Source organism: Homarus americanus, unplaced genomic scaffold (assembly GCF_018991925.1).
Source record: "Homarus americanus isolate GMGI-L3 unplaced genomic scaffold, GMGI_Hamer_2.0 scaffold21914, whole genome shotgun sequence".
NCBI lineage: Eukaryota > Metazoa > Arthropoda > Malacostraca > Decapoda > Nephropidae > Homarus > Homarus americanus.
Window position 1 is genome coordinate 420124 of NW_024719665.1, and position 72089 is coordinate 492212.

At 41.1% G+C, this 72089-nt stretch overlaps 3 protein-coding genes across 6 annotated transcripts; 1 reads left to right on the top strand and 2 right to left on the bottom strand.

The window, feature by feature from the left end:
• Window positions 1–12080: 12080 nt before the first annotated feature.
• Window positions 12081–23772, bottom strand: LOC121860180 (zinc finger protein 2-like). Its single transcript, XM_042357242.1, has 3 exons — window positions 23686–23772; window positions 18785–19229; window positions 12081–14720 (listed from the first exon to the last, which is right to left on the bottom strand). The coding sequence occupies exons 2-3, from the start codon at window positions 19205–19207 to the stop codon at window positions 13008–13010; spliced, it is 2136 nt and encodes a 711-aa protein (XP_042213176.1). The 5' UTR covers window positions 19208–19229; window positions 23686–23772; the 3' UTR covers window positions 12081–13007.
• Window positions 23773–28708: 4936 nt separating this feature from the next.
• On the bottom strand, window positions 28709–56206 carry LOC121860181 (glucosidase 2 subunit beta-like). Of its 4 annotated transcripts, XM_042357243.1 has the most exons (11): window positions 56023–56206; window positions 47881–48018; window positions 46944–47194; window positions 43733–44035; window positions 43028–43195; window positions 41291–41356; window positions 39028–39072; window positions 34408–34537; window positions 30737–30927; window positions 30230–30373; window positions 28709–29584 (listed from the first exon to the last, which is right to left on the bottom strand). In XM_042357243.1, the coding sequence occupies exons 1-11, from the start codon at window positions 56117–56119 to the stop codon at window positions 29429–29431; spliced, it is 1689 nt and encodes a 562-aa protein (XP_042213177.1). In that variant the 5' UTR covers window positions 56120–56206; the 3' UTR covers window positions 28709–29428. The 4 variants fall into 4 exon arrangements, with proteins under 4 accessions (XP_042213177.1, XP_042213179.1, XP_042213178.1 ...); XM_042357245.1 differs by lacking the exon at window positions 41291–41356; XM_042357244.1 differs by lacking the exon at window positions 39028–39072 and having other exon boundaries at window positions 56023–56205.
• Window positions 56207–68656: 12450 nt separating this feature from the next.
• LOC121860230 (extensin-like) lies at window positions 68657–69238 on the top strand. The gene has a single exon (XM_042357317.1). The coding sequence runs from the start codon at window positions 68657–68659 to the stop codon at window positions 69236–69238; it is 582 nt and encodes a 193-aa protein (XP_042213251.1).
• Window positions 69239–72089: the final 2851 nt, after the last annotated feature.

Sequence of the window (72089 nt, forward strand, 5' to 3'; positions counted from 1 at the left end):
AATGTAACCACAACACACAGGACCAAAAAAATATGTCAACTACATAGATGCCTTTACAGTTAGACATGCATACCTGCTGTCGAGAGAATTTTGGTGGTTGGCAGGCCTGGGGCGGCCCCTTGCTTCAGACACCAACAGTAGTCGGCGAAAGCATGTTGATATCCCAGCCACCCTGGTGCACCGCCCCTCCATTACACCTGATATCTTGATGGAAGCGCTCTCCTCGCTCCTCACTCACATCACCACAGTTCTCTGAAAGTAGTCCAAGTGGGAGCTGAGGAAGTGCATCTGATGGACATGCATGCACCAAGAACTTTCTAGAAATTGTGAAGTAGGTCTCTCAACAACTCGGGCCCATACTCTGGACTTGCACTGCCAAGAAAAATTGAGACAATAGGACTAAAGCGTACGCCAGGCTTCAGCTTTACCTCCATGCTGCAATCAAAACTTGGGATCTTTGAAAGCTCTCTGATCTGGAGGGCTATCAAAAATTCCTTGCATTCAGCTTTGCCTCTACTCGATTCTTGAAATTTTTTCTTTCAGAAAATTGAAAGCTCTGGCTTTTTTGCCCAGTGCCTTTACAAAGTTTTTGAACAGACCGAGCTTGATGTGCAGTATGAAGAAGAATGTTCCCATGGATTCACCAGAGCATGGGCAACAACATTGTGAGAACATGGAGTAAGTCCACTTCTTGCAGGCTGGGGTCACATTGCATGTAGTGCTGCTTGTCTGCCCCACTATCCCACAGACAGAGGAAACATGGAAACTGGTGTAAATCCAATTTGTAGGCCCAGCACCATGGACACAACCTGTGGAAAAACAGATTAAAAATATGTTTAGCTGAATAGTTTTATTATTAAAAAATATTAAGATCATAATATGACAGTATGTCGGGCAGACATAATTACCTATTAGAAAACTGTCAACAAAATATCAATTTTTGAAAGCAACTGTTTTGGTGTATTAAATTACCTTCAAGTCTCCACAGATCTTCCAATTGTGGTCTTTATACTTCAGAGCAGCAATGATACTCCATGTTAAGCGTAGTCTCTATCCATCTGCAATTCGAATGCCCCACCGAACAGATCCTAATTCGGTTTCCATTGAACAACAACAACACAGCTTTCAGTTTCTTTTGATGAGTCAATGAAGAGCCGCCACCTGATATATTGTATGATATTCCCATAGCTGCAATGAGTCCACTGATAGTGTTGCACACACCAATGAAGTTTCCTTTGTCAAAACTGAAGAACTTTAAATTCCTCTTGTCACGTTACGTACCAGGCAAATGTTGTTCCTGGTGCTAAGACATTGTGTTCTCAAAAGCCGCGGATCCTAGTAGTTGAGCTGACTCCTTAGACAAGCCTCCAAGTCTCTTGTTAAATCATTCAACTCAGCTGACTGAAGGGTATGGGCTCTTGCAGAAGCTGTGGGCAAGTATGTACCTAGCCGCCAGTCTCTTCTATGTCTTTCATCGATATCATGATCATCATCGAGTATCATGTCCCTATAGTTTTCTGCGGAGTTGAATTGGTATTCCTGGTCCGTGAGGAACTGCCGGATGGCCGAAATATCTGATACTCTAACATGATGTTTGTTCTTCCTGTTTATACCTGAAATGTGAACGAAAGATTTAGAATCAAGATAGCATAACATATTAACTTACAGATATTTAAGAATGCATGAACATACTGCATTTGATATTTTAGTATTGATGTATTAGTATAACTCACCTGAAGGTTTGTCATGCAGAAGTACACAGTCCGTGGTATGATCTCTGCCTTCCCTCCAATCCTAGAAATGCCAAATGGTAGACGCTGAATCTTCTTGTTGCTCCAGCGCTGTAGATTTTCAACACATGTTTTGCAGCACATGTGAGGGGCAAAAAGCTTTATCTTGGTCTCCAAGTTTCATTCCAAAGTATGCATGATATAAGTTTTTCACTAGGGGAGTAATGGTGCACTGTCGGTCTGTCATTGTTACACAACCGCACACATAGCAAAACCTGTTCGGTCATTCTTGGGTAATTCATTCATGATTAAAATGTACAACTCTGTAAGAAGAAAAAACAGGTGTGTATATGATTAGAAATATGCATGTGTGTGTGTGAGAGAGAGAGAGACGCACACACTCCCACTTTCTTGAAGTTCGAGACACTGACTGGAGGGTCTCTGGACTTTAGAGGCACATCGGGTGGTTGCCAGTACATGCCATGTACCACCAGATGAAAAAGAAATTTAATTGTGAAAAATATATGTAAAAAACACGGACATATACTCTTTTCCTTTAAGGCCATGGCGACATTTAAAATGGTTGGCGCAGCGCTGCGGGTGTATTTAAATGCATCGTATGGGCATTAAACTGACCGAAATCTTTTCTGTGAGGTTTGCCAATGTCTCCATGATTTTTTAATGAACGAATATGAGGACCCCCCATTTGAGCTAAAATGCCAATATTTTTACTCTGAATCTCCGCTTAAAATGCTATAGCACAAAATTCTGACCTGATTGAGTTAAACACATTTTTGAGATCAGCATGCAAAATACACCCAGAAAAGCTTAATAATACACAAACCTCAAAAACTATGCAGGGCAGTGTAATCTACAATGGAAAATATGTTAATATCTCCTAAAAATCGATAATCTACTTCCACGAAAAGTCGAAAATTTACTTCCCCAAAAAGTAGATAATCTACTTTTCAGGAAAGTAGATATTTCCATTTTATGATACAAATTTCCCGTTTTCTATGATAAGTAGAAATATTTCAAATTTTCTGTGATACAAATTTCCTGTTTTCTATGATACTCTCCTTTGGAAAACATGTTAATACCTCCTAAAAAGTCGATAATCTACTTCCACGAGGTACGGAGGGGTGAGTGTGGAGGGAGGGAGACGTGGTATGTGGAGGGAGGGAGACGTGGTATGTGGAGGGAGGGAGGGGTGGTATGTAGAGTGAGGGAGACGTGGTATGTGGAGGGAGACATGGTATGTGGAGGGAGGGAGGGGTGGTATGTGGAGGGAAGGGGCGTGTTATGTCGGGGAGGAGAGCGTGGTATGTGGAGGGCGTGGTATGTGGAGAGGGAGGGTGGTATGTGGAGGGGAGGGAGACGTGGTATGTGGAGGGGGAGACGTGGTGGTGATGTGGAGGAGGGGAAGTGGTATGTGGGGGAGCGTGGTATGTGGAGGGGAGGGGACGTGGTATGTGGAGGGGAGGGAACGTGGTATGTGGAGGGAGAAGACGTGTGTGTGGAGGGAGGACGTGGATGTGGAGGGGGAGGGAGAGGTGGCATGTGGAGGGAGGGAGGAGGGAGGGGAGGGGGTGGCATGTGGAGGGAGGAGGTGAATGGTAAGTGCAGGGGAGGGAGGGAGACGTGGTATGTGGAGGGAAGGAGGGAGACGTGGTATGTGGAGGGGAGGAGGGAGGGAGAGGTGGCATGTGGAGGGAGGGAGGAGGGAGAGGTGGCATGTGGAGGGAGGGAGGGAGGGAGGGAGAGGGAGAGGTGGTAGGAGGTGGGAGAGGTGGTATGTGGAGGAAGGGAGGGGTGGTATGTGGAGGGAAGAGGTGGTACGTGGAGGGTGAGGGATGGTATGTGGAGGGAGGGAGGTGGTATGTGGAGGGAGGAGGGGGGTGGTATGTGGAGAGGAGGGTGGGTGTGGAGGGAGGGAGGGGTGGTGTGGAGGGAGGGAAGAGGAGGTGGTACGTGGAGGGGGTGAGGGGTGGTATGTGGAGGGGGAGGGAGGGTGGTATGTGGAGGGAGGGAGGGGTGGTATGTGGGAGGGAGGGAGGGGTGGTATGTGGAGGGAGGGAAAGGGGGGTATGTGGAGGAAGAGGGAGAGAGGGAGGTGGTAGGGAGGGAGGGAGGAGAGGTGGTATGTGGAGGGAGGGAGGGGTGGGTATGTGGAGGAAGGGAGGGTGGTATGTGGAGGGAGGGAGGGTGGTATGTGGAGGGAGGGGTGGTATGTGGAGGGGAGGGATGGGTGGTATGTGGAGGGAGGGATGGGTGGTATGTGGAGGAAGGGAGGTGGTATGTGGAGGGAGGGAGGGTGGTATGTGGAGGAGGGAGGGGTGGTATGTGGAGGAAGGGAGGGGTGGTATGTGGAGGAGGGAGGGTGGTATGTGGAGGGAGGGAGGTGGTATGTGGAAGGGAAGGAGGGAGAGAGGTGGTATGTGGAGGGAGAGGTGGTGTGTGAAGGGAAGGAGGTGGTAGGTGGAGGGAGAGAAGGAGGAGGTAGGTGGTGGGAGGGAGGGAGAGAGATGTGGTAGGAGTTACCCCTTACAGGACTTTTGGCCAAAAATACTTTTTCTCTCAGAACTAAAATATAATGTGTCTAACTATTTAAGTACATCCAGAATAATACACAAGCACCAAGAAATGACCTCGAAAACCGACAGTACTACACTATCATGATACAGTACAGTACTACACTACCTTGATGCATTTGTAAGTCGGACGTTGGTAAGTCGGGGACCCTGTACGAAGGCTAAGTATACCAAGGAAATAAAACTTCCATCTTTATGAAATTCAGTAGGAGCTGATTCACACCTATTTATTTTTTAGCCAAGAGTGCACACAGCATTACTTGGAACATATAATATCTTGCCCCTAAGAAGAGCTTGCAGCATACAGCAGTATAGTATGCTCAACATATTCACATAGTTACCAATAAAATTATGTTTCCACTTAATTTTTGTCTTTGGTTACATAACCAGTACTACAGTAAAGGGTTTGACTAATAAACCCTCCATTCATTTCTTTGTTAAGCTTAAATACTCAAGCATACTTAAGCAGCCCTAAACTAAACATTATACAGTATGATGCAAGCAATAAGCATATACTATATGCTAAAAATATCACAGTGCAGTGGCATTTATCCAGCAGTTGCATGGCTATTCAAATACAAACTCCAAACCCTGTATGAGTACAGAATGATATACATTTCTGGAAATATGCAAGAGAACATTCTCCATCAGTGGGTATGTACAAAGCAGCTCACAAAGGTACCAACAACAAATGGCCAGATTAGTCCTTCATCATGTGAGGGATGCTACAGAGGTGCTCAACACAGTTCTTGGAAGTTTAGATACTTTCTGTAAATCACAGAAGAACAAGAAACATAATGTTAAGCAAGAGCTACTAAAGGCAAATGTTGTCCCTTTATGTACAACCCTCACAAGATCAAGTTCTTACAAAAAGAGATTTGTTCTGGACTCATTCACATAAAAAATTAATTTTTGGCAAATCTCTAATGGCAAATAACAGAGGTTATAAACAACAGTGTTACAACAATTGCATCTACACATCTACTGTACGTCTCTCTCTAAACAGTAAAATATATACAAACTCTTGGCAGGATTATTTTTTAATTCACATGTATAAAAATCGTAGAGAATATGACAGTAGCTTCACCCACTGAGGTGACAAATGGATGAACCTTCTAAAAAAAATACAATATAGAGTACTGTACTACACTGGAAAAGCATGAAAACCTCAATGATCACTTAAATGAGTTATGAATAGGTTATTAACCCTAGGTGTGGGACTAGCAGCTGGAGAGGTAGGGCAAGTGATCACCATATCTGCTGTGGGATGGACAGAGGTAAGGGAAAAATGAAAGAGTAAACAACATGTAATGAATAAGTAGGGTGTAAAGTAATGAGGAACTAAAGGTGGGGATGATGGAATGAATGAAAACAGAATACCAGATGATGGAGGATAATACTGTAGTGCCAGCATGAGGTTATGGGAAGTAATGGGGATGAGGTGAGAGCCATAAATGGGGAGTGATGAGCAGATGAAGAGCACAAACTTATAGGAGCAGATGATGAAAGACAACAATGGGGAATGTGATAAGAGTAAAAAATAGAAGACAATAATGAGAATGTGAAAGCCTCAGGTGACATAAGAGAAGCCAAACAATTAAAGGAAACAGTTAATGTGAAATATGTCTAAATAAAGTAAGAATGACAGATAAGGTGCAAACGAAAACACAATAAGAACAGCAAGAACAATAATACTTGTACAAGGAATAAAGAGTAACAGTGGAATCTTCCATAATTTTAACTTGAGTAACTTACTCTTTGTTTAGTTTGGCATTGACAAAAGGGTGCACATCAACCATTGCCATGAGATCTGTCTGCTGAGAATGTGCAATTCTCACAAGTCCAATATGTACTGTACTGTAAATGTATGTATCTACTGTGGTACTGTACTGGTCAGGTATCTCTTTCAGTCATAGCCGCCCCACCACTGACCACTGTGTGCAAGCTAAGAGATTTTGAGCATTGAGAAATGGTACTAGTCAATGAGTGCTTGTTATTAGTACTGTAACTACAAAAATAATGTAAAGAAAATTCCTTTGTATTATAAAATGCATTACTCTTTATAATGATGGTTTAACTATGTAACCAATCTCAGGAATATCACTGCAGATATAACTGTATGCACGGCACAAACTCACCCATGATATTACTACACCACCATTCAACAAACACTTCTATTAATGGAACAATCAGCGTAGGCATTCAAAGAGCTTGCTGATGCTGCTAAAAATCTAACTACAGTACAGTAGTAGGGGTAGGTAAGCTGCCTGTAATTTTTGTCAATTAACCAGTGTTAACACAGACAGTATGGAATTTAACATTTGTCCCAGGAATTATTCTCAGTTGGTTTATCAGTGAAGTTTGGCTTGAGAAGTTATACCAACTTTGGACAAGTATTGTGACTACAAAACAATAGAAGGACTAGACAGCACAGACAATCTATAAATTCACATGTAAAAATAATTTATAATATATCATATTAGCAATACAGTACATAAGTACCGTGAATAAAAATGAATGATAGTGCTAACTAACAAGTGTAAATAATTAATAGAAATGATTACTAATTTGTAATATATAAAAATACATGTACAGTATGTACAAACATTACATATTTAGTCTCACCAAAAAATATAGTGTACAGTACTGTATATACATAAAATTTATAAACAAAATAAACACACAAGAATATAAAGAAGTATAAATCCATGAACAAGCTCAAAGTTGTTACAAAATTTTCTCACTGAACTTATAGATGAAATAATACAGTATTCTGACAAACACACACCAACTGCATCATAAATTCATGTGTACCCATGTACTATTGTGCACAAAAGTCGTGTCCACTACCCAGCCAGTGAGGTTTCTGAAATAGCCTTGAGTCTGAAGTTTCGAAACAGCTGGGGGAAATGCTATGGTCGGCCAACAGATGTCGCCCACTGTAGTGTGTGTAGGGGTGGGTGGGATAGAGGAGGTGGGGGTTAGTCTAGTGCCAGGTCATGTAGGTGGAGCATACATCATGAATTCCCCAAACACTGATAACAATAAGAATGTCATGAAGATAGTTAATATTATTAAAGCATGGCGAGACATGTGTAACGGTAAATAAAAGCACTACAACGACTTCCATCTCTGCTGCTCATGGCTACAACGGTGAGATCTGATAAAGGTCAGACATTTCTCCGTGACTACCATTACTGGTAGTCACGGAGAATGCACAAGTTGTTACTAAGGTTGGCGCTTACCCACACCAGGGGAAGGAGGTGATGTCAACACTGAAACAATTCGAGGTCTCATTCCTACCATCGCCGCCACCAACAGGTAAGCCACATTAATTTTCACCATAGCCTATGTCGCCCCTTATAATTATTGCAGGGTGCCATGAGTGATGCTGTAGCAGATATTTGTAGAGGCCAAGAATATGTGATATTGAGTTGAAAATCTTCTATACACATAAGCATTTTTTTGGTTTACTTTAGGCGTGAGGTGGGTTGTAAATTACACGGTGTAAGTGTAATTCTGCCATATTATATTTATTTTTCTTACCAATTGTAGCCATACTAAAAGGTTAACTCCCTTTACAGGATTACATAAGGCCTATTAATAGCGTGAATGTTCGCTTGAAGACACTGTAATGTTCCATAACTTGTGCATTAAACAACATCATACGCTCACGAAGTTCCAACTCCGCTAGCCTCGCCTACCTACCTCAACTATTAAACCTCATAATTTGAGCATCAGAGGTTACCACACCCAAACACACCCTCCACCATCCCCCATCTTCCACCTAACATCCAACCCATCGTGACACTTTCCCACCCCCATCCCTCCTATTCACCCATGGCAACGAGTGTGACTACTGTAATGAACACTCGCAGAACCGGCGACATGGCTCCTCCCCCTTGTATTTAGAGTTTCCGGTAGTGTTGTGATAGCACCGAGTATGAACTTATTTAAGACCAGACTTGACCATCACTGGCGTAAGTTTAGGTACATTCTGGAACCAGTGAATATTCTTTGTAAAAAAATTAATTTTAAATGAATTATTTATAGGAGATAAGCATGTCATAGCTGAAAATTGTCAAAGAAATATGTAAAGCAGTGGAAAACCATATATTTTGATTATCGGCGAGGCTAACTATCTATAAACAATTAATATTTGACGATTAGCAAAAGTCCTGGGAAAATGAACCAACAAGTCATAAGCTAAAATGATCAAATCATCAGTTTATCCTTGGTCATCATCAAAACAATCCTCTCAACATCATGAAACTATTCTGAATCGTCTAAGAATTGGGCATACACGATTGACGCATGGCCAACTCATGTCTTCCCCTAATGGAGCCCCACCTATATGATCCAACTGCCGAACACAAATAACAGTCCAACATATTCTCATTGAATGCCCTTTTTATGATCGGTACCGAACAATGTGCTTCACTAACCCCACAATGTAAGATATTTTAGCAGAGACCCCCCTATATTTTCCCTAAGTTCAGTTTTGACCTTTTTGAAATACTGTAATCTCCTCCAAACAATATAACACTAAATTATAGAAACACAAATATATGTGAACTAATCCCTCTGACCAGCCCTAGGAGAGACTCAAATGGGTGTCAGTGGTCTGGTTAAACTAAATCTTGATGATGATGATGATTATCGGCGAATGTTCACTCTACAGTCGCAGGGGTGGTGGTGGAGGTTTGGGGGTGGGGGGGGGGGAGAGGATCCACTTGCAGTTCACTATGAATACATGAAATAGGAAGGGTTTCTTGGGCAGTTGATCCTAAAACATTTGCCAAAACGTTATGTCAGAGTAATAATAATTAACCTAGGTGTTACTAATACCATTAATTTACTCTAGTATATATAAAAGCCTGCATCAGTTACCACAACATAATATTACTCTGCCATTTCAGATATGCCTGCAGGACGAGCAAATTCGTCGGCAGTGATTGCTGAACGAGGCCAAATCATCGGGATATGGAGAGCCGGGGCAACTGTGCCGAACATTGCTCTCGAAGTGGGGAGGAGCACCAAGACTATTAGGAGGTGGATCCGCCGGTGGGAGGAAGAGGGCTCAGTGGAGACGAAACCTCAAAACGGGAGGCCACGAGTAACGTCGGCAAGGATGGACGCCATGATTGTGGCAGCTGCAACGGCATATCCAATGCGAACACCAGTGAAGCATACAAGAAATCTGGGTCTCAACTGTCATCACATGACGACGAGACGCGAAGCCGGGATCGACTGCCATATTCCAGCTCACAAAGGGTGGCTAACACTTACTCACAAGGAGTGTCGACTCGGCTTTGCACTGGAACACCTTCCCCATAGAGAAGAATACTGGAGAACCATTATATTTCCCGATGAAACGGTGTTCAGGTCAATGGGAGCCGAAGCAAGGCAGTGCTGGCGGCCCCCCAGAGAAACACATTCAACATTGTGCAGTGAGTGGAAGGGTGTCAGTGTCATTCTGGGGGTGGATGTGGGCACATGGGCCAGGTGAACTGGTCAAGATCAATGGCCTTTTCACTGGTGAACAGTATGTAGACATCTTGGAGCAAGTGCTAATTCCTACAGTCCGGGCTATGGCAGTTCCAGCCCCCCACACTATCAGGCTGGTTCATGACAACAGTCCCATTCATACCAGCAACATAGTGAAGGACTACCTCCAGGATCACCCTGAAATTGAGGTCATCGACTGACCAACACTGGGATGTGATATTAATCCGATTGAACATATTTGGGTCATGATGAAACGTGATTGGGATATTGGGAAGCAGCAAACCTGTGCAGCAATAGAAGCCAAAGCTTACGACGTGTGGGAGAGTATACGTCGACGACCAGGGGTGTGCCTGAAGCTGGTCGGCTCCATCCCTAATCGCCTTGATGAAGTCCTGAATTCAATGGGTGACTGGACCAAATACTAAGATGTGTGAATTGTATTGTATGGATTTTAGTATTGTTTGCAAATACAATTAATGTATATTAACTCACCTACAGTGTTATCTTAAATCCATGTCCTTAATGATGTCTTAAACTATATGGCATGAAAATTCATAACAAAGTAACTTAACAGCCACAAATTATGTATTGTGTGGTATACAATGATCTGTATGACACGTCGTGGAATGTGTTGTCTTATAACACAATATAATTATATAGTTACAATTGCTACCATCATTGAAATGCTCATGATGTTCAGCACACAATATTAAAGGTAACTGAGCACACTCCACAATATATGAAGCTTGCTTATTGTGGTGGGGTGTTTAAACACTGGAACTTGGAAGAATTGGAACTTCTGAATACTATTTTACAATACTGATAACTTTTTCACTCCACTCTTTTTAACATAAGTATATAATTATATAATATTGCATATCATCACAAACATTTATTAAGCAAAGGATGGGTGGAATATAAATAAATATTACCATAATCTCTTTGTCGGAATAACAACAAAATTGTGACGTGGTCGCTGAGTAAAACTAGCTGACCAAGGCTGGTCCTTGTATATTTCACTTTTATCCTTAATATATTCCATTCTTTAAAGTATCATTGTGACCTGAGTGGTAATAAGCACCCAGGTCACTGCACCTGTTCCATGAATTCATAACCATAAAGAAACAACTGTAAGACAAAACGTAGTTAAAAAGGCAGTTTGAAATTATGGTGGTATAAATAATAAATAAACCTGCCTCTCATCCAGCCCCCACCTCCTCTATCCCCCACACACACACACACTACAGTGGGCGACATCTGTTGGCCGACCATAGCATTAACGCCCACCTGTTTCGAAACTTTAGACTCAAGACTATTCAAAACCTCACTGGCTGGTTAGTGGACACAACTTTTGTGCATGACAGTACACTAAGACATACAAACTTGAACACTTACACCTGTTTGCACACGCACGCACATAAGTAAAAACAATGCATCTATCATGATCTTTTGGTATGACTCAAACATTCCTTGAAGCACTTTTTAACCATAATTCACATTAATTATGGATTACACACTCAGGTATACAACATAAATACAGTAAACCCTCGAAGATCCGGACAAAAATTTGGGGGTTCTGGGCTAAGTAGCCTCCTAGAAGTTTCCCTAAGAAACATTACCAAACCAGATCAAAGAACATTTTGGGTCCGTGGGCGCTGCTTGACCCGTCAGTTGCTTGGACCAGGTGCCCGAGGAGGTGGGAAACATAAACAGAATTGACAATTGTTGTTTGAGAGAATATTATTTCATTCACTCTAGTAATGATACAATGTTTCTTATTGTTATCATAAGTAAATCCGTGGTTTATATACGGTAAGTTGTTTATCACTACATTAGTACTGTATTTTGGGTGTTTCTTATATCAGTTATTATTCGCTGGAAAATCCGGACAATCGGCTTTTCCGGATAGTTGTTCCCCCCTTTTAGTCCAGATCTTCGAGGGTTCATTGTAGTAGCAATCATCCATTACTTTGTGATGAAGCCTAAACACTACTACAACACCTAAACTACAGGCCAGGGGCAGATAAGAAGGGGGATCCCTGGGGGTCCGGACCCCCTTTAATCAGAAAATTCCAATATTTTTCTTTAATGCAGTAATGTACTCAGGCGTTTTTGTATAGTAAAAAGTAATTACTATTGACTCCAAAATATCTCCTAATATCAAGTGCATATGGCTTCAAAATGGCCTCAAAATGCCCATGATATTTGTCAGATTTCAAGCAATTTTATGGGGGGGCTTACAGCACCCCCCCAAAAAACATCCCAGCTGGGTGGGCTCACTGTGCTCGCCATGTTCCCCCTCCCTTAGATATTCCTGGATCTGCCCCTGAAGCATCATCAACAACTCAACACAACAACAACTTTCCAATTAAATGTTGTGAAGGTGCCAGTGTTATATCATGATCAGTAAGTTACTCATGGTGATAAACAATATACAGTTCTAGGTAAGAAAGTATTACAAAATATTTGAGTGTGATTATATCTATTATACTGAGTTGATTATACCGTACTACTGTACTGTATATGAATGAACCATAATTACCATACATGTTATACTGTACTGTAGTAAGAGTAAGGAGGACAACGTAAGATAGTCATGCGCTGCATTACGTGAAACAGGGTGCTGCTTAATTTTATATGATACGAAGTGATTGTTCAAGTCTGATAATGCGGACGACAGTGTAAGCTTTGGCATGACATGAATTCTTCTCTTCTATAAGAGGAATGTGTTAACACTTTGCTCTGGATGGAATGTAAATCAGCAAATTTAGTACATATTGATAAAAGAGTATTTCTGCCCCTGCATACACTAACTTAGCATGAATTTCACATAAAATCTCATGCACATGAATTTACACATACAAGTTCCCATGATGAAGGTCACAGTGACTTCATTTGTCAGAGCAAAAGCATTTTGTTTTGTTTTGTTACACAAAGAATACAAATACAGTATAACTAAGTTTAAATCAGCACAGCACAGCACAGTATTTTGAAATATTCAACAAAGGAAATGTACACAAAAACAAAATCAAGCTATTCTTTGACCACTTACCACACATACACAATATTCTGATGCCCTTTTAAACTCTGAAAATAAAGATACCTATGTAAGATAAACTACACAAAAATATACTGTAACAGAATACATCCAAATATAATTCATAAACTTTACATACAATTAACACTTATTCCAACCACCCAACCATCCCCGTAGCACGTCTTCCCTAACAACTGTGGACTGGGTGCTATTCACGGGAATTTGTACCTGTATTTGTGCAGGAATTATTTGACCTTCCAACTGCTCGACTGTTGCACACGGAGAATTCGTAACGGCGGACACGGCTACGGCAGACGTAACCGTGGGTGGGGGAGAAGTGTCAGGAGGGATGACAGTGGAGGGTGGCGCAGTTATTATAGCATTGGCTGCAGGGACGGTGCTGATGATTTGACTAGGTTGATCTATCAGGTTTGGGGGGTCACAGAAACACCAAGTTTGCCACTGGTTGTAGCTACCTTCTATAAACGTCAGAACATGTGCATGGTGGTTCTGGCAGTTATTAGCAGGCTTAGCTGGCTTGGGAGCCTGCCCAGGACCTTGAGCAAGCATCAGCTGTGGCATCTGTGTAATGGTCTGAGGAGTTCCTGTTATGACATCTTCAGTATTCAGAGGTTGCTGTATGACTACGTGCTGCAGGGTAATACTGGGTTGTATTTCTTGCTGTCCTTCTTGCTGCTGAGGCTGTATCTGCTGTGGCTGAGTGATAACAACTGGGTTTTGGTAGTTTATCGTATATGTGATCTGTTCTGGGGGTCTCTTTTTTATCTGAACTGGCTGCTGTAGCTTTATGAACTTGTCAAGAGCGCCTTCTTCCTTAATTTCTGCATCAGCAAGAGGATTTGCTACTATTCTTCGCACATCATCATGAAGAGATATAATGTGTCTTTTGAGGTTTCGTTTCTCACAGAAAGTTGCATTACAAATCTCACAAGCATACGGTTTAATTCCCGTTTCCTTAAATGATCCCGGCTTGTTTTCTGGCTTCTTTCGAAGAGGCCTCTCTCCGGTATGTATCATTTTGTGGCGAGTCAGGGAACTAAACTGCTGGAAGGAAGCTGGACAAGACTCACAACGGAATGGTTTTGGAGGAGCGTGAATTCGTTTATGAACTTTGAGATCACCTGGGGAGGAAAACCCAACTTGGCAAACTTCACACCTAAATGGAGTGTTGCCATTGTGAGTCATCTGATGCCACTTGAGGTTGTTCTTGCGACTAAATGCTGCATCACACTGATCACATTTGAAGGGTTTAATCCCAGTATGGCTGATCTTGTGCCTCTTCAGGTCAATGGCTTGACCAAAAGAGGCTGGACACAAGTCACATTGATAAGGTTTTTCACCAGTATGAGTATATAAATGTCTTTGCATATTGCTCTTAACTACAAAGGTCATATCACAGAAAGCACACTTGTATGGTTTCTCACCTGTGTGGGACCGTCGGTGGCGCTTCAGGCTACTGTTTTGTGTAAATGAAGCTTCGCACTGATCACACTGATACGGTTTAACCTGAGTATGAGTTCTAACATGAGTCTTCAGGTGTGAAATTTGTTTAAAATTACTGTTACAAATATCACATGTGTAAGGTTTCTCACCAGTGTGTGTTCTCTTGTGAATATTAAGGTGGCCACTTTGTACAAAGGCAGCACCACATTCCTGACAAACATATGGTTTCTCGCCTTTGTGAACTCGCATGTGTATTCGATAGCTGGCATAGTGCGTAAATTTACTCGTGCACATCTTGCATGACAGACTGGCTCGGTGGTGTTTCTTTCTGTGCGACATAAGGCGTTTCAGCCGATCAAATACTTCTTCACAAAGGTCACATTCATATTTCTGCAAAAGAAAAAATACAGGCATCATCTGTAATGACTAACAAGAGAAGTTATGAAAGAGACAAAGTGTAAAGCAACAGACTCCTTCATCAACAAACAATTTTCAGAACATGATAAAACTCAAATATAAAACAGTAAAGTATCAGTCAACTAAAAATATATTCACCAAAATAATCCATTGTAAAGAAAATGTTAAAATTCTAAATTAATTATATTTAAGAATTGTGTTATCGCCGCTGGCTTATAAATGCTGGTGTCAGTTGTTGACGATCGCTGCCTTCATCGAACAAACATTGGATCTCTCAGCCCCCCCTGACCAGGAGGGTGTTACAGATAAAAGTTCTTGATTCTGGTGAATGTAAAGGGTGAGGTGGCTCTCATGACACAGTTCGCCTCTCGAGTGATGCCCCCCCACGCGACCTGTGACCTCGCCAGATGCGGCGGGGAGGCGTTTAGCGCCAGCGTCAGTGCTGGCACCTGGGGAGTGTTATCACCGCTTGTGTCAGTGCTGGCAAGTGAGTATTGGCGTGTGAGTGCTGGTGTTTGCTGCCCTACCCGAACAAAGATTGGGGTGGGTGGATGGTGTTTACGGACAAGAGGTCCTGATTTTGCTAAACGAATGGTTTAAAACGGTGGCGTGGCCGCCTGGACTGCAAGAGATCGCTCACTCGAGTGATGCTATGAGGACCAGCCCTGAGTTATGCTGTAAGGAGCAGCCCTCTGCTCACACTGCTAAACACCACACATTCCTGTCCAAGAATTTGTGCTGAGACAATTTGCACAGTACTGTTGTCTCTTGGAACACCATGCTGCTCTGCATTGACCCGCACTTGTAAGTACAGCATAAGTGAAGACATACCCCTCGGTACTGAAATATTGTTGACTAATTACGTCTACTCGTTTCTGCCCAACTTGGAGTAATAAGACAATGAAGCAAAGCTAAGATTAATAGTTATGAACTTGTGTTATGTCACTATACTCAATAATCAATTACTGTATAACAAATTGTGTGAGAATAACTAATTATGTATCAGATAGATCACCATATATAATACTAATGAACGCCTTGTTCTCTGCAGGTTTTGACCACATCAATAAATATTGAATGCATCAAGAGGCGGGTTTCAATCATTCCCTTTGACTTGCCTGTCACCTGAACGTCCTTATTCCCAAGGCGTTTACAAATTGAGATAATTTTCTTATTTAATATTCACATATTATATGAATCAATGAGAAGAAATTGAACAATCAGACAACTGGCAACTGGCTGAATGTAGGAGAATAATGACATTCTGAAAACTTATGTGTAGACTTAATAACATTGCAACTTGGGCCTATTTGAATAAAAAGGCTGGGCCTGGCTAAATTACATATGTTGCCAAGTAGGTATTTATCTTTCACCCACTCACACATGAGAGCCTCCCAGACTCTTCTCAGCTTTTGTGAGGTAGGAATCTCGCCCTTGACTCACTTCACCGTGTGATCAATTACTGGAGCAGTAATAATGAATGTTTTTAGTGTAAATAGTAATAACATATTAAAAAAGTATCCTGTATGTCATATTGCCTACAAATTAGCACTGTTTACCTCCTTTCTACTGTGTCACACACTTGTTGGACGTACCAACAGTAAGGAAGCGTATCATATGTCTCAACGGGACAAATAAACTGCATTAATTGAGACTGAATGTGAAAAGAACCTAGGTGTGTATGTTGACAATGAGCTGAAGTTCTCGGGTCATTGCGAGAGGAAAGTGAATCAGGCAACTAAATTATTAGGTCTTATAAGAAGGTCCGTCCCTTGTAACGATCTTCAAGAGTGAGGTGCTTCCCCGTCTGGTCCCCGAGATATGCTAGGGACTGTCAGTTGATTGAAAATGCCCAAAGGAAGGCCACCATACTGGTGCCTGCACTTCGGCACCTCAGCTACCCTAAGAGATTAGAGAGCCTGAAACTGCCTATCTTATACTACAAACGGGTAAGGGGGGGACCTACTTGAGGTGTATAAACATCTCAAAGGGCACTACTCGCCCCACAAGGGGTCACAGCTCAAGGTTGAAGAAGCCACAAGTCCAGAAAACTGTGAGGGGTGACTTTTTCAGAGTGAGAGTTGTGAACTCTTAGAACAATCTCCCAGAGAGTGTAATGACGGCACCGAGTGTGAGCTCTTTCAACACCAGACTCAACAAGCACTGGAGCAGGTTCAGATACTTTCAGGAGCCAGTACATGCCCAGTACTTGCTAACAGTGTGTAACAGAAATGTGACCGATTGCCCAAGCGGCTAACGAGTCGATCAGTGGTGAAGAGGATAAAAGTATAAAGTAAAAGTCATTTCATAAACATTCTCGACTCTTCCTAGCCTGTGTTGCCAACCTGTGGTAAGGATATGTATTATTTCCTGTTTATATCATGCATGGCCAGTTTGTAAGACGAAAATTGTTTCTATTGTTTTTTAAAATAGTCCAAATTATACCCGCATGAGGGGTGGGGGGTTGCTGGGTACCGACCATAGCCCTAAACCCAGGGGTTAAAGAATACAGTAATGAAGTAAGTTTGTGTACAGGTACATTGTTTGCAGAAGCTAATAATAAACAGTAACCAAACTGAGATAAGTACTGTACTATCTTTTATTACATGCTTTCCTTGGACACATGTTTAGGATAGTACAGTATTCACTTCAAATCATATCCATTTTGTAAAGGCCTCTTAGCCCAGCCCAGCCCCACACACACAGGCCACTTTTGAGCAACTTTGTGGCAGCAACTTTATGTGGCCACAAAAGAAACCTATATGTGTCTTTAGGAAGGCTGCACATGGGACACTATTTAGTGGCAGCCCAAAAAAAAAATTGCAACTGGATCCATTTTTTCCGCCACACCACAGTGGCTGGCCACCAGTAACCAGTGTTAACTAAGTATTGTAAATAATAGCATGCACACGAGCCACTATTTTGTGGCCAAATACAGATGCATCAGTGCACAGTAAGTCACTGCCTGGCATAGAGGTGCAGAAAAGTTAATTAATGAATTTGAGAAACTTCCTACAATACAACATTAAAGGAATACAGTATACAGTAGTTACCCCTGAAATAGAACTATAAAAGAAACACTGTGAACTGAATTATGTGAAGCCTTAGCTGACCACAGTCCAATTTCTTACCTAAATTAGAACTTTTTAAAATCATTTGAATGGCTCTGACCACAGTCCAATTTCTTACCTAAATTAGAACTTTTTAAAATCATTTGAATGGCTCAATTTCCCGGCAGCCCCAACATCCACAGCAGTGACTATCTACATGGGCCAGGAGTACCATCTAAAAGAAGTGCTTATAATTAAATATGTGACACTATTGCCTGATTTTTATATTTGTATATGCTTTCCATCAAGTGCACCAATGCAACTGGGAATCTATGTATAGTACTGTACAGTAGCATAAGAACTTAAGAACATAAGAATGAAGGAAAATGCAGCGGGCCTATTGGCTCATACTGGGCAGTCCCATTTACACCCAACCCCTATTGCTCATAAAAGTTCTTTTTCACCTGATTTAGTCGTATTCATTTTTCTCAACATATAAGTGGGTGGCACTTACAGTCTTCCAGAGTGCATCACAAATCTCTGATACAATTTTCCAAACTGTAGATTCTCCAAAAAGGTACTGTACTGTACTCAAAGTGTAGAGAAACAAAGCTGTTGCCCATTCCTAAAGAAATGTAAAGAAAAAAATACATGCCACCTCTACAAAGTCTAAGTTGACACTACTGGCAGATGCCCATATGTGGCTGCCACAAAAAGTAGCTCGTGTGCGAGGATAGGAAAAATCATCCACCACTTTTTGTGGCACCACAAAAAATTGCAGCAAAAAAATCACTCAAAAATGGCTCATGTGTGGGGGCTCACAGCCCCAAATTTTTCAGCTGACAAACACTGTACTATAATATCATTACTATAATATTACATAAAAAATATTTTAAAAAGTCTTTAAGATGATTTGACTGAATGTACTTGACACATTCAAAGACTAATGTCAACAATCTAAGATGTCATCCCTCTAAATGAACCCACCTCGGTCTGGTCCTCTGTGTGTACCCTCGAATGTGCCCGTAACTGACTGAGCCGGGAGAATGTTTCAGGGCAGTCGACACACGTGTAGATTCTGGTGAGACGCTGAATCTTCTCATACTTCTTCCTTGGTCTTTTGTTCTTTTTTCTCCTCAGGGTCCTCCTGCCATTTGAACCTTCTCCAATGTTTTCGTCGTTACTCTCTTTTTCGCTTTCTTCAATATCCTTCTTAATCTCTGCTAAGTCGTCATTTTCTAACTCATTAATCGCTAAACATTCTTGTAAAAACTTTTCCTCGGCTACATTCTCTATCTTCATGGTGATCTCATTTGGAGACACAAGACCCGTCGTACCATTTTCTCGATCACAGTTTTGTATGTTGACTAAGGAATAACAGCTTGTGGGAGGGGTGGGGCAACTTTCCATTTTCAATTTGCAACTCAGTTACCTGAAATTTAATGTAAGAATACAGTACTGTTACCATTTTATAACTCATTATAAAAATGTTTAATAATAATAGGCATCATGCTACACCACACATCATGTACAGTGCAACCAAAATATTACACAATATCAGAATGGAGGACAGAGTATAGCCTTTCCCTCCTAACTTTCTTTGAGCCTTGACAGTTAGCTAGTGTAGGTACTGTACCGTTCTTTCTAACCCTCTCTCAGACTCAGCCAACAGCACAGTGCTTTGTGCATACAGTAAATGAAACAACTTCTATGATTTGCATGGCAAAGTCTGACAATGTACACAGGAATTTGACAGAGATAGAAACAAACAGCTATCTCTGGTCTAGTGCCAGTGTGCAGTTCAGCTCACTAAATTCTAGTGCATGTCTCAGGGTAATTTTACATGTATGGCTCAATGCATGGCAATATGTGCAAGGTTCAATGAATGAATCTGTGTTTGTATAAAACTATGGCTCAGTGCATGCATGCAAGGTTCACCATTTGTTTATGTATAAATCTTGGTCTATGGTCACGTGTCAAGTTCTACAGTACGGTAATTCAAAACTTCACCCCAAATGGATGCTCAAAATGGTTTGCAATTGAAAATGTCAAGACTCACCCCACAGCAGTCACATTGTGCACCACCCATTCCATCTTGGATAGTTTACTGACATCAAAAATACAGTACCGTACCATAAGTGTTTGAGGATTCTTTTTAACCTGTAGTTTAAGTTTGAAGGCTAAAAGTATATGTTAAGTACAGTAGTATGCTATTGGTGTCTGAACTAATGGGCTATCCATTTATGTGTCAACAGAAATTCAGCAAACGGCATATGTTTTCTGTGAAGAGAAGATTTAAGTGTCCAAAGTCACACCAGAGAAGAGGTGACTTTGGACGGGTCTGAGGTGGTATAGCAATAACATGACGTAACTCTCTCCTATAAGTCAAGGGTTCGAGCCTTGGCCCAGACACACGTGAGAAGGGTGTTATCCAGTGTGACCCTCACTACCAAACATCACAGGTTTCCAGGTCCCCGGTTTTCTCCTGCACAAACACTGGATAGAGCGCTTAAATGGCTAGTAAGCTGATGTGACAAAATATAAAATAAATAAATAAACTAATTATTTCAATGGCTGTACCTGCTAGAGCCTGGCTGGACAGTTTGAACATCAACGAACTCAAAAAAAACATTGGCAAAATCTGCAGCAACAAAATTACATATAGAGGTTAAAAAAGGAAGAAAGGAATTTTTTTCAATAAAATTGTATAATGTGAAGTAATATCTTCATTAGCCAGAGTCCCTCAAACCCGGAACTCTCCAATAGCCTGAATCAAAATTTTCTTGGAAAATCGTTACCAAGGCCAGAATTTTCAGGAAAATTCTGGCTTTGGGAACGATTTTCCGAGGGGCACATATTCTGAGAAAAATTTCCCAGTGCCCGGAAAATTCCGAGGATGTGGAGTTTTTTATCCAAAACGTTGAAGAATCAATTGCACGAAGTGAAAAAAAAAGAGGGAATTGTGCAACCTATAAACTTGAAAACAAGGAAAGTGAAACCTGTTACATTAAAAACATAAGACATTTAAGCTAATATTGATGATAATAGAACCCCCAATGAGTCTGTCATTACATTTAATGTTTACAAAGACCAAAATCACAAATTTATAGTTTATGATGCGACACGACCATAAGACACCACAGAAGAAATAACGGCTGAATATTTACGGTATATATATAAAAAAAATTTGCCTTCACAAACCACATAAAGACTGTTTATTACAGCCACATGATGAATCTTTCACCATATTTTACCGGGTAAATTTCCTCTTCCTCCATTCCCCGCCCACTACAGGTGATTTATAATCATAGAGAAAAAAATTATAAGAATTATTTAAAATTACAGTAAAAAGTTGTCATACTGTTTTTATTAATTACTATGATTCAAACAACATTTGTAGAGAAAAATTAACGAAATAGAAAACCTTTTTCTGGTGTCAGCTGTCTCCTACATTATTACCCTGTGTTCTCCACCTTGGCTAACATTACGCTTTAGTCTGTTCATGATTTCGCCAACAGCGCATCACTATTCTACCATAATTTTTGCTTCTATTATCTTTAGTTATTGTCTTCTATTGGAGAAATGCTGATTCAGACCACTCGTGCACTACACCCCAATCCTCCCATGGCTCGCCAACGACTGATTTGTGAAAATTTATATTTTTTGACCATTTTAACCGATAAACTTACCAACAATATTACTTGTACAAAGTTGGCAGGGATTTCAAACAGGGGGAAAATGTGGGGTAAAATACTTAAAAAAATAAAACACTAAACAATCGTTTGAAAACCTAACCTAACCTTTAAAAATCCTAAAACTAAAAAAAGTTTATCTTATTCATGTTTTTGCTATTTTGTAGGTGATGGTGTTGTTTTCGGTTTTTAGTAAGTGATGGCATTGTTTTCGGTGTTCAGATGAGGAGGGTTCCATAAACTCAAAAGCGATTCTTAACATTTTTACAAGTTATGAAAGGTAAGGTAAGGTTTATTTGGTTCTCAAAGAAGGTACAGTAGATGTTACTCTATGACTAGCCATGGGAGGAGGAGGGTGCAGCATGGGTTGTCTGAATCACATTACCATGCTATTTAATACATGTACTAACTATGATAAAAAACATTTCCTCAATGGAAGACAACATCTTAAGACAATAGAAACAAAACTTATGGCGGAATAGTTAAGTGGTGTTGCAGAAATTGTGGACGGGCTAATGAGTATTGTTAACCCTTCATCTTTACCTTCAAAAACATTCTATAAACATCAACACTGAAAAAAATTACTTAGTGGGTATTTTGCCATGACCAGCTAAGTTCCTCCTAATGCCCAAACTTGGTTTGAGCAACTTTGTGTTTACCATCAGTTATATTTCCTCAACGGGAACAACTTTTTCTAATACAACTTTTGTTGCAAGTGGATATTAACCGAGATAGCAAATTCACGTAAGAAATTAACGTAAATCTGTAGTCACCGTTTGTTTACAACTGACCCGCTCAGTTCAGGCGTACTCACTAGTCCACAAAAAACATAAAATTACACCATGATGCTTCAACAAAGCTGCTTTCATTGGTACTACCGGGGGGTAGATATCCAAATAAGTACTTTCTGTTTAATATGGCGGGGACGGCTAGGAAGTTAGGTAGGGTTAGGTAGGTTTCTTTGGTTGGTTAGGTCGTGGAGGGGGTGATAACTCCAAAACGGTTCATTTCCGATGGAAATGAAGGTCAAATTCGAATGAATCAGACCAAATACCATGGAAAAAAAAAATTATGGTCGAACTGTAGGTGGGCTGAAAATGCAAATTTACCGCCGTTTTGTTCGCAGGTAATGGACGATGAGCCAATCAGAGTGCAGTCACAGTAAAATAGCGTTAGTAGGAACTTAGCCGGTCACGGCAAAATATCCACTGCCCAAAAATTATTGGAATTTATTACAAGTTAACCTAATCTTCCTATCAGTAACCCTTTTAATAAAGCTAAGAGGTCCAAAATAAAACCCAAAGGGTAAAGCTGTAGAAGAGGGTGACCACCAGAAGGAATTGCCTGAATTGGTTGAAAATGTTTTAAAGACACTAATATCATGATACTAAACACAAAAATGGAAAAGACAAGGCATAGAACCTAATAGAACCTGACCTAACATACCCATAGGTTGGGTGTGTTAGGTCGGGTTCTACTGTATTCATTGTCATTTCCATTTTTGTATTTAGTATCATGGTATTAGTGTGTAGAAAAAAAAATTAAACCAATTCAGACAATTCCTTCTGGTAGTCACCCTCTTCGGGAGCTGGAAAATCAATCTGTTTTTATGCATGTCTATATTTTGTTGACTTTTGACCATATTAAACATTTACATCACCTAGTTTATAAATTAAAACTACCAAGATTATTAGCCTAAAATCAGTAAATTACAATAAAGTTATTCTAAACCACATAGTGTGTAATGTTTGTGTGAAGGAATAACATAACTTATATAATGAGATACAACCATTTTAAACCCTAACCCACCCTCTTATACACCATTACCACAGATAGTGTTAACCAACAGTAATACACAATATATCACCTGTAATAAAACACATAAAAGGTAATTAGTATACACAGAGCAACAACCACCTCTTGACAGTACAGTATTACCTTCCAACTCTCACATACCCACAAACATAAAAAAGGAATCCATCAATACCATTTTTTACCTGGGAATTCCTATTAATTAAATGAAGTTAGAAAATCATACATAAAGTCACAAAAACTCGGTAAAATAAAAGGTTGAGAGAGACTGTCAGCCTCCATTTACTCCTCCCTTAACCTTAACAATGAGTCTCAATGAGTTAAAAATAAATAAATAAATTCAACTGTAGTTATTCATGTTCATAGGTGTAAGTTGTGTCATACCTCTAGTGTAATGATTGTCTACTGAGTAATGAGGTTGTTAGGTACAAGATGCTGCAGACGACCTGAAGGATGTAAACAAAATGTCACTAACAACTCAAAACAAAATCTGATATAACCATAAAAAAAATAATATAAAGTTGTAGAAATTTTATTATAATTCATAGTGGTATAATTTACTTTAAAAATTTAGTTCATATTAATAAGGTAGATAAAATGTTATTGATAAGAGAGAATTTTATATATATTTGTTTTCTCGCTTGACTTGGCAACTTATCTGCCTCATGTATGATAACACAAAATTTGGAAGGACTTTATATTCAATTAATATATTTGTTTGAATTTGTATAGTTCATATGGTATATTGTACCATCAGTTGTAAACTTCTGTATCATCTGTACTGATATATATTTCTCTTGTAATAAAATTGTGTTTAACTTTCAAGAATTTAGTTGGAAAACATCGAAAGTCTCATACATCATTCATACTTAAAGTTAGGCTGCCAGACGCACGTTATTTCTCGATCAATATATGGAGGGCGCGATATTTAATTTACTATAACATCTTAGGTTGTGTTAGAATCATATATCACAGTAAATTCATTTTTATTAAATCCATAGACTGAACACTAAGGCTTATTCAATACACAACTTAGTTATGGAATAGTTTCAGATTGATTTGGAGGCTGACTACTTGCTGATTGGTTGAAATGTATGACGTTTAAATGACGTTTAGTGACGTCATTTTCGCGCCAAAATTTAAAAAAAATCAGAATTGGCCAAGAATTAATGATATTACAGTAATTTACTTTCGGATATAGCGCGCCCGAAAGTTATAAACTACTTAAACATTTAGATCTCCCTATTCTGAGTATTTTGAACACCATTTACTGTATACATGGCGGAAATGGATAATAGCGACACAATTAAATTCAATTGTTTTTAATTTGCTGAGAATGAAGAGCTGTCATCAATTTTTTTCTAAGCCAAGTTGATGTTAATGATTGTTATAAGTGGAAAGGTTACTTTTATTTTTTATTTTTTTACTTTTATCCTCTTCACCACTGATCGGTCACGTCTCTGTCACTCACTGTTGGCAAGTACTGGGCATGCACCGGCTCCTGAATGTACCTGAACCCGCTCCAGTGCTTTTTGAGTCTGGTCTTGAAAGAGTTTGTAGCGAACTGTATGTGGCCAGTTGTCAAATTCTCTTTGCTGGTCTATTATCTCTTTGCATGGGCTTGTAGTGGATCTCTCCCCTACAAGCCTAGACAGTATCCTAGCAACCGGCGAGATTCTCACGGGGTCGCCACCTGCGACGTTTACCCTAGCAATGGAGCCCATCAACTGGAGAGTTCCCACGGGTTTACTTCCGGCTGCTGTGTATATAAGCTCTCAGTCTCTCCATTGAGATGCATTCTACCCTACGTTCCTGAACACGCAACACCTCCTCCCAGCAAGCTCCTCGCTGTCCAGCTCTCATTCAACCTGGAGGACAGCAACAGGCAACATCTCCTCTGACGAAGCTCCTGCACAGATACCTCCTAAAGCACGCCACTCACCTAACGTGTCTTCTATGAGCAAGCTTCTCACCACACGGCATCTCCAGCACAAGACTTCCTTGTATATAATATATTTTATATAAGAAAACCACCACCTAGTTTCCATCCATCCCATCCTGAGTGCCAGACAACATAGCATCACGTAACCCTACAGGCTCACATACGTACGTACATATAAGATATCTCACACTCAGGATGGAGATAGAAGAGAAACTCACAATGCGTTTTCTGTATACAGTGAACCCTCACTTTACGCGGTTAATTCAACCCACGGTGGCCCGCGTAAAGTGAGAAACGCGTAAAGTGAACAACATAACATGTGGGATTAATTGAAATAGAGACCGGGCCGACCCCCAAACTCCACTTTTTCCCAACACAATACGTACGTTTTACTAAAAATAACATCTTAACTTTATGATGGTATTCACCCACACATAATATAGAAGGGAACAGTCAATAAGAGAATAATAAACTAAAGGTTATGTTAGAAAAAAACAAGGCTGGGGTTAACACTTACGTTAGTAGAAGAGATGGGTCGGCGTAGGGGAATGGAGGCTGGTTCCGAGGCAGAGGGCAGGCTACTGGCCCTCAGGTGAGTCTTCATCGGTGTCATCCACACTTGTCAGGGCCTCCCTGACAAATCCCTCAAAGTCATCTTCACTGTCTCTACCTCTGTCACCATCACTGGCTTGGGCTGGCTGTGGTGGGTTGCGGGCGAAGAACTCTGTTATGCTTTGCTGACGGCTGGTGTTTATGTTGTCGTGATAAACCTTGATGTAGGGCTCCATAGTCTGCAACAGCTGGGTAGTGAAGATTTCATACCTGTTTGCGTCAGGGTCGTCGGAATGGAGGAGCTTGGCTTTCTCGATACACTCGATGGCACCCCTAACATTACTATGGGATAAGCGGCGTTCTTCTTGGGATGACGCACCACCTGCCTCTTCACTGACGTCATCATCATCTACCATGTCGTCGGTAGTCACATCAGGATCCCTTATCACCTCCAGGATGTCGTCGTTGGTGGTCTCGGAGAAGCCTGCAGCTGTAACACTCTGCGCAGCTTCTCTGGCAAGGTCCACTGCTACTGCAACAGTCTGAACCTCACCAGCCACAGATTTACTCTGCCTAACGGCCGGAATGCCTTGCAACACATGTCTCCATGCGTGATGAACAGTTGCTAAAGACAGCTGATCCCATGCCTCCACCAAGAAGTCCACAGCTTTCTTGACGTTAAATGTTCTGCAGAATTGTTTTAAAAGTACTTCTTGCTCTGCCAACTGTTGATCCTCGTCGTCTTCGCTCTTGCTATCGGTGTTGGTGTCACTCAGGTTACGCAACTCTTCCTTAGTGTTGGTGTAGTCGTTCAGGAGCTTGAATTTTTTAGTAGAGAATGCAGCTTTTACATTACAGATTAACTCTTGGTCCATGGGCTGTAATATAGACGTAGTGTTGGGAGGAAGTAAGACCACTTTTACGTTGGGGTAACGATCTAACAGTAGGGGCGAGTGTCCTGGTGCATTGTCCAGCAGCAACAAAATCTTGAATGGCACATTCTGTTCACAGAATTTCTTCACATCGGGAACGAAACAGTCATCAAACCAGGAGAGGGACAGTGTAGAGAACATCCACGCCTTACGTGCGGTCAGCCAGTGGACATTTAGCTTGGTCATGTCCATGCTCCTGTAGGCGTGCGGCTTGCGGGCTGTGTGGATCACCGATAACTTGAGCTTACAGGTACCGGAGGCATTGGTGGTAAACAGGACGGTGATGCACTCCTTCTGCAACTTCCGGCCCCGACACTTGCTGGCATTCTTCACAACGATGGTCTTGGAAGGTAGTTTTTTCCAAAAAAGACCAGATTCGTCCATGTTAAACACCTGGTCGTCGGTGTACTGTCCTTCCTCCATAATCTCACGTAAAAACGGAGGAAATTCCCTAGCCGCAACACGGTTAGCACTAGTTTCTTCACCACCAATGTTGATATTGGTGATCTTGTTTCTCTTCTTAAACCTCTGTAACCACCCAGAGGAATCATTAAAGGGTTTGGGCTCTGTAATTCCCATCTTTCGTGACACTGCAGCATACAGTTCACGTGCGTACTCCTTAACAGAGCTCATGTCCACCGCCATGTTCCGTCGCGCCTGACGCACCAAGTAGCTCACAAGTAATTTTTCCTGTCTTGAGAAGCACCTGGTTGTGGAAATACTTGATCATAGAAGCACCTGTAGACTTTGTGATCTTCATGTGCTCCTTTATCTTGGCTGCATCCTTCTTTATCGTCCGGATCGTAGATTCGTTCACACCATGCTAGCGCGCCAAATCAACCTGTCTTGTTCCTTTCTCTAACTCTTGGATGATCTTGTACTTCACCTCTTAGCTTAAGGAACGTCGTGTCTTCTTGGGCTTAGGGCGGCTGGGTCCAGGCAAGGAAAGGTTTCTCTCTGGGAGCGGTGGTCTGGCGGAAGCCATTTTACAGAACAATGGATGCATGATTACACGGTGTGGCCTGGAGGGATGAAAGTGCCGTGGCTAGGTCAAGCGTCGTCTTTCCTCCCTCCCTCCCTCCCTACCCCGGGTGGACACGTCATATTACTTTAAACCAATTACAGCTAGCAGCGGAGGGAGGTAGGGATGCATGGCCAATCACAGTCAGATACATCATACGACGTCACTGATAACGCGACAGAGACATGCACCGCGCAACCTTACCGCGCGGCTTGCCCAGGTGGAGGCGGGAGCAGGCGAGAGGGGCGAATCTAAAAATAGCGTCGAGCTGGACATTCTCCGCGTAAAGGGGTACACGCACCACGGAATGTGAGCATCACGGGTTCCGGCAAGGTACCTCGTAAACGTGGAACCGTGGAATGTGGGACCGCGTAAAGTGAGGGTTGACTGTATTTTAAAAGGAAAGCAGATACGATAAAAATTGACAGTATTTCACCCTTACCACAATACATGACCATGACAACAATTGTGACACCTGCTTCATCGGTCCAACCCCAGAGAATGACATAGACGGTGATACTACACCAGACATTGTTGGTAATGTTCTCAACCCAAGTTACATATACTGTGTAACTGACTCAACATTGTGCCCTTTCATTAATGACACCACAAATAATTTTCCCTTCATTTATCTTGGCACAAATAAAAATTTCCAATGAGATGCAATAAACAAACAACCTCCAGCAGCACAACACATTTTGTTTTGGATTATATTCATTACTTTTGCCTGTAGATACTGTACTATTATGGTTATTATTGTCACTTTGAAGAAATCCATCACCTTGTCCCACACAAGATTAGGATCATAGAGAAAAAAATGCACCTATTAACAATTATCCAACAAGGAAAAGTTTCTTCAAGAGAAATGATGCATTTTTTTATGCTTGCATTATATTGGCTCACTTAAAAAAGAGAGAGACATCATGAGGACGAATGATCTCTTATCAGGAAAACACAGAATTTTTACTAAAGTTTATTAATAAATTTTCACAAATACTATTTATGATGTTTTACAGGAATGTTATAATCACAGGTGCTGCTGAAACAATTCATCTTGATTTTCTGAATTTACAGTAAAAAATACAGAAAATAGCTGAAACTTTATTATATTACAATTCATTATTAATGCTTTTCGAAAAAAATTATTAATATGACATACAATTTAATTCACATAACAGTTAACACTTTACTTGCTTTAAACATTGTGTCAGTAAGTTCCAAACATTGTGATAAACTATAGTGAAGATTACAGTGTTTAGGTGACAAGTAAACTGCACAACAAAACAGTACATTAATTATAACTTAATAAAACAAACACAAGCTTCTTATATTGCTTGTATGATGTAATATATTTTTTTGAGCCTTGTTTATATTAACACTAATTGAAAAAAGTACAACACATTCTTTAGGGCACAAACCGGAATAACAAATTAATTCAAACAATATCGTACTATACGTAAAAAAATAGACACAACGATGAAACCTGTCCTGAGCCAATATGGATCTTGATTGAAAACTTGACACACAATATGATGTCTAGTTAACCGAGAGAAATGTGACAATGTAATAAGAAATATTATTATGCCTTGCAATAAAAATGCATGAATTTTTAAAATTCATGAACAATTATTATTCTACACAGAAAAGAATAATAATGTACAAAACACACTACAAGGAACCCTACAACTCGACGTGAGTGTGGTCTAAACTCTCGTCCCCATCCAGGTCTTGTGGTTTGGTACATACGGCTGGGGTGGTTATCAGGAACATATACTCGCATCTGTTCGGTTCCGTGACACCCGTAAGCTTCGTGTCTGTCCCACAAGATAGGTGAACCTGAAATTGTTATTGGAAATGTATAAGTAATCAACCTTGATATAAGACAATAATATAAGATGTTTTGTCAGCTGAAACAGAGGAACCGACAGATTCATAATAGTGACTCGATTTCTCCGTAAAAACCCAAGTAATAATACATCTACTTTGATATAGAGTTTAAAAAAATTTTGTTTACACAAGTAGAAGATATGAATTGTGCCAAAATACTTAACTCTTATTTTTGTCATTACATAAAACTAGTGAAAGAATTCCAGTCAACATTTCATTCTTCTCTAATAAACAAGTGTTCTGTAAACTGGTCCTGAAAATTTATAGAACTGGTAATAGAGACAGGGCCTACTTGAGAGACCCAAACATTTGCATATTACTTTGGTTGAAAAACACAAAACATTAGTTTATTACCTGACATACATTGTCGAGCAATATGAGTTACCTGGAATCAATCCACTCTTCCTCAATATACAAATGTATAATATCACAAATCAATCATGACTTCTGTACAGCCTGAAGCCTTGAACACTTCACATTGATTTACTTTGTTCATAAAGCTAACTAAAAAAAAAACATGTTCCATAAAAGAAGGGCATCCATTATCAAGACAGTACACCAAGACGCTAAAACAAAAGTGCCACGTTAACTTACATCTGCTGATCTGGTGGGTCCATTCCAACAGGCCTGACCATTAGAATAGAGCATTCTCGTATATTTGTTTTCCTCTGGCCCTGTCCATTCACCCCACTGGCCAAGCCGTGTTTCTCCCTGACCAGATTTAGGTTTCTGAATTGCCTGTTATGTAAATATGAAAGATTAGTTAACATGAATCTATAAAGCAGTGCAATGAATAATGGCACAGTAGAATGCTTTTCATTATATTTAGCTTTTATCTATTTGTTGAGCCCCAGGAAAATAGTATATTGAAATTACCAAGGAAAATTATAAAAGTAATAATCTAAAGTAACAAAGAAATACAGTAAAATAAACTGTGAATTGTGAGGAGAAAAAACTAACTCCCCAAATTAGTTGACAAGAGCATACATTGGTTCTCAACATAAAACACACTGTGAGAGAGAACCTATGAAAGTGCCTTTAAATCAATGTTTGTGAGATTATAAATTACACATTAAAACGACTATACGGTACAGTACTCACCTTATCAAAGGGACACAGCCGGTATGTGTATTCTCTGTCTGTATACTCATAACAGTTTCCTTCTAGGATCCTGAAGACCTCATCTGGCCCATAGTCTTTCTCTTGAGTCTCTTCCAGTGACCGCAGTTCTCTGGCTATGTCTCGAACCCGCCTGTCTGCTTCGTCGAATTGCTCGCGAGCCGCGTTGGCCGCTGTTCGGGAGAATTAATCGAGTGATTGCTTTTAGGTATATCATTGTGGAGGATATAAGCGAGCTTAAGACCTAATATATACGGTATACTATATATACATACATATCGATGTCACAATTTTAAGGAATATCCTCAAATCATAATAATAATATTTGGTCTTTTGTTCTTCAAAATTGCCTCTTTTAAAGAATTCATTAGTGTTCGAAACACCACAAAGTAAAAGACTTAAGAAAAAAAGAAAAGCTGTTCCACAATAAAAGATCACAAAAAGTGACAGTTTGACTTGTATCATTCATATACAGTACTGTACTGTACTCTTTAGGTTTTAACACTTCCTAAGCCCTGTACTCCATCACTGTATCTAGTTCAGGATCATAAGCTTTCAATAAAGAAAGGTCTTAAGTTGTTTCCTAAAGGCCTCCACAGAGGTTAGCTGCTTCATGGATGCAGGCAACTGATGTACACTCTGGGTGCTGTATAGGAAAAGGATCAGGCAGCAAAAAACATTCCCGTACCACACCAGGCTCCTCGATCATCACTACCATGCAAAATCATTCCAGAATGTGTTGTTAGAGGAATTAGTAGGTTGGCCAAATACTTAGGCTCACCAAATATTAGTGTCTTAAAAGTCATTAGACAGAGTTTGAACTTTATCCCAGCTTTTATTGGAAGCCAATGTAATTCAATCAAGAATGGGGTAGTGGGAGTCCTCTGTGGGAGAGCAAAAATAAGTCTGGCAACCCTGTTCAACACTGTTTGAACTTTCTTCAGTAGATAATTAGGCAGGTAGACTCATAAAGAGTTACAATAATCAACTTGAGACAAAATAAGTGAATGTAATAGTGTCACAAGACACTGTCTAACCTAAAACTGTTTAACAGCATATAGTAGATTAAGAATATGAAAGTTGCAACTCCTAACTTCTGAATTTATATGCTAATTAAAATTCAGTTTTGAGTCAAAGTACACTCCAAGATTGTGAAGAGAATCGACAGGACTGAGTTGTACTTCCCCAAAGTTTAAAAGAGCCAAAATCATCTGTGCCGTCTCCCTTCCTATTTCCTTTGATGACGATAATCTCGGTGTTGCCGCCATTCAGCTTAAGTTTTCTCCTAGCCATCCAAATCTTAATACAGTATCAGACATCAAGGATTTCATTATCTCCTCAATATCCTCAACATTTCTTATTTCCACATAAAACTGTGTACCATCGGCAGAGAAATGGAAGGCAACACAATGAGCATCCAGCAGAGATGCAAGACTACTGGTGTAGACTGTAAAAAGAAGAAGTCCCAAAACTGATCCCTTTAGGACTCCAAACTGCAAGGGGAGCGGGTCTGTAATGGTCCCACCAACCATCACACATTAGGATCATTCTGACAAATAGACTTAAGCAGTGAGAGTACATTCTCACGGACACCAAACGACCAAAGATCCTGAAGTACAGGTAATGACCGATATACAATGGATCAATATGCGAGTGACCAGTTTTACATTGCAAAAAAATTAACACCATTTACCACTATGTGATGGCTAAAGACCAGTTTTACGATGGTTGCCACCCAAATGCTTTTCCTGCATTGTCACTGTTATGAAAAAGTGATGTGAAATAACTCGCAATATTCGCACATATCATGACGCAATATCGGAATGGCGTAACACATGCTACCCACGAGGGAGGTTCTGCCCTTCCCCGGTGATTGTCAGGATAAGTACTTGAACTGTCACATCACCCAGAGGATGATTTGCATGTAGAAAAGCTATTCTTTGTACATAATAATAATAAAATACTGTACTACTACTAATAATAATAACAACAATATATACTGTACCAGTAAATGTAAGGAATAAATAAAAATAATAATAATAATAATAAATAAAATAAAAGAAAAAAAATACTGCGTTACCATTTAGCAATCATTTCCCGGGACGCGAGAAGCAAAACAACTGAAAGATCCCCCACGCCGCTCCTCACTCCCCCTCCCATACTCTGTCAGCTAACTTCCGACCACATGCTATGACTTTATGATAATTATTTTTTTTTGTATTTTGTTTGCACATTCTGTATGTACGATTGTGTGTGCAAGTAACAGAATAAAAGAAATGAAGACAATTACGTATGTCGACCCAAAATTACGAGCTGAATAATAATATATAGCTCACAGCTCAGCCTCACCCACTCTGAGTGCTACTGGGTGGTGAGTCGGCTACACAATTGCATGCCATCTCCATGGATATTATTCCTTGCTATTTATTTTAATTTTTATATTTATGTTTACACTATACACTCGTCAATTTAAAAAAAAGGGCTCTTGGTCACTCAAATTACCGAAAAATCTGGTGTTTAAGAGGCAGTGTGTGCCGACAACATTGTTAGGGAGAGTAGAAGCGATCAGCTGTTACCGATCTGTAAACAAGAGACTGGGAATATACTACAGTGCAGTAGCTCATCTGGGAATGAGAGTGGGATTTGGGGAGAAAAATTAATTATTTTCTGATGTTTTATAAACCTGTCACCAAATGAACCTAAATAATATGGAAATTATGCTGAAATTGCATGCTGTTGTTCCAAAGGAATCGCGGGCTGCCAAGCGGGAGGTGGTGAGTTGTCCTCCCTCCCTCCTCCGCCACCCATCACCTACGTACCCATATACAGTTTTGTATCTTAATATAATTCATATTTTATTTCTATAGTTCTTTCATCTTAATCTATTTCATAATATATTTCTATAATAATACAGCATCATAACTGACTTTTCGGAACAGCATAGTTAATTCAGATCCATTCCTTAATCAAACTGTTTAATTCATAAAAAAGCAAAAAAATTGCTAATTAAGCCAAAATCCGAATTATAATGACCCAAATTAACGAGGGTACAGTTTACTTACAAGTAACATTGTAGAAAAAGAATTGGAGACATTTACACATACAATACTGTATATCTCCCTGAAAATAAGATTTGAAAATTAACAATAGGCAACTCACAGCATGCACTCACGTGGGTCACTTCACCACACCACTAACACTCATAACCACCACCACTCACTACCACCACCACTGACACTCACTACCACCACCACTGACACTCATCACCACCACCACTAACACTCACTACCACCACCACTGACACTCACTACCACCACCACTAACACTCACTACCACCACCACTAACACTCGCCAGCCATTTTAAAGTGAATTACAAACAAAAATTTTGTCTGTGTACTGACGTTGGGACTCGAAAATACGTAATTTGACAAAATTTTGGTACAACTGAGGCAGGTCAAAAGTGCGGATGGTCGTAAGTCAAGTAGGTCGTAAGTCGGGGAGGAGCTGTACTGTAAACCTTGAGTACAATTAAGAAAAAATAAATCAATTTATCAGAAAACCTACAAACTCAAGTGCTGTAAAGAACAAATTAAGGCTAAGTATACAGCTAATTAACTACTCAACAAAGTTTCAAAAAAAATTCAAAAGCTGACCATCAACGAGCTTCTGTGTCTCCTCGTCATATTTTGGTTCCTCTTCCTCCTTCTGCTCGTTCTCCTGAGCCACGTCCTCAGCATTGTCCTCATGGTCATAGTCATCCTCGGCTTCATCCTCAAAATCATCCTGATCAAAACCAACATTTGATGACGTTAGTTAATACATACAAAGACTTCCCATTATTATGTCGACAAGAAAAGTGCAAAAAATACACCAATGAAGAAGACAACTGGAAAACAAAATATACAGTACATATATACAGTGGGGTCTCATTTTGAGCAGGTATATCGTACTGGTACTTGTCTGTGCATCGGAAATCCGCACAGTGATGCCCTTTTACATGTGTTAAAATAGTTATACGTATTGTACAGCACTAGATCCGCCAGACCTTTACTCTAGAAAGAATTTAGGTAACAAAAAATGACATTATTTCACATAAACCAACTACATTATTAATAAATATTTTAAAAAAGCCCAGGAAGTTAATTATGCAATACTCCACCGAATAGTGGAGGTGTGGGGAGCTCTGGGAGACGATGGAGGTCCGAGGCAGGGAGTGAAGGCCTGTCGGTTTTAAAGCCTTCAAAATCAACTGCAGACACTTGTAAAGCAACTTTAAACTTCATCACCAATCTCCAGAGCAGTAAGGTCATCATCAATAAATTTTCCTTGAATTGTTGAGGCATAAAATAGTTTGTTTTGTTTTTTATGGAGAATAGCCCACCCAGGCACAGGTCATCGATCCACAACGGGGTTCAGGGGGCGAAAAAATAATGAGCAAAAAGAAAAAGACTATATTAATCTACACCACGAAGATGCCGGAAAACCATCTTTTTGAAGTGAGACGGATCGTATGAGTGTGGAAACACAGAAGAAGGCAGAGCATTCCACAGTGTGGCTGTGTGAGGAAAGAAGGATGTACTATAACGGGTTATTCTAGTGTGACCGACATCCACAGAGAAACGGTGGGCACCGCAAGCAAGACAAGTGTTATGAACCCACGGCCTTGCCAGCAGTACACAGGATGCCAAATCAACCAAACATTGCCCATTAAAGTACCTGTAAAAGAGAGAGATTGAAGAAACAATGCGGCGAAGAGAAAGGGAAAGCTTGGCAGCGGCGCTTAAACTCCTGGTAACGTTGCCTGTAGTAGTAGTAGAGATGTAGAAAAGAGAGCCATTGGCTCTGAAGATGCAAGAAGGTGTTAGAGAAAGATAAACTAAGGAAGTGGGGAAACAGTGTACAGCACCCATTACGGCATCTTTGAGTTCTTTAACGTTACTGAAAACTTGCCGAGTCATGCATCCCGTGTCGTTTATTTTGAAGTAAATTTGTTATTTTTTTTATTTAATACTGTACGTTATATAATTTATGATGAAACATACCCTATAATAGGCTGATCACATGATCATACGAGAATATAATACTGTAATGAGTAAATAAAAACACTGGTGAATGAGGCAACAGCCAGGCACATACAGTACAGTAGGTTACAAGGGGGAAAGGCCAAGCAATCTTTGTCTTCCACAAGGGGGAAAAGAGACCATATCAACCCTCTTTCCCCCAACCACACCCTGCCTCTACCTTCCACCTCCCTCCATTATTGTTTAAATAAACAAGAACAAGAATAACAGATAAAGTATGAGAAATCATATAAAGGAATAAAAAGAATAATAGAGGCAGAAATACAGGTTGACAACCCTTTATCCGAAATTCCGAAAACCGAAAAGCTCTGAAAACCGAAAAAAAATTTTGGAGCAATTTTTTTTTTTATGGGTATTAGCCCACCCGGGCACATGTCACTGACCCACATCGGGGCCTGGGGGTGAAAATGTAATACAGTGGTCCCTCGGTTAATGAGCAATCCCTCGATTAACGAGTTTCTTACGAGCCAACCTGAACATGATTTCGCTTACATTTGGCGGTCCACCAGCTGTAGTATTAGTCCGCCAATACAGTAATCGGTTCTAGGGCTCAAATTCCTTACCATTTTAGCAAATATCAAGTTTATACTATTCAATAATTTTAAAAGTTTAATATTAAATTTTTTACTCATTTTAACAATTATTGAACATAATTGAAGGTAATGAAACTAGTTTTATGCGTGCCATCCAGCCTTCAACACACCATACAGGCGTCAGTCTTTGTGTCTTTTCAGTGGAGGTAACATCTTGCTTGAGACTCTCTTCAACTAAATGCTTTTTTTCTGTTTTTGCAAGCAAATTATTGGTCATTTTGAAATTTATTTTACATATTGACAATATATAATGCAGTGCAGTGTTGATTTAAAGAAAATAATCTTTTATTGCACCAAGAGAACTAAAATTTTATGGGTGAAATGGTGCCATGGGGTGACTTCTCTTCCACCCCAATGCCTTCTCTTCTCCCTTCTCCACCCCCATTCTAATTCCCATCATCATCATCCAGGAGCCTTCTACATACACACCTCAAAGTAGGTGTACTTTTCTACCTTTTTTGTTGAATTTAGGCAATTTTCGGTGAGCTGGAACCAATTACCCAAAAACCCATTGAAACAATGGTTTCGGTTAACGAGCAACTTTCTAGAACGGATTGTGCTCATTAACCGAGGGACCACTGTAGTAATAATAATTATAATAATACAGGTAATAATAATAATAATAATGATAATACAGTAATAATAACAATTATTCATAGTAAATAAAAATTAAAAAAAAATACGCAAAAATAAAATAAGAATGATAACAATAATAATAATAATAACAATAATACTGTAATAATGAAATAATAATAATAATAAATACAAGAATGAAAAAAAAGATGAAAAGTGAGAAACATGACCTAGACCTATGAATTATTATTATTATTATTATTATTACTATAATTATTATTATTATATTTTAGCCCCCAGGCCCCAATGTGAGTCAGTGACCTGCTGTGCCCGGGTGGGCTGATCCCTGTAAAAAAAAAAAACTAACCATTCTGAAATCCGAAAAATTCCAAAAACCGAAATGCATCTGGTCCCAAGGATTTCGGATAAGGGATTGTCAACCTGTAGAGTACATAGTGTAACAAATGAATAAATAGAAAATAGAGAAGAAAAACATTATGTCTATGGAAAAAGTAAATCTTTCCTCATTCTCTCATGTTACTGACCTGACCCGATGCAATATCAGGTCACCCATTGTACATGAACTCTTATCTCATTTGTGGTGAAGATGAGGTGAGGGATTAGTGGTCACATATTACTGACCTGATGCATTGTCAGGTCACCCATTGTTGGGTTGGGGAATTAGTGGGTCTCATGACCTGAAGGTGTATTGAATAAAGACCAAAGTAATATATGGTACACTGTACCTTCGTTAATTCGGATTTCACCGTAATTCATAAAAAAACAAAAAAATAAATTAAACGATTTGAATCCGGAATGAATCTGAAATATCTACTGGGTTCCGAAAAGTCGATTGTTATTATAGTAATATATTATGAAATAGATTACGATGAATTAATTATAGGAATAAAATATGAATTACATTAAAGACACAAATCTACGCTTGGGTGCAGAGGAGGGAGGGAGGACAACTCACCACCTCCCACACTTGTCACCCCACAATCCCTTTATAACAACAGCACGTAATAAAACATTATAAAAAAATATTTAATTTTCCCCCAAAAATCCAACACTCATTCCCAGATGAGCCATTGCAGTCTTGTTTACAGCACAGAGCAGCAGTATCAGCTGATGGTTCCTGCTCTCAACATCTCTCAAGCACCTAACCTAACCTACCCATGGCTTTCCGCAGAGCGATACTATGGTTACTTTTCAACCAATCATGTAAGTGATAACTGCACAAGCGAGACCCGCATAAGATGAGACCCCACTGTACACATACAGTAGAAATAAATGTGGATTATATGAGGCATGAAGTAATAATGTGATACAGCTGGTGGAGTGAGGAACATCAACTGTGATAGCTATGTGAAGGGGAACTAAACATGTTAGTTCACAGCTTGGTATTCATTAACCTGCTAGAAGGAAATGTCACGTGCCAAAGCACAAGCAGAGAAAAAGAAATTGATAAACAAATTAGTATGATCATAGCACCTCATGGTAGGCTTTGGCTATTACGTATTTACAAAATTCAAATGAACCAGAATAATTTACATTACAAGATACAATTTACAGTAAAACAAAATTTCGTACTAATACAAACCAACCAGAAGGACTTTTAATACTCTAAACCACTTGGTGCTATGACTTAAACTGTAGCTGTGAGTCTGAAAAGAAACTCTTATTTATGCAAGCATATTATTGTACTGTACCTGTAATTCAAATATACACATTTCTCACCATCTAGTTACTCTGTTTCTCTTATAATTTAAACCTGGTGTTGTATAAAATAATTCCACAGCTCAAATGTTCACTTATAATAATGTGATAACTCATCCTTATTTTGCCAAACTTTAAGGAAATAAACTTGGAGAGAATAAATTTCAAGAGACTGCATTCATGCATGATAGCACATGCAAAGAAATCCATAAATTACTTTCTAAAATAAAAAAGATTTTCACGTGATGTAACAAAAGTATGACTGTGTAAAGACAGCGAGCATGCACCAAGCATTAGCACCCCTCACCGACATGAGGTTCCAGTGAGCTCTGGAGTTAACGTAGCGTGATATCTGGTTGGCAATGACAGCAAGAAAAATTTGGTCAAGTTAGTATTTTTTGACCAGGATAAATCTCTAATACCTAGAAAGAAATATTTCTGTCTTATATTTATATAAAAAACATTTCATATTGCAATAATAAATCTGAAGAAAGGAAAGAAGACCCATCATCCAAGACAAGCAAGCTGGTGGCACAAATCTTGACTGAACTTACTTCCTACACAGTCTTATAACTTGACCTCGGGTTTCATGATCATATATGAGACTAAGATAACAATACAGGGAATGTTCATCAGTTGAAAGAAGCAACCGTACATGGAAATCCTCAATCCACCTCTCTCATTTATCAAAATACTGAACATGCCTTTACAATTCTTTTCTCACTATGAAATTTTTTTTTGTCTTTTCAAAGCTCAGTTTCTTCTTACAAATCTATTGATGTATTCTATATTTGTATTCAGTAATACACCTTTCAATTGTGAATGAAGACTAAAATATTTCAGCTTCCCATTGATTTTATTTTATTGTAATATGCACAGCTTCCTCCTAGGTGATTACCCTTGTGTTCCTTCACCAGTACAGGTATAACCCGAACACCAACGTCCCAATAACCAATGATTAAATGTAGGGGAAATACCCTACAAGTTTCGTTGATACCCCGGAGATCTGACGACTGGGAGAGGAGTGTCAGCGTTGTTTCGAGTTTGGCGGACGGTAGCGTGGTGCGAATTCTTGCCACGAGAGGGCTCTGCACACTGCCTGTGACTCATTCCCGCCTCTCTGCACTTTTTCACACTTACCAAGTGCGTTTTTGTTAGATCCAACTTCGTGTGTTATGCAATCATGCCTAAACATCCCAGAGATAGTTCCTCTTGCGCCAGCTTGATGTAATGTGATAAGGTATAATAAGAGTGGTGATGGACAAGCAAAGATTGATAGACTTGATCACAGGTAAATAACAATATCAATTTATGCTTTACATTCCTTATTTAATGCTTATGCTTATTGTGCTTGTTTTATGTCTGCTTTATTTTCTTACTTGACAGTGTGCACACCAGATATCAAGGGTAGATGGGAGTTTTTGAGGAGTGGCTGGTCCCTAATCCCCTGAATTTGTTACATTCATACAGAATTAATTGCTTCGATAACTGTTGATTCACTAACCAACAACTTTTTACGGTCCCCATATGTGTCAATTATCGGGGGATGCCTGTATAATACTGTACGGTCGGGGTCAAAAGTTCGCTCCCGCCCAAAATGAAGAAGCATCGACCCCTAATGAGATGAAACAGTCAGGGTAAGTCAATGCAGAGACTCATTCCTGTGACTCAGTTTTACCACGGGGGGTGGGGGTGGGGGGGGTAGGGAGGGGTGAACTTTGTCCCCCTCCTGTACCTCTTGTTTTAACTTTCTTGTAATACCTGTATTCTTATGTACAAAACACGTGAATAGTTCATCTTGTCTCACATTGCTACAACTGTGGTGTGCAAGTAATATGATATTGTTTCTCTTAAACTTTTTAAGTTACAATAAATTACTAAAATGCATTGTAAACCTTTTACTCTTTCATATATTAACCATAGTGGTATGTAGATTCCTGCATACAAACATTAAACCTGTAAACCATGAATATTTAATATATTTTGTAAGCATACGCATCAGTACTGCACACACTGGTGCTATACTTAACACCTGATCAATAAGGAGAATTTCTGTACAGCAACATTTCAAAATAACTATACTGTACAGCATACATGAATAAGATATAATACCGACACAAAATTGCAATTAGAAGACCATAAAACCCTGAATCACCCAAGATATCATCCAGTAATATTCCTTTTAAACACGTTTTTGGTATGAAAATTCTCCAAAGCTTTTCAATCTATCCATTTTTGAAGTCAGACATATGTCTCTTTCTCCACAATATATGGTTAGTTAATCTTCAATCTTCCTAACTTAATTAAAGTTTCCAATTAAACAGCTTGTTATAGCCATTTCTATAATCCATGCATCAGTACAGATTGCTAAACACAATATCATATTAACACTTTGTTTTTACCAAAGTAAATATTAATAAATGTGATAACTTCAACAGTGACCTAACCATTCTGTCCAACATATGTGCTAAAGCAAGAAAAAACACAGAACCCCAAAGCAAAGCAGGGAAATCATGGTCGTAAAACAGGACCAGGCAGGAACACATTCATCATGCCATGATAACAAGTACCTCAGGATCCAAGTTTGAGTCAAAATCTTCTGGCTCCTCTTCTTCCTCTCCTGCGTCGTAGTTGTCCTGTGTGGGGACACGTCATCAAGTGGATACAATGTTTGCTAAAGCAATCTTCACAGTCACCATTTTGTTGCTACAACTGTCCATCAGGCATTAAGATGTTAAATACCACTTTGGGATAATTGTACAGATAGTAGATGATGATGCATTGGACTCGGAGAGACACAACCTTCAGAATGACCGAGTGGATATGGAAATCTTACGAAGGATTGAACAGCCGGGTTGGTGGGATATGAAATATTGGGATGATCTAGTGAACAATGAAAACTGATCACACTTGTACAGCATATGATTTACTGAACAATGGAAGACAACGACACCACTAAGAAATACCTACAGTATTAAAGTGCTTGTGGAACACCTGATACAGTTCTACCTGCTGGATAAAAGTTGTTGTGTTATGTGGTTTCCAAAATTTAAACTTCAACCACTTCAGTGTTCTAAATACTTGTACTAACAACTGCACAGATGATGATAGGCTCTTCATGGAAGTGCATCTTATGATAAAAATATTGGTATAAACTACAATGACTGAAGAGATTCACATCCTATCCCAGCAGCCCAGACCAACATGGAACTACTGTACCTCATCACCCTCTACTGCACTAAAACCATCAATCAACAGCAGGAAAAATACACATTATTCATAAGGAGGTGCCGGGGGCAGATCCAGGAATATCAAAAGGGAGGGGGTCCAAGAAGTTGTGGGTGGGGGAACATGGCGAGCGCATCGAGCCCACCCAGCTTTTTTCTTGGGGGAGGAACTACCAGAATTTTTTTTTAAATCTGACCAATATCATGGGTATTTTGAGACCATTTTGAATCCATGCACACTTGATATTAGGAGATATTCTGAAACCAATAGTAAATACTTTTTACTATACATAAATGCCTGAGTATAATATTGCATTAAAGAAAGAGTACTAGAATTTTCTGGTGAAAAATGGAGGGGGGTTCAACCTCCTCCCCTTGCTACCCTTCATGAAAAAAAAACGGGGGATTTCTGTGATTTATGGCATTTTTTAATATTAAGACAAGAGAATGGTGTTCTCCTGTACCCCAGCCTCAACAATAGAGCTTTTCACTCTTGAGGCATATTTTGTATTGTTCATCGGGTTATCCTGAATAAAAAAACAAACACATTTTTGGGTAATACTGTACTGTACTCTGGCTAATGTCACAGTAATTAAAACACCTTTGCTTTTTTAACTCTCAAGGCAAAACTATGGTACAGTATATATACAGTAATACATCAGCATATTAAAGTTTTATTTTCTATTATGTTTCTGACCTGTGACAAACCACCAGCCACAACACAAACAACCATGACTGAAAACAACGGGATAAACTGCAGTTCTATAAATACTGTACAGTGTAGACAGATTAACAAAGAAATTGATAGATGGACTGACACACACACACACATACAGATGATGATCATTTATCTCTATTTCTTCACCTTTCTTTCAGTTGTGTGAGATGCAAATACAAAAATAAAAAGAATGAAGGAAATAGAAGAGTAATAGAAAGATAATTGCAGGACAAGTGTAGAAAGTGATACCACCTAAACTTTGCAGACTAAACCTATAACTCTCTCTCTCTCTCTCTCTCTCACACAAACTCTGATGTGGAAGATTAACACACAGATGAAGCATGAATGTGCTGTTTACTCACCTCCTCATCAAACATTGGTGGTGGGGTGAGACTCTCATCAAGTGGGTTGGGGGTGGTTGAAGGAGGTATAAACATCCCCTTGTCCATGGTGTACACCGGCCGGACCATTAGCCATCCAGAGGTCACGAATTGTTCCAGGGTCATGCTATCCTCTTGCTTCAGGTAGAACTGTTAAGGTCAACACTTATTACAACTTGTTTTAAATGAGAGTTACTAGAAACTGATTACCCCAAGAATTAAATAAAACTCTTTATGGACTACAGGGATCTTATAAGAGATTAGGAACTCCTTTCTTACTTCAGCTGATCATTAAACACCTACCCCCCAGGTAACATTAGGGCATTTATTCAGGGTGTGAAGTAAGTTGGGTTCCTAATCTTCCAGAGATCTGATGACACATAATAACATCCTCAACACACTTTCCTGTGAAGCATTTCTTCATTCATCATTAACTTGGAACAATTTTGCTAAATCATCCACTCATAATTCTCTCCACCTGTTCATACTGTACCTCCATCAAACTAATCTTTTTACTTATATTTCCACACACTTTCATTAAGTATAATTAAGACCATTTCTTTCTCTCACAGTCATTCTATTTCTCTCCTTAACTTTGTAACACTTTTGTGAGGATTCATCACAGGTGACCACACACATAATCTAGCTGTAACTCTAATACTAACTAATACATAAAATTACACTCACCTTTGCCTCCTCCATAGACACCTGTCCATCCCTGTTTGTGTCAAAAGTCTGTCGGGACTGCAGCTCACCAACCGTCAAGATACCATCACCATTATTGTCGAGGATAACAAAAGCAGTCCGGGCCTCAGCCAAATCCTTCCTCTTTTCTTCTGCCTCAGCTTCAGCTTTCTTTTCAGCCTCAAAGGCTTGATTTTCCTCTAGTGCTAACTTTTCTGGTTCTTCAGCTGCCTTCTTGATTTCTTCTTTCTCACTACGAACAGCGTCTGCTTCCTCCTTTTCTTTTTTTAGCTCCTCAATTTTACCCTGAAAAATATTATTGTCTCGATAGCTACAAAATGTCATGATGTAAACCATATATCTCAAGATATCATTTCTTTTCTTTTCACCAACCTTCTTCAGTGACCAATGTAATCTTTTCAATATTTGCTTTCTTATTTCTACATGTGTGTATTAGAGTAACCCATTACTCTACACAAGAGCAAAATTTGCTCTGAACGAAATAAAGTAAATTCTTAATATTAATACAGTATGTGTAAATAGATACCAATGCATCACCTTACATATTCAACTTGTGATGAATACAGCACAGTCAATCAAAATCTTACAACATTTGTTATTACTGCAAGTTTCATATACTGTTCTGTTTACAGTCTGAAGTCTTTTATGCACGTATATCAGCCTAAATATGTACACAGAAAGTAATACGGCTCAATCTCTAATTTGATCCACATCTTACTCAATCAACTTCTACATCCATATTTGGGTGAAAAGATTCATGTGCAGACTGGGTCACTGCAACCATTTGTGCCTGTTGCTAAGAAATACGAAAATGGAGTTTGAGTATATGAGGATTGTCCATTTAAGTAAACACAAAAGGGATTGAAAGAAGCAGGAACATAGAGAAAAAAAAACGAAAAATGTACAAAAGAAAAAAATTTAATTAGTGAAAGAGGTGCTGCATGATACTGTTATGTATGACGTGATGCACAGTAGTGAGATGCGTTGTGCATAGTGATTTTTTTCTATGCTCGTCACCCTCAACTTCTGTATGTAAAATATTTTGTATAATTATGTGTGAGCAGGGCTGGTACTTGATACCTAAAAATTGTCTTGTAGGTATGTATGTTTTAACTATTTTTGCAGCTTAATGTGGGAGTTGTTATATATTAGTGCTGTTTGGCTTTTAGTCCCCCGGGATACAGGGTTTTGTCAGTCACTGCTGGGCATTTGAAGCGAGAGGACGTCCGAGTTTGTCAGTGGTGGTTACCTTCTTAAATATGGTTTAGTTGAGTGTTATATATTTAGTGCTGCTCTATTGTTATGTAATGTGTGTATAGTCCAATCAATTATGGTGTAAGGTGGTTTACGGTTTATATACTGTGCACATATTAGTTGTTTATTAAGGATGGAAAACCAAGTGCAGTTTAACTTTGTAAGGAGTCATTGCCTCCGATGTTTTGTCCTGTGCTAAATATTTTCAAAGCCAGTAATTAGGTATATTATTTATTCTCTTGATTTAATTTATCCATTCATTATGTAACCTGCACATTTATTAGAGTAAACTTTTGTTATTAAATTTTATTTAAATCTTTCGTGCCGTGTATAGTTCCAAACCTTCACTCCTGAACTGTTGCGATAAAGTAAGAGGCTGTGATTGAACCCATGAGGCACAATTTAGTCATTATTTGTGTATGTAAATTTTGCATTTAACATTGTTTGTCGTGTATTGAAGTAACATTAATTTTAAGTGATAAATATTAAGGACTAAGTTATGCTGTGTTGCTAATTTGTTTTGTTGCTGTGCCATATGTGCCCTCATTATTATATTCATCTTTAACATAATTCAAGTTGCTAAATTATGGCATAACAATACTCCAAAATTAATAAAACAACTAATGACTTCCACTGAACCAGGAGAAAGAACATGCACTCCACATAAGCAACTCTCTAACCTCAACCAAGTTTGACCCAACTACTAAATAGTAAAACACACCAAAATAAAGCCCCTTCACCAATCATCCACACACATTACTCTTTAACAACACAGTACATACACGACTATTGTTTCCCGCCATCGTTTAACATACAGTTCAGGTGTGTTGAGGTTTTATGGTTACTGGGAGGTGAGTCTTGGAGTTCTTGGAGTTTATTTTCTTCCCACTATTTATTTCTGTTATGGGATGTAACTTTCTCACCCTTCAATGGTTTCATGTGCTTCAGGTACTTCAACTTGAAGTAAACCATAGATGTACTGAATATTAATTTATGTACAACCACATTTACCACTACAATTACTAAAAGTACAGTACTATACTACAGTAACTACTTCTCACTGTATCTCTGCATTTTACAAAGTCTACGTGTTACTTAAATTTGTGTGAGAAGGGACTGTTGATGGGTTAGATATTGTGGACAGCATTAATGATGAACACAAATAATGGAGGAAATGGCTATATAATATATTGGTGAAAAGAGCTGGATCTGGTGGGACTACCAAATAAGAGAATGATAAGGACTAACCAGAGTATCCTAAGTACAGTGGTTAAATATACAGTACAGGTACTCCCCGACTTACGACAACCCGGACATACGACCGCCATGGTCGTATAAAATATTTTTCAAATTACGTATTTTCGAGTCCTGACGTTAGTGATCACGCTGTGTACTGACAAATTTTTGTTTGTAATTCCCTTTAAAATGGCTGGCAAGCGTAAAAGTGAGAGTTCTCGTGGTGCTGAGAAGAAAAAAAGACACCCAAGTTAGAATTTCTAAGATGGTATTTTCGCCTTTTCGACTTACGACCAATTCGACTTACAACCAGGTCGTCGGGACGGAACCCCGTCGTAAGTCGAGGAGAGACTGTACTTGCTTGGCTAAGGCTCTATACAAAAACTAAAGTGACAATGACAACAATGCCAAGGTGGTGATAATAGATGTAAATTTCTTTCTTTTTTCAAATTGTTAAAATGGTCAGATAAACTGGTTGAAACAAGTGAGCGAGTTCTAGATTATGAAATGCGATGGTCAAATACGAGACTAGTACTGTATATAGACTGTATTGTGTGGTTATGATCTGTAGCTACAAAGTCTGTGACAATATATGGTGTGTGCTCAAATATTCTACTTCTTCTTAACATTTAGAACTTTTCTGTATAAGGCAGTACATAAGTTACATTTTAAAAGGAAGACATACTGTATACACGTCACAAACCTCTGCCTCTTTTTTCTTTTTACGGCCATCTTCAATCATTGACTGTCGCAGCTGATAACCTTTAAGTCTTTCTTCTCGTTGCTTAGCTGCTTCCTCTCTAGCAGCCCGACCTAACTCTCGGCAGGTATCAACACAGTTGGCATTAGATGCATACTCATCTGATGCATCACAACAATCACAGACACCATCGTTGACTCTTGAGGACGGAATGTTCAGAGGCGTGTGTCCAGCGTTGGTGCAGTAGAAGAATCCTGATCAAAACAACATAAGTTTCATATTTTTACCAAAGAAAAACAACATAAGCATGAAATGTGAGAAGCAAAAAACTCTCAATTGGAATTCAAGAAAATAATAAAGGAATAATTTGGGGCAAAAAATGTCAGCCAACTGAATAAAGTACAGTACACAGATAATGCTGATACAAAGTTTTAAACAACATATTACAGTACTGTACTAGTAAAACAATCACAGATGAAAACCTTAAAAAAATCTATCAGTTTTTAATGTACGCACTACAGTATTTACACAACCAGGTGACTATGGCTCAGTGGTACGTAGATCAATAACCTTCTGAGTTAAGGGTCCTGGGTTCAATTCTTGGCTCATACGGAGGACTGGGTTCTTCTTACATGCTGGCTGTTATACCTTCTTTATAAAATGAGCAGCTAATGAATGTACAGATGCCAGGAAAAGTCCTCTCACAGCCCTGCTACACAGGGCTGTGGGAGGACTTTTTCTAGCAACTGTACATAACTGCTAGTGCTTACCAACAGCAGAACAACCCTTTGGCAGACTAGTGCAGTAATGTAATCTGTCAATAGGCCAGAGTAACCCACTATCTGCTGAATACTAAGAAATCAGCAGTAGGCCAGGCACCTTAATCATAGCTGGAAAAATTTTTTTATGAACGGAATATATTATGGAATGATCAGCTTACCATTTGGGCAAGCGGCAGTCCCTGGCTCATCACTTCCATCCTGACAGTCACAGTATTCATCATTTACGTAAGAAAATGGGATAGTACCGGAACCATCGAGGCAGCTGAAGTCTCGTGTCGGGTCATAGAATGATGCCTCTGGAATATAAAAAATCTATAAGACAATGAAATAATTAATGAACAAAAACTTATGTACCTGACGAAAATGTATTAGTACTGCAATTCTCTAACCTAATTACCTGTAAAGCAATCCCTTGCTATACAGCATTCACTCTACGAATATTTGCTTATGCAAATATTCTACTCTTACATCTTTCTTAATGTGCATAAGCTATTTTTGCTTATACAAATATGGTCCCTACAGGTAATGTAGCAATTTTTTTTAATGTTTTGTGCTAAATTAGAGTACAGGTAGTAAGGTGCAGTATTAATTTTAGTACAGTAGTTCATTTTTCTTGGAACAGAAATTAATGTGCAGCATTACTTCAAAAGTTCCTTTACGACACACGAGCGAAAACTTAGATACAAAAACTTAGTTTAAGTGGATCATTAACAGGTATAAGATACCAAAATTATTTCTAGGATTTACAAAAATTAAAAGTCGGGATACTGTAAGCTGTCAAAACTCTGTAATGATAGGCACTTGCATTTGATAGTACAATACAGTAATGTAAAGTACAGTACAGTGTACAGTATTTAGAAGTTGATTCTTTCTATAATCATACAAAATTTAATGATGATTTTTGCCAAGTCACCAAAGTTACCAAATGGAGGGAGGTCACAACCTACTTGCCATTCCTGAGTAAAGTCAAAGTACTGTAATTTCCCACACTTCTGACACTGGCTGAGTTTCTTTCAAGTACAGTAATTTCTAGGGACAGATAAGTTCCAAAGAAAATTTCCAAAACAACCAAGATCAGGGCATCCCTATCATTAAGTATTATTGATTGTGCTGTAATGAGGTAAAAACTTATATTGAAGATACAGGTAGAATATTTATTTGTAGGATTGTAAAGTGAGGAAGGTTTGTAGCGTGGCCAATTAGTTATTTAACTTGGTATAATATATTCTTATTGGAAATCTTTCTTAACACCAACTCTAAGTACAGCTATTTATTAATAACTCAAAGACACACTCATTGATAGATCATTATATTTACATTACTATACAACGACTCTCGGACAACAAACATGAAATGGATACACTTCTCACCGTAAGTAACTCACCCTAATGGATAACTCTGACAATGACTCAGGTGTTACCTGAGGGAGGCCCAGTGGCTGGGGAAGCTATGCAGGTGCTGCTGGACTATGTCTCCTATGGGAGACTTGGTGCTGGGGAAGGAAGTCTCCCTCCCTGTTACAATAATAATCCGAATGCGAATGTTGCATGGAATGAGCTGCAGGGCCTTATATTGGCGGTCAAGAGCCGGAAGATGTGGTTACTAATCTGGATGTGTCTGATCGGGTGACAAGTGTACTGGCTGGAGGGTAGCTTCTTGAGTAACACGGTCATGTCGCCGGGTTAGTTAATGACGCGGCGGTGAGAACCGTGACCTCTACTTGGGTCAGGTCTGGACAGCTGTGTTTGCCCAGGTGCGTGGTCATGTCGCCGGTCGGCAATGCTTCCTAATTATTACCACCCGGGTGTGTCTTGGTCAGGTGATTTTCTTTAACACGATCATAAGGCCAGGTTAACTCGGGTACCTTGTGGCCGTCAGCTCTCCTGGGTCAGGTCTTACTCTCACTGTAGGGTGTGTCAACCTATGTGGGTTACCACGTGGGCATCTACGTACTGTTATATGTGTCGTACTTCTCTGGGTTATAAGCTGTGGTCTGATAAACAAACATTACAGTGCTTAGTGGTCTTCTGGATCTCAAAGATCAGACATATATTGTGTTCTTGGAAAAAAAAAAAACAGTATTACAAAAGAATTCCTCATCCAATGGGGGGGTTATGTAAGAGAGCATTGATCATTGGTAATAAATTTTTAAGGACTGTTACCAGGGTTATCCAGCCACCTAAGAAAATATCTCAACTAAAGAAGAAAATTTATATGTCTCAAGGCTACTGTAGAGCCACCTGGGAAGGAACAACACTTTTCCTATTCAAGTTTTTGTACCTAGGTTTCCTGTAAATATGACAATGCTACTTTGAGTGTGACTAACAAAATGCACACTGATGACCTATTGACGAATTTTCCCCTATATGAACTCTTATCCATCTGTCTGTCATTTTCTCACACAAATCTAGTACGGTAAATATCAATACCGTAATAATAATAATAAGGCGAAGATTTGGAAATGAACAACCATGGAACTCTATATTAATTTGTATATAGGGAGATAACGCAAAAGCAAAGATGAATATTTTACTCTACAGCCCACAAAGTATTGTAGAGGGGAAATTGTGATGTGAAAACACCCCCCCCCCCCACCAAAAAAAAAAAAAAGATCTGACAAAACCTAACCTTTTGGGGATACCTGTATTAGTAGGGAATTATTATTAATCCTTTACTTTAACCTTTATCCTCTTTGCCATTGATCTGTTCGTTAGCTACTTGGGCAGTCGGTTACTTCTCTGATATGCACAACTGGCAAGTACTGGGAATGTACTGGCTCTTGAATGTGTCTGTACCTGCACCAGTGTTGGTCAAGTCTGGTCTTGAAAGAGCTCACACTCAGTGCAATCACAACACTCTCTGGTAGATTGTTGCACAAGTTTATAATTCTCACTGCAAAAAAATTTGCCCTGAATATGTAGTCAACTGAGTAATGCCCTCTTGAGATATTTATAAACTTCAATAAAGTCACCCCTTGTCTGCCTATAGTGTAAGCCAGGTAACTGCAGGTGTTTTAATCTTGTCTGCCTATAGTGTAAGCCAGGTAACTGCAGGTGTTTTAATCTTGTCTGCCTATAGTGTAAGCCAGGTAACTGCAGGTGTTTTAATCTATCTGGGTAAGAAGGAAGAAATTTATCACTACTGTCTGTAGTCTATAGAAAACTTTTGCATTAATAATTAATATTCTGATACTGTCTACCACAGAACCTTATATTGATATCTTAACAGGGAGATTGATAATATTTATTTTTACAATGTGTCTTGTAAATTTATGTTTTTAGATTTTTTGGGAGTTTTCGATTTCACTTAAAGAATGTCTATATTGGCAGGAGATGTTTACAGCTTACTCACATAACTCGGTGTCACACGATACTACTGCACATGCTCAGGTTTGAATTTTTTGGGGGCTAGTCACAATATGGATTCTCTGTGCAATGGGTGTTCTTCTTCTTCAGCTTGGTAAACCATACATCATGTCTTTGAAAAGGAAGCGGCTACTACAGACATTTTCAAGTATTGTGATATACACTGTACCGCCAACTTTTGTGAAGTGTGCGAAGTGTTTCAGACTATCTACATCATCAAGATAAGAACCTCTGGTTTTGTACTAGAAGACAGAAACTTGCCAAGACAAAGAAATCTCCTCACTGTGGCTTCTGCATTTAAGGGCACTTGATTGGGCAAGTACCAAAAAGTTGTTTTTGTGTGTTTTTACCCAAATATTTCCTTCTAGCTACTTAAAAGCCCCGACTGCTTTGTGCAAACAAAATTGTTGGTACAGTACTAGTGGGGGAGGGGAGGGCATATCTCCGTAATGGTTAGTTTCTGAAGGAAATGAAGGTCAGATTTCTGTGTTAGACAATTTTCGAATCTTTACCAAACTTTATAATGCTGCTGCTTCTTATTAGTGAGCATGAAATGGAATAAGTTCATTATTAATATCTATGAAATGTTCAGTCGATTACTCATTCTGATGCTCAAGTAAAGATGGTGGCAGTGCACACACCAACATCAGCTGTATAAGTATTTGTCAATTAAAAGAAAAACAGAGGACAAAAATCCGAATAGGAAAAATGATATTCCATCCCCCTAATTTGCTTTATTCTTGAGGTAAGAATTATGTTTTCATCTATAATACCTTTCCTAAAGTGGCTGGACCACCCGGGCGACTGTAGTTAAATTTTGATCTGATCTTCTATGGTGTAACCTATTACCATGTGAAACTATTACCAGAGTTTATTTCTTCGTTTGGTAGCTACAGTACCTGGTTAACCCGGACCCCTGTCAGTAAGTGTTACCAAACTTTTATCAACATAAATACTACACTTCTGGAGGGAAGGAAACAGTTAATATTTATAAGTTGTCATGCATGCAACTCCATATTGATTCTCATATAGAGAGAAACAGCAAAAAAATAAAAATAAATAAATAAACGCTTCACTCAATAGCTTGTCAGAAATTTATAGTTTTCGAGTTAATTTAACTTTTCTATCTTAGTAATATATCACAGAGATATCCGTTGTTTAGATATTACTTAACCTATCAGCAGCAAACTTGTGAGCATACGTAAGCTCTCAAATTTTGAATTACGTAGTTGCAAGATGGCGTCTGTCTATGAAGGTTGTTCCTTGGTGGACTGGCGTGTAATTCAGTATGTTTTTGAGAATGAAGCTGTAGCTATTGAAAACTTAAAGTGTGATTCAGACTGTCGGTTCAGTATAGTGAAGATCTGCATGCAGGTGTACTTGGTGTTCCAGTAAGAGACAGACACTACCCTTGGTAAGATTTTGGTAAAGATTATGTTTCCAGCACAAATTTATATTTTTTGAGTATTTTAACCAATAACACCTCCCCCAATTACCAACACTATTGGTTGTTCAAAGTAGGCAAGGCTTTAAAGTAGAGGGAAAATGTGGGGTAAAATACTAAGAAGAAAACCAAACAAACCTTTAAAAACCTTACCTAACCTATAAAAAGGTTTAAAATCACTTTCGGGTTTATGGATCCTCTCCTCACCTGAACAGCAAAAACTACACCAACACATAATAAACACCGGAAACACGAGTAAGGTAAACTTTTTTTTGGTTTTAGGAATTTTATAGGTTAGGGAAGGTTTTTAAAGGTTTGTTTGGTGTTCTTTATGGTATTTTCAGCCAAAATTTCCCTCTACAGTGGGGGTATGCTATAACGAACGGATCCTACTACGAATATTCCTATAACGAACGGTTTTACCTATAAAATTGAGAATGCTATAACGAACGCAACTCCTACAACGAACGCGGATGAATACCGGACTATTTCGCCTGGCGCATGAATATTGTTGTACCGCGACCCACAACAAGAGCGTCAGGCGCCATCTTTGTCTCATTGTGTAGCCAGTGCACCACTGTTATTGTTGAAATTTCGTCTTTTGATGTGGAAATTCGCGTTATTTGTATAACTATTTTGTTATACAAGTATACAATTGTAACAATGAGTCGTCCAAAGCGAGTGAGAAAGCTAATAACCCTTGAAACTAAGAAAGAAATTATAAAGAAACGTGAGAATGGAAGAAGCATTGCGAAACTTAGTGATGAATATGGGATGGCTAAATCGACTATATGTACGATTTTGAAGAATAAAGAGGAGTTAAAAACTGTGCAAGTGGCTAAGGGAATCTTTAGACTTAGCAAAGCAAGGTGTAATGTGATTGAAGAGATGGAAAATTTACTCTTAGTGTGGATAAAGGAGAAAGAAATGGCAGGTGGTAACATTAGTGAAGCTATAATTTGTGAGAAGGCTAAACAATTGTTTGAGGACCTTAAAGCCAAGACTCCCAGTGGAAGTGATAGTGATGTGCCAGTGTTTAGGGGTACCTGCATGCTGAATAACACTAAGGTAAGATAAAGTACCGTATTTTTTACATTTTCCACAGAATTTTTTCAGTGTTAAGCGGTTGTATTTGGGGGCCTGGAACGGATTAATCCTATAACGAACGAATGCTATAACGAACGAGATTCTGGAACTAATTACGTTCGTTATAGCATACCCCACTGTACTTCAAAGCCTTGCTCATTTTGAACAACCAATATTGTTGGTAATTGGGAAGGGTAATTATTGAAGAGATACCTGCCGCCGATTTTTCATAGTAAACGATTTTAAAAACACCACAAATTTCACTGTCGTAGTTTGTGCTGTTAAAAAATAGTTATACTATTTCTAAATTAAACCTAACCTAACCTTACTTGATAAGAAACACAAGCAGCTGATGCTCAGTTAGAAGACCACATCAACCTTCCCAAAGAAACCAAACTAACCTCACCTAACTTCCTAGCCATGGGGCTCCATCCCTCAGCATATTAAATAGAAAAATCTTACGATGAAATGGTATAATTTTACGTCTTTTGTGGAGATGGAAGCAGCCACCCAGACAGAACAGCTCATAAATGTATACTGAGTGTAAGCATCGATCAGAGAGAGGCAGAGAGCACTAGCGGAGTGTTTTGAAATATATACATCATTATGATTGGCTGTTTACATCCGTGATAATAATTCGGATCACGACCATCCGCTGTTTTTCATTGAAAATGGGTTTAAAAATACCCAGTTTTCACTGATTTTATTGGAGGATACTGTATTGTTAGGAAAAAAATATAAAAATGGCTGAAATCATGTGCTGACCTAACCTATATCTTAATTTGCCTATAGCTGTATCTAGAAAACTAAGCATTGCCCAAGAAAATGAATAGAAGTTAAAGTAATGAGCATACAAACCTGTCTAAAAAAACAAAAACAATTACCGAACCGCTGACATTCACAAGTCGTGTATAAGCCACATCCAGGATGAGGCATCACCACAGTCGGGAAAGGCACCTAGGAGCCTAATTATCTACCAAACAAAGCATTTACCCAACAAATGATTATTATATCAGAACTCATTGATGAAAATATAATAAGAAAATAAATGTAAAAAATAAAACGTCAGCGGGTCTCTCGCTAATATTAAAAAAATTATCTTTCTCTCTATATAAACAGATATATGAAATTCCATGCTCGACCTAAAACGAATCTTTACCAATTTTTTTTTTTGGGGGGGGAAGGCTAATATGGAGGACTTACCAGCCGACGAGTTATTTGTTTTGATGTTTATATTCTTACAATATTTTCATCACTGAGTTCTGATAAAATAATAATTTTTATGAAAATTGCTTTGTTTGGTAGATAATTAGGCAACTAGGTGCACACTACTAGGTCTCTCGCGCAGTACTTTGTCTTTCTCTGTGTGATGTGGTGGTACATAACAAATCATCTCCGATCAATGCCAGTTGCCAGTGTATGTTCACATGCTACAGGGATCAGTTTGCTGTCCTCACGTCTACAAAAAACGTCAACTTACACCATGTAATAGTAAGTTCTTTCTGTTTAATACGCCGGGGGGGGGGGGTCTGGAAGGTTGAGCCTCACTGCCAGGAAGTTAGGTAAGGTTAGGTTGGTGAGGTCTAACAACACTTCTGCCACTTGTTTTTCTTATCACCTAAGGTTAGGTTTAATTTAAAAATAATCACTTTTTAACTCATTTGCCATAACTACGGCAGTGTACACTATAAAACACAATGAAATTGTGGCATATTTAAATTTGTTTTCCATGAAAAATAAGCGGCTGTGAAGTCGAAAATAAATACCCTTTTTTTTAACACATCGGGAGATCCAGGGATTTGCTAGGAGGTTAGGACAGGTCCTTCTGGTTTCTTTGGTCAAGAGGTTTTGTTAGGTTTCGTTTCGTCGGTCTTAGCAGGGTCCGACTAATTACCCAAATGTAGCCGCAATTAAGTCAAATAATGGTCCTACATGAATAAATCAGACTGCCAATCACTTCTAGACTAGTATTTGGTGTCTTAAAGTCACAAAAAATTGGAAAACTTAATTTAATCTGAGTTAATAGATCGAGTGCATGTACCTAACCTAACCTAACCCAACAACTCAGATTAAATGAAGTTTACCATTTTTTTTTTTTACTTTCTGACACCAAATACTAGTCGAGAAGTGATTAGCAGTCTGATTTATTCATGTAGGACCATTATTTGACTTCATTGCGGCTACATTTGGGTAATTAGTGGGACCGGTCTTAACGTGTTTTTACCCTACAAATTTCCTCTACTTCAAAGCCCTGTCCTCTTAATGCAAGTAGTATTGTTAGTAATGGGGTGGGGAGTGGGTAGGGGATGGGTAGGGGGTGAGGGTAGGGTGGGTTGTTAATAATGGGGGGTGGGTAGGGGGCTTATATCTCAATAACTACTCCACCACTCCCTCATCTGACTTACTTGAGAGAACTATTCCTCGCGGTCTGAGAACTTCTGCTGCCCTTACCACGGCCCCTGACGCCACACACAGTAATGAAAATACTAAAATTTCCTGCATTATAATGAATGAAGGAAGGAAGGTAGTGAAGCAGGAGCATCAGCTGGCCTAGGTGTGTTTACGTGGCGTTGGGTCCTCCCCATTGGCTGATGGCTCTTCGTTTTCTCTCGTTACTCTGGGGGAACTACTGTACAGTACCAATGACCTTGTACACTACTTTACTCATTATCAATACATTCCAACATTTAATTTTTTCTATCCTACTCGTCATCAATTGGCCACGTATCTGTTAGATTCAAGTAATACACAATAATTTTTATTCGTTATAAACACGAGCCATCCTATCCTAACTTAACCTTACTCAATTATAAGGTTTGGTTAGTTTAGGTTGTCTGTTTGTAAGATATTTTGCAAAATCACCAATATGCATGCCGGTCATATATATATATATATATATATATATATATATATATATATATATATATATATATATATATATATATATATATATATATATATATATTTCATGTACATCCACAATCAAAACGTGGATAAGATAAATCTTGATAAAATCACACAGGGAAAAGGGAAACAATGGGCCCCATATTTTTTACTTGACTTAACTTGACTAGTCACGTTGTAGTGGATTCCTCCCCTACAAACGCTGTTTGTCGCTGAGTAGCCGATCCCGCGAATTCCCCAGTGTATGCCTCGTGGTCTAGGTCAACCAGCGCCGCCTTACATGACGGAGGTCAACTATTAAGCCACGCCTACCTCCGCTATTTAAGACCTGACCTCGTGGTGACCACTCATTTCTACCTACACCAACCAGCCAGCAACACCTCCTCCTACCTCCGCCGCTGCCTGGCGGCCCTCACTCCCGCCGGCGAGCATGGCGACCCACAAGCGTGTCCTCCTCTGAGCACCCTCACCAACCAGCTCTCTCTTCTTCTAGCTACAGCCGCGTCAAGCTACACCACCTCCTCCACCGCTGCCTGGCGGCCCTCGCTCCCGCCGGCGAGCATGGCGACCCACAAGCTGTCCTTCTCTGAGCACCCTCACCAACCAGCTCTCTCTACATCACGCTTGTAACCACGCTGCCACTTCCCAGCACCAAGCTGCATTGTACATCCAATACAACATGTTTACAGAGAGCACATTGTGAATTTCTTTTCTCCATCCCATCCTGAGTGTGAACCCAAATATCCCATACCCCACAACGTCGCCCTTTCTCTTAAGCTCCTCTACGTGTGTGTTGGTATTGGTGTGCGGATTAGTGGAAAAGTGGATGTCATGATTAGAACATAAGAATGGAGGAAACTGCAGCGGGCCCATTGGCCCATACTGGGCAGTCCCGTTTACACCTAACCCCTATTGCTCATATAAGCATCCAAACTATGTTTGAAGCTATTCAGCGTATTCCAGTTAATGATGATATTTGGTAACTTGTTCCATTCATCCACTTCTCTGTTTTCAAATCAGTGTTTACCTATTTGACGCCTAAATCTAAATTTGTCTAATTTAAAACCATTGTTACGAGTTCGCTCCTGGTTGGATAGTTTGAGTACCTTTGTAATGTCCCTTTGTTTAGCCCTGCCTTCCACTTATACACCTCTATCAGGTCGCCCCTCGCTCTACGTCTCTCGAGGGAGTGCAAATTAAGATGCTTTAACCTGTCTCTATACTCAAGGTTTCTAATGCCCGGGATTAGTCTTGTCATTCTGCTCTGAATTCTTTCCAATGATTCTATATCCATCCTGTAATACGGTGACCAGAACTGAACTGCGTAATCCAGGTGTGGTCTCACAAGCGCAAGATACAGTTTTAGGATGACCTCGCTAGTCTTGTAACTAACACTCCTTTGTATGAACCCAAGTACTTTATTACCCTTGTAACGAGCAAAAACACATTGTTTACTTGGCTTAAGGTTCCTACTTATCATTACTCCTAAATCTCTCTTGCAATCGGATTTCTCTATGGCATTGTTGTTCATCTGGTATCTGGTTTCCCTGTTTACATCTCCTATACTGAGTACTTTACATTTGTCCACGTTGAATTTCATCTGCCATTTTTCAGACCATTCGAAAAATTTGTTTAGATCTTCCTGCAGTTTTGCGGAGTCCTCGTCAGATTTCATAACACGTCCTATTTTAGTATCATCAGCAAATTTACTTATGTTGCTGTCTATGCCGACATCTATGTGGTTTATGTATATAATAAATAATAATGGTCCAAGTACTGAGCCTTGGGGAACTCCACTTGTGACGTTGCTCCAATGGAACTTAGTGCCGTTAATGCTCACTCGCTGTTTCCTGTCCTGTAACCACGCCCTAATCCATTTACGGATGTTACCTTTGATGCCATGTGCTTCTACCTTTCTAATTAGTCTTTCGTGGGGGACTCTGTCGAAGGCTTTGCTAAAGTCTAGATATACCACATCATAATTGTGCCCCTCGTCCACCAATTCGAAAACTGATGAAAAGGATGTTAATAGATTTGTTAGACAAGAACGTCCGCTTGTGTAGCCATGCTGGGAATCATTGATCAATCTGTGCTTCTCCAGGTGATTTCGTATAGAGTTTGAAATGAATGCTTCCAGTAATCAGCCTACTATTGATGTTAGACTGATTGGGCGGTAGTTAGAGGATAGTGATCTATCCCCCTTCTTGAAAATCGGTATTACATTCGCTATCCTCCAGGATTCTGGTACTACACCTGTTTTTAAGGAAATGTTAAACAACTTTGCCAAGGGCATACTAAGCTCTTCCTTACATTCCTTTAATACTCTGGCAAATATCTCATCGGGACCAGGTGACTTATTAGGCTTTAGTTTGTCTATTTGCTTACTAACATCGTTACCAGTCACTACTATCTCGGCATCATATTTAAATTTTCTGGTGGTGAAAATCGTTGAAAAATATTTATTCAAATTATTGCCCATTTCCTCCGTTGCTATCAGTGAGCTCTCGCCTAATATCTGACCGTGACATCCAAATTCTCGTTTTAGTTTGATACATTTTGGTAGAATCCTTTTGGGGTTTGTCTTCGCTTCCCTTTGCTATCTCACCTCTATTATTCCTCTTGGCTTTCTTATCCTTTGTTTTTAACCCTACTCGCCAATATCTATAATAATAACTTGGAAAATTCTGCCATATATATCCTTCTACCTATAGCCTTCCTCTTTTGGCCAATGATGTTCTTTTAAATAATCATTTATCCATTTAGGGTCATTGTTGTCTGAACTGAGTTTTTTTGTATGGTATGTTCGCCTTGTGAATTAAGTAACTCATAATTTAAATTGTCGCGGAACTCGGCAATCTCAGAGATGTCGTTATCAGGTCGGAGTCATCTGTCAGGTTCACGCCAAGCGCCGCCACCCTCTCTCAGCTGCCTCTTCTTTAAACTGTCAAAAGTTTGCCCCTTCTGGAAATCTTGGGACTTTTAGTGGAATTTTCCATAAGTCTGCCCCTGAAAATCTAACTCGGAATCTAATTTCTTTGTGATCGCTGTTTGCAAGTTCAAGTATCTACCTCACATTACTAATGAGGTTTTCTGTTCGACAGAACTAAATCGGTATATTATTACCCCGTGTGGGTTCGGTAATATGTTGACTTAGGAAACAGTCCTGGATCATCTCGAAATCCTCTGATTCTGAGTACCTGTATATCAGTCCACCTTATTTGGCCATGTTAAAGTCGCCTTCTACTATTCAGACTTTGTTGTGTATGGAAGCTCCCCAAGATTTCATCCCCCTATAAGTCGCTCATTGACTCTATCAAGATTGGGGGTCTATATATTACTCCCAGTGATTATTTTCCTTGACCGCTGCTTAATTTCTATCCAGCAAATTGTTTCTGTATTTCGCCCGCTTTTTATTTCTTTATTTATTTCACACTTCAGATTATCCTCAACATAGATTGCTACTCAGCCTCTTTCCTCCTGGTCTGCCCATCGGTATGGAAATTTGTAACCCGCAATTTGGTATTCAATCGCAACTCAATGGAGTCTAGGTTGATCCATGTTTCAGTGAATGCTATTATATCGATTTTTCGGTACATACCAAGGTCTGAATATCATCCATATTTTGTTTCTCTCATACTGCCTACTGTTCCGCATAGTAGACATTTCTAAGTTAGTCGTGTTCTGAGTCCCTTTACCGTGTTTAGTTTTTAAACTCTCTTTAATTTAGTTTTGTCATCATTCAACACTATTTCCTGTAATCTTTTACTTTGTTTACCTGCTCCCACTGCAGTTTCCCCACCCTCGTGCCCATATGTTCCCTAGCAGTTTAAAAGACTTGATATCCTTGAACTGCCCCTCTGACCCAGCCAGGGTTGCCACCATCCCAGTCAGGTGCACCCTATCCCTAGCATAAAGGTCCCTTCTGCCGTAGAAGTTGTCCTGTAGTTGTCAATGAATGGGACTGATATTGACTTGCAATATCTGTCAAGACGGTCGCGACACTCAAATCCGCCCTTGACAGCCATTCACTGCCAACTCTCCTTCCAGGCAGGACACCGCACATGATAGGGATCCCTCCCTAGACCCTAATACTACCCATAGCTGCCTTGAACTTATTAAGAAGCTCCTGTGCCTACACCGCCAACATCATTGCCTCCCGCACTGAGGCAGATAAATGGGCTTGTCTCTACTAGACAAGATATTGTCCATCCTTGCCAATTATATCCCCCACCCCAGCTCCTGGCAAACACACACCCCTCATCCTATTTTTGTTTTACCTCACAAAAGGCCCTGTCCAAGTACCTACCTGTGAGTCACCAACAATAAAAGTTTTATACCTTCCTTGTCATCCCTGTCCCTGACTGTACTCAATCGCCCAATTGCCTATCAAGGGACTGAACGAGTTGGTACACTTAGCTGTTGTTGTTGCCGTATCTCTGGTATTTCTTCACCACCAGCTTGGTCCTCCCTCTCCCCGCCAACCTCTTCCACTCGCTTTTGAGTTTTCGCCGTATACCGCTTCCCTGTCCCGGGCCCCTTTAACCTCGCCAGCCTCTTCCTTTAATTTCAGGTTCTCCAACGTGGGCCCTCTCACTTCTTCCTTGAGCCCTGCCACTCTTCCATGGACCACTCCAGTTTGGTCAACAAACTAGCATACCCAAGACCGCACATAGCACTGGCCATATCTGATAATTATCCTCGAACTAACCCTGCCGTGACCTTTCCCCTAGTGACCTCATGTTTAATAAGGTCACCCTGTATATTTAAGCCTCTCTGTCCATGTAATTCAGTTGCCTCTGAAGATGTCTTGAATGAAGACAAAAGCTAAGGTGCTCTTTATTGCTTTACCTTCCAGGGGTGAGTACAGACTAAGGAGAAATACTTGACAAGGCTAATATATACAGTAGAGGAGAGTGAGATCAAGTCCCTAGGGGACAGCAAGGGTCCACAATGTTCCGGTCATAAGGCAGTGACCCTTACTCATCTTCATAATCCAAAAAAATTGACCATGCCAACTTGAACACTAAAAAAAATAAGTTTGCCGTTGACAGTTTTCTGAACTTGTGGCTTTTTCATCTCTAAGGGAGAGCATCCGCCAGTTCCAGATATGAACACTCGGCTGAGTAATGTCCTCTGAGGTTTTTATCGACTTCTAGTAAGTCATCCCTTTCCCACCTATAGTAAAAACTGGGCAACTGCGGGCATTCTAATCTTCCTGGTTGAGCCTCTTATAAGACCTACTAGCCTACTTACATGATTTGTCTTATCACAATGGTCAGAGAACTTCAATTCGTTGTCAACAAACACTCCCAGGTCCTTTTTCACATTTGGTCTCAGTATTGTTTCTTCATCCCGTTGAGACATGTCATACGCCTCCTTACTGCTGGTGTGATATTGCATCTTAAAAGCCATTCCTTCGACCACTCCCGAAGCAGACAAAAATCATACTGTGGCGCTTCACAGTCTGTTTGGTTTTTAATTTCCATGAATAACTTAACATCGTCCGCAAAGTTCTGTATGGAGTACTGTAGAGCTTCTCGCATGTCATTTATGAAACAAACAACAATGGGCCCAGTACACTGCCCTGTGGTGCCCCGCTTGTCACGGGTACATAAGACGATTTCGTGCCATTAATCACCACACACTACTTACGGCCATGAAGAAAGTCTCCTATTCAAACCCTTCAAGTACACTGTCGAAAGCCTTGGCAAAGCCTAGATATATAAAATTTATATTGCTACGACGCTCCAGAATGTGTCTACACATCCATCACCTTAAGTATTTGCTTTAAACGGTAGCGTCCCGGCTTTAATTATGTCGGTATTCTTTTACAAGGTTGCTTTGTAATCGATGTCCCATCATGGCATCGTCTCGGCTTCTGTAGAGCCTTATAAATTAAGGAACTAATCTAGTCAAAGCCATCACATAATATTTTTTTACTTTGATACAATATATATATATATATATATATATATATATATATATATATATATATATATATATATATATATATATATATATATATATATATATATATATATATATATATATGTGTGTGTGTGTGTGTGTAATATTCAGAAATTACTGTGTGATATTTAGAGACGTTTGAATCCATCAGTAAGTCAAGCCGAGACCGACCAAGCCTTGTGGCAAGAAATAAGCGCAAGGAATGCCGCCAAGCACATTGGGAGCATCTTGAACTAGGCCTATATAATATTAAATGTACTTTATTGAATTAATATGGACGCGATTCATGAAGTTAAGAGACTATTATTAAATTCAAAGTTATTATAGATCGTTTAGAGTCTAAATATGTTACGATGCCCAAGTTAAGCTATTAGTTGTGCGGAAAATAGGTCTCGTAGGCCCAGGCCCTCGCCGTGAGGACGCGTGAGGCTGTCTGACCCTGCATTCAGACAGGACAAAACGGTCACGTGGTCTAGTCACCTGTACTGCGACAGTGCAGTAAACATGTGAGTTTTATTCGATCTCAGACAGGGTTTAGATAGGGCAGTGATAGAAGTTAACAATAGCTAACAGTGAGTTCATTGAAGGGTTTCGGCAGAACCCACTTGACTGAGATTGATGACTGCCGTTTGATGATTGATGATTGGCGATTGTCGCAATTGGAACGATGAGAGCGGGCTTGTAACTGGTTAGCAAGGTTTTAGCTGGGATCCATTGAGGGAACGAGTGCTCCCGACAACGAAAACTACGTGGGACCAGCATCAGCATTGGTTGATCAGTTCTTCCCACATAGGTTCACAACACCACGTGTCTTCTGTCAACTAGAAGTATTATCTACTGGTCAGGGTCACCTGCTGACGTTCTCTCTTCCCGTCCATGGATGCACCGAGTGTGAACTGAGGCAGTCTGAGTGAATGAACGGTCACACACTGAGACCAGGAGTTTAGTGGATACTCAGAGACGCTTTCCTCTTCCCAGTATGGAGGTGTTCTGAGCTTGTGTGATGCATGTTTAAGGGAAACAGTGGTAAGGTGTATTTAAAATGTGTATGTAGTTAATAATTTTCTTAATATTGTTTATTCCCCAGACGATTATTTTTAAGGTCCTAATTTCTTAATATTGTTTATTCCCAGTTCTCAGGGACTGGTATTATTTTGTTGAGTGCCCTTAAGGCCTATTTATGGTGGAGTTACTAATTTCTTAATGATTCATGCCCTTTCCTCAGTGATTGATGTTATTTTGTTGAATGCCCTTAAGGCCTGTTCATGTGTGTAAGCAACAGTCTCTAATACTTTGAATGTATTGTTTTCTAATGTTTATGTGCCACTGAGTGATGTCAGATAACGAGGGAACTGTTTCAGATGAGGTTCTTCTTTTCTGTTGTAAGTAATAATGTTGATTTAGTCTTCCTTTAATGCATTTAATATTTTTTTAATAATTTTGATCTCATGTATAACTTTTGTTCCCCAGTGTAGTGTTTCAAGCCAGGCTAAGAGGTGCGCATATGTTGGTGAACCATCATTGTTTGTGTCTGTAGTGTTGGAGGGAATAGAAGTGTCAAATTTTACAGTGCGTCTCATTCACCCCAATCACAGGTGCTATCTTTCCAAGGGTCACGGAGAGTTCATTTTTAGTAAATTGTGATTGTGCTGGTGCGGGTTTTTCTCCAAGGGGCACTTCCACTGCATTTCCAGTATCTTTCCTACCTTCATTCCTTCCCTATTTCACTTGCTCTGCCCTGATCTACCCCCTCCACCAGGACGGCGCCTCGTCAACACACGCCCGTACCTGCCACGCCCAAAGTCAAGGTAAATGTTTGGAAGATGGTGAGGCGGCGTGTATACAGTTCACCTCCCCCTGTCTATAGCTGGGTAACCGGGAGGCGCTCTCTCTCTCTCTCTCTCTCTCTCTCTCTCTCTCTCTCTCTCTCACCACACACACATTAAACCTATTATTATTATTCTGTTTCATCTCATTTTGTCACCTCTTGTACGTGTTGATTTTCATAATGGCTAAAATTTATCAACTGTTTCAGTGTTGTGTTTGGCTGTTACTGATAGTCTGGCTTTGCTCTTTATAGCAAGAAGAAGAAGAAGAAAGAAAGACCCTCAAAATAGTGGAGCGGCCATACTTCAAGAGGGCTAAACAGACACCCTCGTCCACCAAAACACAACAACGTTTTCTTTGACACTTGATGTATTAGAAGGATGGTTGTGGTGATAACTCTCGTTTGGAGAACTATGCTAATTGTTCAAAACCTTATTATAAGTACCCCGTCACCACACTTGAGGATTTTGGGGTAAACAAGTTATAATCTGCGTAATTACTTACCTTAATGACTCCTGGAACAATCTTGGAACAATTTAATTCGTTTTGCATCTAATTAATCGCCATCTGTAATTTCTCAATGTTGATTTGTGTATTTATTCTGTTATTGTGGATTTACTTAATTAAATACATTAATTATCTAAATCCAATCGAAAAAAATGCTTTAGGCTGTCTAAAAATTAATACAGGGCAAGACTCAGGTAAGCAAGGGTGAGAGGTGGGCGGCGGTGAGTCACTGACCTGCATCCCTTCACTTAGTGGTTTATCTGGCAGTCTGAAGCGACGATGAAAACTGGGAGATGGTGGTGGTGGTGGTGGTTGAGAAGTGGTGGTGGTGGTTGTAGGGGTGGGGGTTGTATGGTGGTAGTGGTGGTATCAGTAGTGGTGGTAATGGAGGTGGTGGTGGTGGTGGGGAGAGGGTGATGGTGGGGCAGGGGTAGAGGGGTGGTGGTGGTAATGGTAATGATCATGGTGTGGTGGTGGTGGTGATGAGTGGTAGTAATGGCGGGAGACAGGGCAAGAGAGGACAGGGGGGGGCAAGGAGGGCCAAGAGGGGGCAGGAGAGGCCAAGAGAGAACAGAAGGGAGGAGAAGGTAAGAGGGCAGGGGAGGGACAGAGAGGGGCAGGGAGGTCAGGAGATGGCAGGGAGGCCAGGAGATGGCAGGGGAGGAGAGAGGGAGCAAGGAAGGAGGAGAAGGTAAGAGAGGGCAGGGAGGACAAGAGAGGGCAAGAGGGGGCAGGGGAGGACAGAGAGGCAAGAGGGGCAGGGAGGACAAGAGAGGGCAAGAGGGGCAGGGGAGGACAAGACAGGAGAAGGCATGATAGGGCAGGGGTGAGGCAGATTGTTATGATAAGCGGTACACCTGAGCTAATCTCAACCAACCTGTCGTGACGCCATAACAGAAAGTGAACAACAACAAGGAGTAAAGCGGGAGTAAAACGGGGAGTGAAACAGGAGTAAAGGGGAGTAAAACAGAGGAGTAAAACAGAGGGAGTAAAACAGGGGAGTAAACGGGGAGTAAAAGGAGTAAAACAGGGAGTAAACAAGAGTAAAACGGGGAGTGAAACAGGGAGTAAAACAGGAGTAAAACAAGGGAGTAAAGGGAGTAAAACAAGAAGTAAAAGGGAGTAAAGGGAGTAAAACAAGGGTAAAACAGGGAGTAAAACAAAAGGGAGTAAAAGGGAGTAAAACAAGGAGTAAAACAAGGAGTAAAACAGGGGAGTAAACAGGAGTAAAGGGGAGTAAACGGGAGTAAAACAGGGAGTGAAACAGGGAAGTAAAACGGGAGTAAAACAAGGGAGTAAAAGGGAGTAAAACAGGAGTAAACAAGGAGTAAAACAAAGAGTAAAACAGGGGAGTAAAACAAAGGGAGTAAAAGGGAAACAAGGAGTAAACAAGAGGAGTAAAACAAGGAGTAAAAGGAGTGAAAACAGGGGAGTAAAGAGTAAAACAAGGGAGTAAAAAGAGGTAAACAGGGAATAAAACAAGGGAGTAAACAGAGTAAAGGGAGTAAACAGGGTGTAAAGAGGTGAAACAAGGAGTAAAACAGGGAGTAAAGGGAGTAAAACAAGGAGTAAACAGGGGTAAAAGGGAGTAAAACGGGGAGTAAAACAAGGTAAAAAGGGAGTAAACGGGGAGTAAAACAAAGGAGTAAAACAGGGGAGTAAAAAGGAGTAAAACAGAGATAAAACAAGGAGTAAAACGGGAGTAAAATGGAGTAAAACAGGGTAAAAGAGGAAAACAGAGTAAGACGGGGAGTAAGACGGGGAGTAAACGGGAGTAAAACAAGGAGTAAAAAGGAGTAAAACGGGGTAAACAAGGAGTAAAAGGGAGTAAAACGGAGAAACAGAGTAAAACAGGGAGTAAAACAAGGAGTAAACGAGGAGTAAACAGGGGAGTAAAGGGAGTAAAACAAGGGAGTAAAACAGGGAGTAAACAGGAGTAAACGGCCTCCTCCACACCCCATACACATATCCCTCTCTCACCCTCACCCCACTCACTCTGTTCTTAGATGGCAACCCCCAGCCACGCCCCATCTACAGGTAAGTGTTATAATTAGTCACCAGTATCCTTAAGCAGCGTCTCGGTCATCCCTTGGCACCTCCTCCTTCCCACCATCATGCAATCACCCGGTTTGTTTACATTGTGGCCGACATGTGTATATGCTTCTTCACGGGCCGCCTGACGCCCCTCTGTGTCTTTTCACGGCCCGCGCCCTTTCTCTCCGTGACGCCCCTCTGTATCTTCTTCACGGGCCCTGACCCTCTTGTGCTTCTTCACGGCCCGCACCCCCTCTGTGTCTTCTTCACGGGCCCCTGACGCCCCTCTGTGTATGCTTCTTCACGGCCCTGACGCCCCTCTGTGTATGTCTTCACGGCCCGCTGACGCCCCTCTGTGTATGCTTCTTCACGGGCCCGCTGACGCCCCTCTGTGTATGCTTCTTCACGGGCCCGCTGACGCCCCTCTGTGTAGTCTTCTTCACGGGCCCGCTGACGCCCCTCTGTGTATGCTTCTTGCAGGGCTGCCAACTCCTAAACATTGGAGCTGTATATCCGTACTATGAGAGAGAGAGAGAGAGAGACTCAACATCAATTACACTTTATAGTTAATACATATATAGATGTAATCCCTAGAATTGGGATCTACAAATACACAGACATTAGAGATATACAGGTACACAGGTATAAAGGTATACAGATGCACGTTTGTACAGGTATATAGGTGTATAAGTATAAATGTATACAGGTGCACAGGTATATTGGTATACAGGTATACAGGTGAACAGGTATACAGGTATACAGGTATACAGGTATACAGGTGAACAGGTATACAGGTATACAGGTGAACAGGTATACTGGTATACAGGTGAACAGGTATACTGGTATACAGGTGAACAGGTATACTGGTATACAGGTGAACAGGTATACTGGTATACAGGTGAACAGGTATACTGGTATACAGGTGAACAGGTATACTGGTATACAGGTGAACAGGTATCTGGTATACAGGTGAACGGTATACTGGTATACAGGTGAACAGGTATACTGGTATACAGGTGAACAGGTATACTGGTATACAGGTGAACAGGTATACTGGTATACAGGTAACTAGTATACTGGTATACAAGTGCAGGTATACTGGTATACAGGGTAACAGGTATACTGGTATACAGGTGAACAGGTATACGGTATACGGTTAACAGGTATACTGGTATACAGGTGAAAGTGCACTGGTAAATCTTCTCTTGAAGTGGATATGGTTGACTGGGCAAGGATCCAACATGAGATACTCCATCCTAAGGAAGGTGATACACACACACACACACACACACACACACACACACACACACACACACACACACACACACACACACACACACACACACACCACACACACACACACACACACACACAAACACACTAACTCTATCTCTCTCTCCTTGGACCGAAAGCCACGCCAACAAGAGAGTTCCTCCCAGACCAAATAGAGAGGAGGTGGAGGCGCCACTTGTCGTCTGGATCCCCCCTCACTACCAATACAGGAACCCTACCACAAGTCGAGAGGTGGGGAAGGAGGGACAGGAAGGAGACAGGGGGGTAGGAGAACAGAGAGGGAGAAGAGGGAAAACGAGAGAGAGGAAGGACGACAAAGGGCTAGAGAGGTAAGAGGAGGAAGTAGAGAGGAAAAAAGGAAGAGAGAGGAAAAAGAGGAAAATGGCTAGAGATGGTAGAAGAAGGGGCGGAGGGAGGAGAGAGTTGGGACATATGTGACAGATGAACAGGTAGGCAGGTCACTTCTCCTCCACAGTGTACTGGGATTTATACTGTACAGACCCCACGATGCCTACCTTGTTCCCCACGCCTCACCACGCCATCCCAACGCCTCCACGCCAAACCCCGATGTCTCATATGTTTTCCCGCCTTCCACCATCCCGCATCCCGCCTCCCACGCCATCCCCACGCCTCCCGCCTCCACGCCATCCCCCACGCCTCCCCGCCATCTCACGCCTCCCACGCCATCCCCATGCCTCACCACACCATCCCCGCCTCCCACGCATCCCGCCTCCACGCCATCCCCACGCCTCCCACGCCATCCCCGCCTCCCGCCATCCCATGCCTCACACCATCCCCACCTCCCACGCCATCCCACGCCTTCACGCTATCCTCCACGCCTCCCGCCATCCCCATGCCTCACCACGTAATCCCCCGCCTCCCACGCCATCCCCCACGCCTCCCACGCCATCTCACATCCCCGCCTCCCACGCCATCCCCACGCCTCCACTATCCTCCGCCTCCCACGCCATCCCCATGCCTCACCCGCCATCCCCATGCCTCCCATCCCCACGCCTCCCACGCCATCCCCACGCCTCCACCATCCACACGCCTTCTCTTTGTCGCCCTCCCCATCCAAACCAACCTTGACGTCACATCTTTCACCTACCACACTTCCCACCATATCCACACCACACCATCTCACATCTCCCCCATACCCTCCCCACCATCCCACACCACCCACACCATACCCACACCACCCCACCATACCCACCTCCCCACCATCCCACACCTCCCCACACCATCCCCACACTTCCCACCCCAACACCTCCCACACCATCTCACATCTCCCCACCATACCCCACATCTCCCACACCACCCACACCTCCCACACCATCCCACACCACCCACACCATGCCCACACCCCACACCTCCCACCATCCCCACCTCCCCACCATACCCACACCTCCCACCTTCCCACTTCCCATCCCCACCTCCCCACCATCTCCTCTCCCCACCCTTCCCTCCCCACCATCACACCTCCCACACTATCCCCACACCACCCAAACCATACCCACCTCCCACCATCCCCCCCACCTCCACCCCATCCCCACCCTCCACACCATCCCCACGCCATCCCCATGCCTCCCCACCATCCCCACACCTCCCGCCATCCCCACTCACCATCCACGCCTCACCACGCCATCATGCCTCCGCATATCCCACTCCATATCCTCCGCCTCCACGCCATCCCCATGCCTCACCACGCCATCCCCATGCCTCCCGCCATCCCCTCCCTCAATCCCCACGCCTCCCCGCCATCCACACGCCTTCTCTTTGTCGCCCTCCCTATCCAACCTTGACGTCCCGTCTTTCACACAACACACTTCAACACCATATCCACACCTGCCACACCATCCTCACATCTCCCACACCATACCCACACCTCCCATCCCCACACCACCCCACACCATACCACCACCCCACATACCCACACCTCCCACATACCCACACCTCCCACCATCCCCCACACTTCCCACCATCCCAACACCTCCCACCATCCCTCCACATCTCCCACCATACCCACATCTCCACCATACCCCACCTCCCACCATCCCCACACCATCCCACCATGCCCACACCATACCCACACCTCCCACATCCCACACCTCCCACCATACCCACACCTCCCACACCTTCCCCACCACTTCCATCCCCCACCTCCCACCATCCTCCATCTCCCACACCATACCCACACCTCCCACACCATCCCCACACCTCCCACACTATCCCACACCACCCAAACCATACCCACCTCCCACACCATCCCCCTTGCCCCCCATCCCCACCTCCCACCATCACGCATCCGCCTCCCGCCATCCCCACCTCCCCGCCATCCCCGCCATCCACGCCTCCACGTAATCCCCACCTGCCACACCATCCTCACATCTCCCACCATACCCACACCTCCCCACCATCCCCACACCACCCACACCATACCCCACACCACCCACACCATACCCACACCTCCACCATACCCACACCTCCACACCATCCCCCACTTCCCCACCATCCCAACACCTCCACCATCCTCACATCTCCCCACACCATACCCACACCTCCCCATCCCCACCTCCACCACCATCCCCACCACCCACACCCACCATACCCACACCTCCCACACCATCCCCCACACCTCCCACCATACCCACCTCCCACACCTTCCCCACACTTCCACCATCCCCCACCTCCCACCATCCTCCATCTCCCCCATACCTCCCACCATCCCCACACCTCCCACTATCCCACCACAAACCATACCCACACCTCCCACCATCCCCACTCCACCCCCATCCCCATCTCCCCACCATCCTCCACACCTCCACCATGCCCACATCCCCCATCCCACACCTCCCACCATCCCACGCATCCCACGCCTCCCCGCCATCCCCACCCTCCCACCATCCCACCATCCCACCCTACCATAATCCCCACGCCTACCACGTAATCCCACCTCCCACGCCATCCCCACCTCCCACGCCATCCCCTCCACGCCTCCTACGCCATCCCCACGCCTCCCGCCATCCCCACGCCTCCACGCCATCCCCGCCTCCCGCCATCTATGCCTCACCACCATCCCCACGCCTCCCGCCATCCTCACGCCTCCCACGCCATCCCCACGCCTCCCGCCATCCCCATGCCTCACCACCATCCCGCCTCCCGCCATCCCGCCATCCCCGCCTACCACGTAATCCCACTACACGCCATCCCCACGCCTCCCACGCCATCCCCACACATCCCGCCTCCCGCCATCCCCACGCCTCCCGCCATCCTCACGCCTCCCACGCCATCCCCAGCCTCACCACTCCCCATGCCTCCACGCCATCCCCACGCCTCCCGCCATCCCCACGCCTCCCACGCCATCCCCGCCTTCTCTTTGTGCCCTCCCTACATCCAAACCAACCTTACGACGTCCTCTTTCACACAATACCCTTCCCCATATCCACCTGCCACACCATCCTCATCTCCCATACCCACACCTCCACACCATCCACCATCCCACACCACCACACCATACCCTCCCACCATCCCTCCCACCATACCCCACACCTCCCACCATCCCACACTTCCCACCATCCTTCCTCCCACCATCTCATCTCCCACCATACCCTCCACTCCCATCCCACCATCCCAACACCATCCCCATCCACACCATGCCCCACCATTCCACACCATCCCCACCTCCCTGTCCCACACCATCCCACATCTTCCACCATCCTCCTTCCACCATCCCCACACCTCCCGCCCCATCCCCTCATTCCATCCACACTTCCCACACCATCCCCACATCCCCTCACCCCACCATCCCCACACTTTTCACCATCCCCTCCCACACCATCCCCACGTCCCACCATCCCACATCCCCACCTCCCACCATCCCACTTCCCACACCATCCCCACATCTTCCACAATCCCCATCTCCCACAATCCTCCACACTTC

Coding starts and splice junctions, on each gene's coding strand:
- LOC121860180 (XM_042357242.1), bottom strand. CDS start 19,207: ATGGAAAGTTGCCCCACCCCTCCCACAAGCTGTTATTCCTTAGTCAAC. Junction 14,721..18,784: donor ACACAGAGGACCAGACCGAG/GTGGGTTCATTT, acceptor TTTCTTTTGCAG/AAATATGAATGTGACCTTTG.
- LOC121860181 (XM_042357243.1), bottom strand. CDS start 56,119: ATGCAGGAAATTTTAGTATTTTCATTACTGTGTGTGGCGTCAGGGGCC. Junction 30,928..34,407: donor GACACAGAAGCTCGTTGATG/GTCAGCTTTTGA, acceptor TCTCCCGAACAG/CGGCCAACGCGGCTCGCGAG. Junction 30,374..30,736: donor GGCTGTGTCCCTTTGATAAG/GTGAGTACTGTA, acceptor TTTACATAACAG/GCAATTCAGAAACCTAAATC.
- LOC121860230 (XM_042357317.1), top strand. CDS start 68,657: ATGCCTACCTTGTTCCCCACGCCTCACCACGCCATCCCAACGCCTCCA.